Source organism: Notolepis coatsorum, assembly GCF_963971535.1.
Source record: "Notolepis coatsorum genome assembly, chromosome: 1".
Taxonomy (NCBI): domain Eukaryota; kingdom Metazoa; phylum Chordata; class Actinopteri; order Aulopiformes; family Paralepididae; genus Notolepis; species Notolepis coatsorum.
The window spans coordinates 312,434,454-312,495,401 of record NC_140165.1 but is presented as its reverse complement, the minus strand read 5'-3'; the positions used below and the strand labels follow the sequence as shown (position 1 = coordinate 312,495,401).

The following is a 60,948-nucleotide window of genomic DNA, read 5'->3' as shown; positions in this document are numbered from 1 at the left end:
TACATGACATTTATGACATAGGGACATACATGACATACAGGTATTTAGTACTGTTACATTTGTGACATATACGATGTTCAAATATACAGTACTGTTACCCATAGATCCTGACAGAGTATATACATATGATGGGGAGGGGACTGTACATTAGGAGGGGGTGGGAGAGAAATATACATACGGTGGGGAGAGAATATATACATACGGTGGGGAGGAGACTGTACATTAGGAGGGGGTGGGTGGGTGGGAGAGAAATATACATACGGTGGGGAGAGAATATATACATGCGGTTTTGATTGATTGAAAAGTTTATTAACAGATTGCAGAATGGGTACAGTACAGTACAGCTCAATACATACAATTGTTAAGGGGATGCAGACCAGAGAAAGACTTTCGTCTTGTTTACATCAGGGTCCCCCATTTTCAATTCATCATAACATATGACATACATGACATACAGATAGACAGTACTGCTACATCTATACATTTATGACATATCAGATTTGCAAATACAGTACTGTTTGTGATACAAAAGTGTCCAGAAAAAGAGTGTATATACATTTGGCGTAGAAACTGTACATTGGAGGAGGTTGGGTGGGTGGGGTGGGGTTGGGTGGGTGGGTGAGGGCTGTACATTGGAGGTGGGGGGGGGGTTGGGTAGGGGACACACACATTTTACATGTACATTGGAATACTGACAAAGCCTTACTTGGTCATTTACTGTACAACTAGGTTAGGACATTTGTAGGGGCCAGTTTCGAATTGCAGTCTCACGTAGGTGTTTTTTGAGAGTGTTTTTGAAAGTGGGTAGTGATTCACATTCCTTTACAGCTTTAGGTAGGGCGTTCCACAATGATGTGGCATAATTGCGGAACGTGTTTAGTCCCTTGTTTGAGCCGAATCTGGGTTTTACATGATTTGTGGAGCTCCCTCTGGTGTTGTGATCGTGGTATTCACTGACCTTTGGGAAGTATTTTGACATGTACATGGGTACCTTGGTCGCGTAGTGTATCTTGTAGACCAGGCCCATTGCAAGTTGCTGTACTCTGTCGTCTACTCTAAGCCATCCTAGGTTGTCAAAGTGGGCAGGGGTGAGGTGGGTTCTAGGAGTCAGGTCAAGCAGTAGTCTGACTAGCTTGTTTTGAGATGTTTGTAATTTGTTTTTTAGTGCCTTTGAGGTGCTTTGGTACCATGAGGTGCAAGCATAGTCGTAGTACCCTTGAATGAGTGCTCCTGCCAGAGTCTTCAGGGTATTCTTGTTTACCAGTGAGGAGATCCGGTTTCTACGTCAAATGTATATACTCCCTTTTCCTGACTCCTTCTGTATCACAAACAGTACTGTATTTGCAAATCTGGTATGTCATAAATGTATAGATGTAGCAGTACTGACTATCTGTATGTCATGTATGTCATATATGTCCTGATTAATTGAAAATGGGGGACCCTGATGTAAACAAGACGAAAGTCTTTCTCTGGTCTGCATCCCCTTAACAATTGTGTGTATTGAGCTGTACTGTATTGTACCCATTCTGCAATCTGTTAATAAAGTTTTCAATCAATCAATCAATCAATACAAGAATCGAGTTCGTTGGTTGACTTTTTTTATTACATTGGAGTAAAGTACAAATCCCCCAAAACAGTACTTAAGTATTGTAACGAAGTACAATTACTCAAGTACTTTACACCCCTGTATATACTCTTTCGAAGTGGGTTATGCTTAGAGTTATGGTTAGCCCTAACTCTAAACATAACCCACTTCGAAGCAGAGATTATATGTACAAGGCGGAAGAGACCCTTCGGAGCTAAACCAATCAGAGAGGGTCTTCGCTGTACGCGGGCTAGCCAATCAGATAGCGTCTTCTCAAACTGCGGCTACGGAAAAAAATCACGCAGCGCTGCTCGGTCGTCACTAGTATCTATAATCGGCAGCGTCTTCCTAGATTACTCCACAAACGCTTTGTTTTTATAGTCTAAAGATTAGCTGTAGCAGAACTCTACTGGACCAAGACTTCACATCTGGATCAAAACGTTCTTCCCGAGAAAACAGACATCAGACTGTGGACACCACAACATCTGTAAGTACAGTTATGTTTACATTGTTTCCCTCTCTTGTCGCTCCTGATACCGGACGTTACCTCTGTTAGCTCTATCGATAGCTGTAGTTTCACGTTTCTTTTGTATTTGTCACATATAAGGTACAAGTACATTATAGTGAAATGCTTGGTTACGCATGGCCCCCCTGAGATTGTGCTTCATACAGTAAAAAAAAAGTAAAAATGTACTAAATCGAGCACAATTTCGACGGAGCAAAACGGACGGCGCCATCTTGTTGACGTTGTCAATGCATTGGTCGTAAAGGAGAATAGAGAATAGTAGTTGGGTCAAGAACCTCAATTCCGTGACCATTCTCTGGCTAAGATGTTTTGATGATTGATTTGACTTCTATGGACCTTTTTATAAAAGATTTAGCCCCCGTGTCCCTCCCAAAAATCCCGGCATTTTGTCAGATGGCCAAATCCAAAATGCCTGCTGCCGGCCGCCATCTTGAAATATTTACTTTTGAACCAGAGCACATAGAAAACCATGTAAGATACGAGTGTCTGTGTAAAACTGTCGACCATGATGATTTTTACGCTATGACATAATTTTGACCCAGAAATCCAAGATGGCCGCGACCCAGTAGAGCAACATTTTTACTTTTAATGTCCAAACCGATTTTACCATGGTAGTACTGCTGTACGAACTACCTTCATAAAGATCTCAGTAAAATAATTGATGAATGTACAGTATGACAAGATAACTAATAGTAATTATACTTCAAAATACACTCTCTTTAATAGTTGTAACTTGAACAGGTTAAGAAATAAGAATGGAACCACTTTAAACATGTCATGACTCATGATCAGTCCGAATCAGCATTCTGCCTCACTAGATTCTGAATCAGCAGATTCCAATGAATCCCCCCTCCTCGGTCTGTACATCATCACCATCCTCCTCATTGTCCGCATACTCGTTTTCTTCAGCTGGCGCCTGGCCCTGGTGCAGGTAGATGTGTTGGGAGAGCAGGTTGTGTGTAGCGGACAGGGCGACAGCGGCCACCCACCAGCTCCCAGCTATGTCCGAGAGTGGCGCGTTCTTCATTCTTCTTGTCGCCATAGATGACATGTCATGTGAACTCGAAGAGCTCCTCTACCACCTCCTCCTCAAGGTCAAGGCTATCTTCCCACCACGAGAGCAGCCATCGTGCCACAGGGCTCTTCGCCACCATGTCAATACATCGACAACTTACCCTGCCATAGAAGCCTGAGTTGGCATCACAGCCTGTAATACAGTGTAGCTGCACAATACAGTCAGCCATCTCCTTATAACCAGACCATGGCAGAAGAAGGTCTCCTGCTTTCTCCTGATACAGAGCATACCGGGCCGCTGTTGCGAGATGACCGCTGCCGCGACATAGGCATCGGTGTCTGCTGCATCAATGACAACAGGGCCACTGTAGCCTGACTCACATAGAACTGTGTACGCAGAGAAGAAGATGGTGTCAGCCTCAGACTGGTCAATGCTGTAGTTCTGCATTGTTTGCTGGCTTGACAAGTTGGTGCAGTGGGAGCCAACAGAGTAGACGATCTCTGTATCGACACCCTGTGCAACAAGGTCGGTCAGATAGCTGCTAGGGCTGAACGATTAATCGATTTTAAATCGAAATCGCGACTTGAAATGATGCAAATCGGCAAAAAAAATAATCTTAGTTTTAACCAGGAAGTCCCAAATACAGGATCTCCTTTGAAAGTTGTTGTTATTGTTGTAGGAACGGTTTGGGAGAGGGAGGTAAGGGGTTTTAGATTGTGTGTTGTGAAGTTTAGACTTCAGAGGGGGAGACAGGGCTGTACGCTAAGCTTTTTCACTAGGGGCACACTTGCCCCTAAATGAGAAATTTAGGGGCAAAAAATATTTTTTAGGGGCACATTTTTTAATAACAATTTTACCATTATAGTGAACAAAAAAATGTTCCTGCCTCTTTACTGTGGTCCTTTTATTTAACATTTAAGTGCTTTTGTTGTCAGGTTTGTATCTTTTATAATGAACCAACTGAACTTCGTATTACCACAGCTGCAAACATTTCTTCTTTCATTGATAACGGTGTATTAACAGTGTTCATAGTCAGTATCTGCTGCACACTGCAACACAGCTCTAGAGACATACACTAAACCCACAGGCCTGCACACTGCAACACAGCTCTAGAGACATACACTAAACCCACAGGCCTGCACACTGCAACACAGCTCTAGAGACACTAAACCCACAGCAGGGCTGTACACTGTGACGAGATTATCGCAAATTGCCCCTTTAATTGGCCGTTGCGATTGGTAAATAATATTTGGGGGCGGGCTTGCGAGTAGTGATTTCAAGCCTTGCATTCGCATTTCACTCCTAAATGATCCAAGGCGTGTGATGACGCTGAGCACTCAGGTATGATCAGCGGGGAAAATCAACTGAGCACTCACTCTGATAGACTGGCTGACTGTCTGATTTAGCTATGAAGAAAAGTAAAGTTAGTAGTAGGGATGGGAATCGATGGTTCCTAACTGGGTTTTGGTCATATGCTCCCGAAATTCTCCCGCTGTTTGGCTGCTTCTATGTGCAGTGAAAACTACTCGAAATGCTTTAGAACCTAGTCATTGATTTAGTTCAGGGTTAGCCGCGGAGCTAACGCTAGCTAACGTGAGCTAATCAAGCTCACAGAGAGAGATAAACAGCTGACAGCAGGTAGTACAGGTACAAATACAATAACAGGGCTGTACGCTAAGCTTTTTCACTAGGGGCACACTTGCCCCTAAATGAGAAATTTAGGGGCAAAGAATATTTTTTAGGGGCACATTTTTAAATAACAATTTTACCATTATTTATATCGATTGTTTTTGATTTAAAACAAACAAAAAAAAATTATATAATTATTATTTTTAATAAAATATATATATTATATAATCATACTTGTAGTTGTATTATCTGCGAGACATCGCCACCACGCAACAAGTCTAAATGCTCGCTATATGCAACCAGCTCCACTGTCTGTGTGTACTGAGTAGCCTCCAGCTACGGCCAGGATTCTCCGGAGCTGCAGCTGGGCCCTATACTGTAGCCTCCAGCTACGGCCAGGATTCTCCGGCGCTGCAGCTGGTCCCTATTGACTATATTCAGCGTGCCCTCAGCTCGAATACGCATCGACTCAGTGTTATAAGACATTGATATCAGGACGGAGCTATCTGAACTATTTAGTTTAATGGGACGTTTCGTTTTGAACAGTAAGCTAACGCAAGCTATCATGCACTACTAGACTTACTGGAGCATTTGTTGATGGCTATCAGTAGCTAGCCGGCTGGCAGGCTCACCGAGGTCCCAGTGTTTACAACAGCCACGGGTGCGAGAGGGCTGGAGGAGGAGCAGACGCCGCAGCTCTCTCCGTGTGTCTGAGTTCAGTTCAGTTCGGCTCACTATAGGAGGTCGAACGCGACGAAAATATGAAGCAATACTAACTTTACTTTTCTTCATAGCTAAATCAGACAGTCAGCCAGTCTATCAGAGTGAGTGCTCAGTCGATTGTTCCCGCTGATCATACCTGCTGAGTGCTCACTGCTCAGCTCGCGTGAGTGGCGTCATCATACGCCTTGGATAATTTAGGAGTGAAATGCGAATCCAAGGCTTGAAAGCACTACTCGCAAGCCCGCCCCCAGATAATATTTACCAATCGCAACGGCCAATTAAAGGGGCAATTCGCGATGATATCATCGCAGTGTACAGCCCTGAATAAAACAAGGGGTGGGGGCTGTTGTGTAAACCTTGTGTCGCGTCAATCTGGTCCACACGTTACTCGTTCATATCTCAGTAAATATTTGAAATATTTCAATAAAGTTTTCAATCAGACAGATGTATGGAAAGGCTTTTATTATAACATTCGTTGAGGTAAAATCATTATGCCTCATTTAGTCATCCTGCGGAGCACTGGTCTCCTACTCGTCGGCCGCGGGGAGCTAATGTTAGTAGCTTTGTTGTTGTCAGCACACAGGACATTCAGGAAGTCAAAAACTAATGGCGCTTGCCGATTGGTGCTAAGAACAGCAGGGCGGGTGCAAGCGGTGTGATGTAATTGGCAGACTCGACTGTCAATCAAAATTATTCTGTTTTCCGTCAGAATGAATGAATGAAAACTTTATTAACAGATTGCATAATGGGTACAATACAGTACAGGAGGATGAAGACCAGAAAAAGACTTTCGGCTTTTTTACACAAGGGTCCTCCATTTTCAATTCATCAAAACATTTAGAGACATACAAATATACAGTAGTTTCATAAAAATGCTAAAATGCTATTTATTGATTGATTGATTGATTTAAAACTTTATTAACATATTGCAGAATGGGTACAGTACAGCTCAATACATACAATTGTTAAGGGGATGCAGACCAGGGAAAGACTTTTGTCTTGTTTACATCAGGGTCCCCCATTTTCAATTCATCATATTTCATATCTAAATCATATAATATCTCATTGCTAAATATATGCAATATATAATCTAATAATCTAATAATCTAAATCTAATATATAATATAAAAATGCTAAATGCATGGGTATTTTATTTTGTCTTTAATGTTAGCTTGCAAACTCAAATACTGTCTTGGTAAGCCTCATAATGAATTGTTTGGGGTAAAAAAGAAAAACATCGTGATGTGTATCGTGTATCGCCGAAAGGTCAGAAAATATCGTGATATCATATTTAGGCCATATCGCCCACCCCGAGTTGGTTCATTATAAAAGATACAAACCTGACAACAAAAGCACTTAAATGTTAAATAAAAGGACCACAGTAATGAGGCAGGAGGAACATATTTTTTTGCACTATAATGGTAAAATTTTTATTAAAAAATGTGCCCCTAAAACATATTTTTTGCCCCTAAATTTCTAATTTAGGGGCAAGTGTGCCCCTAGTGAAAAAGCTTAGCGTACAGCCCTGCACACTGCAACACAGCTCTAGAGACACTAAACCCACAGGCCTGCACACTGCAACACAGCTCTAGAGACACTAAACCCACAGGCCTGCACACTGCAACACAGCTCTAGAGACATACACTAAACCCACAGGCCTGCACACTGCAACACAGCTCTAAGACATACACTAAACCCACAGGCCTGCACACTGCAACACAGCTCTAGAGACGTTTATCATAAAAATTCAGTGCCCCCGAAATACAAAAAAAAGCCCCCGAAAATCAATTAAGGCGGGCAAAAAAAGCCATTGGAATTTTTTTTTTCTAACCCTGGACTCAGGGCGTTCGAATTTCGAAAAACTACCCTACCCAGCTCACACCAGCCCATGTCAATCATCTGACTTCTGGATTTACTTTTTTATTTTTCTTATTTTTTGGGATTATCTCCCACAAACCTGAACGTTATTGCCATAAAACAGAACGCAGTTAGTTTCTCTACCTTTCTGTGAACGTCTTGCAAAAAACGGTGTTGCAATACGATGAAAAATGGTGGAGAAATTTACATTATAAAAAAGATGGCAGAATTCAGTACTGTATCTACAAAACCTTCTGTTTAATCATCTTCCCTTTATTCATTTGCTTAGATTTTTCAGGTCTGGGCCCTATTCCCCGTACCTGGTTCAACTAAGTCGAACAAAAGTCCCATTATCCAGATTAAATTAACCCAATGTTTGAATCCAGGCTTTCCCTGTTCCTCGAAGGTGGATTCAGTCTCGTTAATTCGAACCAGACTTGATACTCAGGATAATTGCACGCATCCGCCTCTCCTGAAAAGACAGCAGGTGTAGATCGCAGAAATCCTGATTTTCCAACGGCATTGATTGATTGATTGATTTAACTTTATTAACAAGATTGCAGAATGGGTACAATACAGTACGGCTCAATAGCCTCGCCGAGAAGTTAAATGCATAATCTATAGGCTAATTTTAAATCCCTCATTACCCCAATCAATCAGATTATATTTCTTTAAATGTGCCTGCTGGCAGTAGGCCTAATGGAATGAATAATCAAATGAGATCTTGCTAGCGAAAATAATTAGTTCAACTCTTTCAGAATAAGGATAAAAACAAGCCCAAATAATATATCTAATTGATACGAATTATATTATGAGGATATCTGTACTGTATGTGCTTAGGTATTATGTACTATATGTGACTGGGCATGGGGGCGCGGGACTTGTTGAGGTAAGGTCCAATTTTTATTTTTTTTACATATTGTGAAAGTACAGATTCATACCTTAAAAATAAGCCATCACTTGAACATTTTGGTGGGATATTTTTCAAGCTACATCCTATGAATCATGGAGATATCAGTAAACGCATTCAGAGATGAATGGTCTTCGAACTTGTGGAGAGGTTCACACCTGTGATTTAATCAACTACAACCCTACCCAGAATGCATTGTATTCCATGGCCCCCCTCTCTCTGGGGACATTAACACCTTGCATCAGGCTCTTTTGTTATGGCAATGACTCTGTCTTGTGGCAAGTTGTTGTGGCAGTTGAAGTATTTGCCTTGTAAGTCTAAAAGCTAAATGACTAAATGTAAATGTATTATAAGGAAAGGTTAACCGTCTGTAGTGTGGTAGTGAAAGGTTTGTTGGAAGCCTCACATAAGCCATGTAATGTTGGGGGTCAAGGTATTGGCTGAAGGAAAGGCTACATCAATAAGCATTTAGATGTTTAGATTTAAAGGTTAACCTTCTGTAGTGTGGCAGTGAAAGGGTTAACCTTCTGTAGCTGTGAGAGAATTGTTGAATAGATACACAAATGTTCTAGAATGTTTGATTATGACATCATACTGTGACATCACAAATGTTTTCGGGCATTCATAACATTATTTTCTATGATGAATTGAAAATGGGGAATCCTGATGTAAACAAGATGAAAGTCTTTCTCTGGTCTGCATAGAGCTGCCGCGGTATTGATGTTTTCCTTACCGCACACATTTGCAAATATTTCCTACCGCCGCGGTATTACCGCACACACACACACACACACAAAAAAAAGTTTGAATGCATTTTTTTTGTAGTCTACTCTTTATATAGCATATAGCCTGCCTCTAGTCTAAATGTCTATCTTTAGAGGATGACTTTGCAGCATGAATATTGTTTGGGATTCGGCATGCACGCATTCGTTATTAAAAGTGAAACACGGATTCGAAGTCTCCCCTCGGTGTCGCGCCCGCCGGTTACCCCCCCGACCCTTTCTTCTTCTTATTATTATAACGTTACTACTTATGATTACAAAGGCATTCGATTTGTGGCATTAACGTTAGTATAGTTACACGTTCGTATTTACCGGACCACATAGCAAGGCAAGCGTTACTCAATTAATATCTAAGTTCCTTTCTTTGCTCAGAGCGTGCCGAGTTGTACCCATTCTGCGGTCTGTTAATAAAGTTTTCAATCAGACAAGTGTATAGAACGAAGGGCTTTTATTATAACATTTCGTTGCAGTAAAATCATTATGCCTCGTTCCCTGAGGAGCGACGGCGTCGGTAATCCACTCCGGTCTCCGGTGGGAGCTAACTTACTATTAGCCGTGTTGTGATGCTGAGATTCAGGAAGTAAACGCACTGCAAGATGCTCCAAGCATGTGACGCGTATCTCTTCTGACCAATCAGTGGTCTGCAGTGTTTCATGTGACTTTTCTGGTACCCAATAGGGTCGCTTGGAATCTCGACAGAGAAGTAGGGTATATCTGCAGAGCCGCAAGCCCAACGAGAGCGTAATAATAATAATAATATAATAAAAAACAGCGGTGATGCCGGTATTCAGCCCAACGCTGCGGTGGGCATGATGTAACAGCGATACCGCGGTAATACCGATACCGCGGCAGCTCTAGGTCTGCATCCCCTTAACACTTTGGTTGCCTAAGGTTAAATTCATGATATACCATAGATTGCCAGCGCTATTTGTCTATGGAGAAAGTCCCCTTCTTTGCAGGGCTATAACTTTTTAAATTCTATTGCTACATTGCCATTATTAGGGCCCATTCAAAGTCCTATATGTATTGTTCATTGTGTAGCAACGTTAAACTTTTTCATTCACATATTCATAGTAAAGTATGGTCTAATGTATAAGTATGTTTTCATCTCTTTCTGCAGCTTTCTCCAGAACGTGATCTATAGCCCCAAATACATTATATTGATGATGCAATACAGTTTTATGGCAATCAGCGCGATATAAAAAATTACAACTAGACGTACTTCTAGAAGTTACTACACGTCATCTGATGTTGACCGGATGGGCTAGGGGCCGTTTATAATTCCGTGGGCAGCGTTATACCAATCATCTAATGTGGGTCAAATGTTGATAATAGCAGTTAGTATCGAAGACCAGGGTTAGAAATTAAAAAAAAAAATTCAAGGGCTTTTTTTGCCCCCCCTTAATTGATTTTCGGGGGCTTTTTTTGTATTTCGGGGGCACTGAATTTTTATGATAAACGGTAGGGGTGGGACGGTTCACAAAATGGACGGTTTGGTTCGTATCACGATTTTGGGGTCACGGTTTTCAGTTCGATATATGTTAATCTTTATTAAAAAAAATGTAACACTCAAATCTAAACATGCTTCTCATTTATTAAAAATAAAAGGTTTACAGTGTTTACAGCCTTAAATAATGTTTGGCACACAAAGACCGAACTGACTGAAAAATATAGGCTACATTTGTCAAAGTATTAACTTAGTGCAAACAAACAATATGCTCAGCCAGCACTAGACTTTCCTTTCTTTAATTAATATAAACACACAAAAACAATGTCAACCATGTTTAAATTCCCTGATTGTCAGTTCTTAATGGAAAGATTCGTTTTCTGCTTGAAATTATTATGTTTCTGTCTACATTTATTTAGACTAACATTATTTAAATATTGAGTGCAACTGTGGTGGATTACGCAATTCGGTGAGTTGGAACTATCTATGGGTTGGCGCCGGGTCCCCACGGACATTTTAGTGTCACGCACCTACAGCTCAGGCAATGTTATTATCAGCTCCGGTAACGTTAGGACTCGGAGGTGATGGCATGCAGTGGGAAAGCGGCAATAGTCCCGGTTGGAGTTAGTAAAACACAGTTGTATGTTAGCCTTCTTGGATGTTGAATAAACGTCTATCATTGTCTTTAAACACCCCGCCTCTCAGACTCCCATTTCCTCCTCTGCTACAGTAGCTACGGTGACATTTCATTGACTGTACAGTATTAGCTTGCGGGCTGCGTCGGGCTACCATAGTTAAAACGTGCGTTGTGTTTACAAACTGCTATGGCAAGATGTGTGTAGGCCTATGTAATGTTAATGGCTATGTTTTTAAAGTCGTAATGAAGATTGATTTATATTGTGCGTGCCATTTTTACACAAACTGACTAGCACCTGGCTACAGTGCTGCTGCTGCTGCCTGCAGCCAGTGCAGAACACCGGCTCCGCCAAATGAATTTTTTTATTTGCGCGTCATCTGAACCGTACGATACAGACGCTCCATTACCGGATAAATATATATATAATTAGTAAACTGTCGGGGGCATTAAGTGCCCCCCTTAACTGATTTTCGAGGGCATTTTGTCCATTTTCAAGGGCATTATGCCCCAAGCCCCCGTTAATTTCGAACCCTGTCGAAGATGGTAACGTTACACGCTGAAACTCACCCCAGTCTCTGCGCGCCGTTGGACGATCATCGTAGAGTTGAAATCTTATCATTATGGGATGTAAATTTACCCGGTCCATCTCCAGCTTGTATAATGGTATATACGTCAAAATCATGTTGTTTATCGAGTTATTGGCAATCGATCACTGTGTAGCGTGACGAGCCAGAGTCGCGGGACCTATAGCGAGCACCCGGAAGTACTACGGACGTAGCACAACCTCTATGCCACTTCCTGTTAAAGCGATTGCGCCGATCGGCCACCAGATGGCGCTCCTGAACCGACAGAGAGCTCAGTGGGTCCTGCTGGTGGATCTCAGGCCAGCGGAGGGGACATATGAATCCGATCGCAGATTTTTGAAATGTTGATATAAGGACGCTGTACAGCGTCCCCCGGCAACTTGAGCATGGCCAGCAATGACGTCAAAACACGTTTCATGGCAGTCAAAGTGTTAACAATTGTGTGTATTGAGCTGTACTGTATTGTACCCATTCTGCAATCTGTTAATAAAGTTTTCAATCAATCAATCAAGTTAACCTTCTGTAGTGTGGCAGTGAAAGGGTTAACCTTCTGTAGTGTGGTAGTGAAAGGTTAACCTTCTGTAGTGTGGCAGTGAAAGGTTTAACCTTCTGTAGTGTGGCAGTGAAAGGGTTAACCTTCTGTAGTGTGGTAGTGAAAGGTTAACCTTCTGTTAACTCACTAAACCTCACAAACACCAGCAAGGAAAGGCTGCATCAAAATAACTGTTTTGTTTCGTAGCTGCGTTTCTGCCACTCTTCACAAGCAAAGAGACTGTTTCCATTCCGTGAAAACCCGCCCTACTCTGCTCCAGTGGTGCAGTCGTAATATGGGAACTGGTAACACGCCACGCACGCGCGCCGGACCGCCGGTACGTGCATGCGCACAGAACAGATTTTTTTTTTTTTTTTTTTGAAATAGCGAAGCTGAAAAAGGTAGCAGGAACATTAGAACAGAGAACATTAGAACATATACAATTAGTCAACTGAATGCTTTGTATCTTGTTTGCTAATTCAGGTTAAAGACAGCCGATTTAACCAGCATATTAAGAGAGCAAGACTGTCTATCTGGTGTATGTTATGATGAATTGAAAATGGGGGACCCTGATGTAAACAAGACGAAAGTCTTGGTCTGCATCCCCTTAACAATTGTATGCATGTATTGAGCTGTACTGTACTGTACCCGGGCGTTGGAGGTCGTGCAGGTATAGCGAAACTAAGTTTGCTTTGGATAAGCTGATTCTGAAGCTTCCATAAAACCGACAATATTGCACTCATAACAGTCCTCCTTAAAAAAGACAAAGACCCCAACGAGTGCGGTAGTTATAGACCTGTAAGCCTCCTCGGAACAGATATCAAACTGTACTCTAAGGTATTAGCCATCAGATTACAAAAGCATATGACGTCTTTAGTTCACCCGGACCAAACTGGCTTTATAGGAGGCCGCCTGATCACTGAGAACATAAGACGTATACTGCACGTACTTGATGCCGACAAAGAGGATACCATACCTAAGGCGATACTGTCCCTGGATGCTATGAAGGCCTTTGACAGGCTGGAATGGTCGTATCTGTGGGCAGTGCTAGAAAGGATGGGGTTAGGAAAAGGATTCATCGATATGATTAAAGTATTATACAAAGACCCATCGGCCATGATTATAACAGGCACAATCATCTCCGATATCTTTCCGGTATCGCGCTCAGCCAGACAAGGTTGCCCTCTTAGTCCCGGTCTGTTCAATCTATCATTAGAGCCGTTAGCACAATATATAAGACAATCCCAATCCATAGAACCTATCGTAATCAAGGGCACACAACAAAAAATTTGTTTATATGCGGACGATGTAATATTGTTCATGAAAAACCCCAACACCACATTGCCTCATCTGCTCAAGTTGATTGAGGACTTTGGTGATTTATCGGGATTTAAGATAAATTGGCCGAAGTCGGCTTTCCTTCCACTTAACACCCCTGCAAAAAAAGATACAACCCTCCCAGGACAGATACCGATGGTAAAACATTTCAGATGCTTGGGAGTGGAAATATTCCCTACCATAAGACAAACGGTGAAGCACAACTACACAAAAATCCAAAACAAAATCAAAGACGACCTTGATAGATGGGCAAAACTTAAGAACACAGTACAAGCACGGATATCAATAGTTAAGATGGATGTACTACCTAAAATCAACTTCTTCTGTTCAATGCTACCGTTACCCCCTCCAGAGGGTTACTGGAAAAGATTACACTCCTCCACATACAAATTTATTTGGAATAACAAACCACCACGTATAAAAAGATCCACCGCACAGAGAAATAAAGCAGATGGTGGCATGGCATTTCCAGATTTTTTCCTATATTTTAAGGCGTACTCATTAAGTCCATTGACAACATGGTTTGACTCCCAAGCATTAGCATCTTGGAGGAAAATAGAAGAAAACATAGTAGCCCCACATAGACTGAAGGACATAGCACACACTAAACTACCAATCAAGCACTGTGAACGAAAATTTGGCCCCATAATTACTCATGCGATCCGGATATGGCGTGAATCACAAAAAAAAAATCCTAACCCACAAGAATGGCACAACCATACTCCCTTATTCAATAACAATGCTCTCTTAATTGGAAAACGACCTATAAGATTCCCTATATGGGAAAAGCAAGGCATACACTCATTAGGGGATATTTTTAACAAACAGGGTTTTTGTAGTGATAAAGAAATACGCAAAAAATTTAATCTCACCAAGTCCACATGGCTTTTTCACAAACAGTTAGAGCTATGTTTGAAGTCTCACGGTGTTCCATTAGACAGACCAATTGAACACCACAGATACCACAAATTCTTCTACTCAAGAGAGACATCGAGAGGTTTTGTTTCAGAATTTTATCATCAATTACTAACGTCCTCGTATGAAACCCTCCAACTTGACTCTGTCTGGAGGAGGGATATACCAGACCTGGAAAATGACTTTGATTGGCAAGGAGCCTGGGCAAATGTCCGACTTACATCAAGGAACCCGGATCATCAACAAATCAATCTTAACTATATTCACAGGACATACTTGACTCCTATAAGACTGTGCCGAATGGGGCTCAAACAAGATTCCAAATGCACCCAATGTACAAATGGGGACGAAGGGACATTTATGCACATGTATTGGGACTGCTCACCAGTTAAGGCATTCTGGAAAGATGTGACCCAACAAATATCAAAACTCGTATCTTGGAATATACCTGTACACCCCTCGGTATTGCTGTTGAATGATGTTTTTGAGTTTGCAGTGAATCCACAGCTAAAGAGATTGGTTTTATCGGGTATCACAGTAGCCAAAAAGCTGATCGCATCACGCTGGTTTCAACCGGAAAAAATGTGCCGTAAAGTTTGGTTTCTTACATATCTCGATGTAATTTACCATGAAATATCTACAGCAAGAATTCTGGGTCTCAATGAATCCAAAATGTCAATGTGGTTAGAAGTGGTGGAGAGAATAAAAGCTAGCTTATAATGGTAGTGTCTGGTTAGGTGCGAGGGATAGTGGAGGTACTTCTCAAGGTGGGGTCCGGGAGGGGGGGTTTCGAGCTGAGCATATGTATGTAGGGTTTTTTTTAGATAACAGGTATTATGGGTATATCTTATATAAAACAACTAACCAAAATGTGATCTCATTGGATGTGCCCTGACAATTAATGCTTGTATATCTTATCGTGTGTTGTCATGTTTGTTTATATGTTTGTTTTAAAAAAGAATAAAAAAATAAAATACAAAAAAAAAGATGCAAATTTTGCTCTGCAAGAACAACGGAGTGGATATCAGTCCATTTTATGACAACCACGTCCGATGTGGAGAGATTATAAGATGATGATGATTGACGTGATGATGTGATGATTGATTGACGGGGAGTCGGACACGGACACTTCTAACGTTCAGGTTCAGCCATCGATTTGGTGAGTAGTAGTAGCCCACTATTAGGACGTGAAATACTGTCTACTTAAATGTATAAAATATCAACCTATCTATCTAATAATGAGACAATATGCAAATAAGATAATACTAATAATTGTCACGGTGTCCCCGTATATGAAATGAAAGTGGCTTGCAACTTTACTGGCTGTCACAAACTGTTTATTTCTCGTTTAGCATAGTATTACATTCCACTTCTATAAACAATCAAAGTCCTACCGTAAGAGCCTCATACGGGTCAATTAAACCTTTTTGATTAGTCTTTCCTTCGAGCTAAGTTGTACTGAACATTTCACTGTCAAAAGCGCAAATGTAAATAAGGTTGCGTCGCAACACTGTTTTCAAAATAAAGGTCACATATACAAATACCTCTCAATTCTTACTAAAAAAAGTCCCGGATATACATAAACATTAATTGGCATAGATCTCTATAAACGGCCCAACACATTGATCACTTTAGAATAGACACACACTGAAACCAGTAACATCACAAATATGAAGCAGGTAATTACCCATACAAATAATAAACCTTTCATGGGGTTATTTACAATAATAATTCATTTGATTTCTAAAGCACTTTTCATTGTGAAACAAATGTATGCAGAGTTTCTTGTCCTCCTGATTAATGCAATGGTGTGTGTGTGTTGTGGTGATCTCATTCAAGGAGCACTACACAAGCGCGCGCACACACACACACACACACACACACACACACACAGTTTGTTGTTTTTGTTCTATTAGTGATTTACACACTTTCTCGGTTGGTTCATTATAAAAGATACAAACCTGAAAACAAACGCACTTAAATGTTAATTAAAACGACCACAGTAATGAGGCAGGAGGAACATATTTTTTTAATAATGGTAAAATTGTTATTTAAAAATTTGCCCCTAAAAAATATTTTTTGTGTGCCCCTAGTGAAAAAGCTTAGCGTACAGCCCTGCGTTGCTCACAGAGCCCTGAGTTTTACCCATTCTGCAATCTGTTAATAACGTTTTCAATCAGACACATGTATAGAAAGGCTTTGTTTTATTATAACATTAGTTGCAGTAAAATCATTATGCCTCATTTAAGTCATCCTGCGGAGCTAAAAGCTAAACGTCAGCCACGCCGTGTTCTAGAAATCCTCTCGTCAACTCAAAATCAATGGCGGACGAAAGCCGAAGTAAAAAATGTATACGGCTTGCCGATTGGTGGTAACAGCAGAGGCGGGTGCAAGCGGTGTGTGACGTAATTGGCAGAATCGACTGTCAATCAAAATGTCATTGGTTGAGACAATAGTATCTCGCTGCAGCCCAGCAGGTAGACCATGCTGGGAGAACTAGTATCTAGCTGCAGCCCTGCAGAACATACTGGGAGAGAGATAGTGCTATTTCTTGATGTTTCCTTTTTTTTAAGTAAGTAAAGAGGCCTATGTTCATATCGGTGAGCACAATTTGTAAGACAAATATACAGTAGTTTCAAAAAAAAAAAAAAAAAAAAAATACAAAAAAAAATTTATATTTAAAAAAATATTTAAAAAAAATATTTTGCCACAAAAATCGGTATCGGTATCGGCCGATTGTGTTAGTTGAACAATCGGTATCGGTGGCAAATTTTCATATCGGTGCATCCCTACTTTTTTTTCTTCTTTTTTCAAAACTGTCTGCCTTGAAAGAAAGGCTTTGAGTGGACACATAGGCTGCCTAGCAGGTCGCCTGCGGCATCACCACCACTGCGATGGTGATAGAAGCCTACGACGACGGCGCGAGCACGCTTGTACCTATTGACGAGTCGTTTGCTAAATTAAAGAAGTTTGACAGAAATGACCCAAGGGCTCAAGCCGCTAGCTTTTAAGCAGTCCTTGGTGGTGCAAATTAACCTGGCTACTACGGAGCAATAAGTGACTGCGTATTCAACCAAGGGTTTCATCACAGCCATGAAAGGGGCTAGCTTTGCTTAGCTCCCCGCGTTGTCGCAGGCTTTTAAGTTAACACAATAACACACCATCGCAGCGGTGGTGATGCCGCAGGTGACCTGCTAGGTTGGATGTATCACAACAAGCCGCTGCACTTTTCCCTCCTCGTGGAACTTCTGCATTGCATTTATTACAAATAGCAAGCAAACTTTTCCCCTCTGAAACAATCCCCACTAGCGTCGCCATCTTTGTTGACATCCGCGCTGCTTTCAAGAAACGTATGTGGCTACGTCACAGCCAAGAAAGGGAGCGCTGGATTTGTGTAAAACGCCCTGTTCCTAAACCACACGCTATCAGTCGTACCACAGTACTGGCAAAACGGGAGGAGCCGACAGTTGAAACAAACGCACTTCATCCAAATTCACCCACACCGCATTTTTTTTACCAAAAAATATATTATATTATCGGAGCTATTAATAACGTTATCGGGTTTATCGGGATGACGTCATAATTGCTGATATCGGCCCGATAATTATCGTGCATCCCTACTTGTAAGTGCAAATTCAGATTGTCCACGGAGTCTAGGTGTATCAATCTGCGCATACGTAGTTAGGGAGTAGGTGCGACTAGCTCGGCTGAGAAAGTGCCGATTGACTTGGGATTGGTCACGCCGTGTTCAGGAGACTTGGGCGTATACAAATCTATTGGATCATATCTCCAGCACCCCCACAGCCGTAGCAACAACCACTTAATGTCGAGGCTCTCCTCCACATTCATTCATTTTCTCCCCCCACTCTCTCTCCCATGATTTCAGAATACCGGGAGTGTTGCGGTGGTCTATATCACTTCCTGATCAGTCACGTGGTACCGGTGGAGCGTGATTCTTTGAACGTCTTCCTGCATTACTCCATAAACGCTTTGTGTGTTTACAGTGTAAAGATTCTCTGTAGCAGAACTCTACTGGACCATGACTTCACATCTGGATCAAAACGTTCTTCCTGAGAAAACAGACATGGACACCACAACATCTGTAAGTACAATTATGTTTACATTGTTTTCCTCTTTGCAGCAGCGGCACTCGAAAGGAGCCTTGAAGTTGTACAATCCCAAAACAAATGCCAAATGTTTTACATTTGTAGTACTTTACCATCTCCATAGTCAACTTACTCCTAGCATCTGCAGCGACATAATTCTCTTCACAATAACATATTACATTTCTCCCGATACCGGAAGCTACCTTTGTTCGCTATATCGTAGCTGTAGTTTAAAGTTGAACGTTTTTATTTATTGTGAACAATTTTTTTCACAATAAAATCCACTATAAATCACAGGGCTATTACCGACATAATACTAACAATCATGACAGCCCGGTTTTTAAAATTAAAATAGATGTAGATTAAAGATTAAAGATATACACAGATTCATTACAATACAATACAACACATAAATGCTCTTGCTCGTTCTTCCCCCCCCCCCCCCCCCCCCCCACCGGACCCCCCTTGAATACATCCATTATTCCGCTTGATACCAAGGATTAAAAGTTCATATAATGCTTTATCCTCTCCACCACTTTTTTTTTTTTTTATTGGTCTTTTTCCCCCTCCATTTTCCTCCGATTTTTCTCCCATCCCAATGTTAGTCGTATGCCAATTCCCAGTCCCTTCCTGGTTGCTGCGCACTTACCCCCCACAGTCAGATCATCTGGGAGAGTGGAGGCTACCACGTGCTTCCTCCGACACACGTCCAGCCAATCACCGCTTCTTTTCACCTGGCAGCGCGGATTCTCATTGAGAGGGCGTAGCGTGTGGGAGGACCACACTATCCCCCTCACGTCCAATCCGCGCTTAGCAGGCGCCCCGACCGAACTGTAGGAGTCGCTGTTTACAACGACCCGGACCCACCCCGCCAGCTTCTCCCACCCTCTGATACAGCCAATTGTATCAGTGCAGACGGCCAGCCAAGCTGGTGACAACCCCGGAGCTGTGAGCTGGATTCGAACAGGCAAATCCAGCTCAGCTCCGGGGCTGGTGACGAACACAATCTCCGCTCGGCCACCTAACCGCCCCCTCTCCACCACTTCTAACCAGATTGCTATGCTGGCTTCATTAACACCTAGAATTCGTGCGGTAGATATCTCTAGGTAAATCACATCAAGATAGGTAAGAATCCATACCCTCCGACACATTTTATCAGGTTGAATCCAGCGTGATGCTATTAGCTTTTTGGCAGCCGTAAAACCGGACAAGATTATCCTTTTTATAAGTACAGAGTGTGATAACTGAGAGATATCATTCAGCAACAATACAGAAGGCATTACAGGTATTGTCAAAAACAAAAATCCTGATAATAGTGTGGTTATTTCTTCCCAAAATATCTTAACAGGCGGGCATTCCCAATACATATGCATAAATGTACCACTATCACCGTTTGTACATAAGGAACATCGAGAGTCTTGTTTAAGCCCCATACGGTTCAGTCGAATAGGAGTTAGGTAAATCCTATTTATAAAATTAAGATTAATTTGTTGATGATCCGGGTTACGTGACGATAGCCGAACGTTTGCCCAGACTTCAGCCCAATCAAAATCTACTTCCAAGTCTGGTATATCCCTCCTCCAAACTGAGTCTAGGGGAAGGACTTCATACGAAGATGTAAGTAAGTGACGGTAAAAGTCAGAGACAAAACCTCTCGATGTCTCCCTTTCATAAAATAATTTGTGATATCTGTGGTGCTCAAGTGGTACCTTAATGGGACTCCATGAGCCTTCAAACATGCTAATAACTGTCTGTAGAAATAGTATGTGGAACTGGTGAGGTTAAATTTGTTATGTATATCTTGATAGCTACAGAAACCCCGTTTGTTGAAGATATCTCCCAATGTATGTATGCCATTCTTTTCCCATTTGGGAAATCTGATAGGTTGTTGTGCAATAAGGAGTGTATTGTTATTAAATATGGGAGAGTGTCTATGCCATTTATGTTGGTTAGTAAAAAAAAAATGTGTTTCACGCCATATCCGGATCATATGTGTAATAAGAGGGCCAAATTTCATGTTGCATTGCTTAATTGATAGGTTGGTGTATACTACATCCTGCAGTCTATGTGGTGCCACAATGTTTTCTTCTAATGTTCTCCAGGATACGGATGCTTGAGAATCAAACCAGGTGATCAGTGGTCTTAAAGAGTACGCTTTAAAGTAGTAGTAGAAGTCTGGAAATGCTAGACCTCCGTCAGCTTTATTTCTCTGTGCGGTGGATCTTTTTATTCATGGAGGTTTGTTGTTCCAAATAAATTTATATGCGGCGGAATGTAATTTTTTCCAGTAACCAGCAGGGGGGGGGGGGGGGGGGTGTGTAACGGTAGCATTGAACTGAAGAAGTTGATTCTAGGTAAAATATCCATCTTAACTATTGATACTCGGGCCTGTACTGAGTTTTTAAGTTTTTGACCACCTGTCAAAGTCATTTGTGATCCTATCTTGGATTCCTGTATAATTATACTTCACTGTTTGGCATATAGTGGGGAATATTTCAACTCCAAGACATCTAAAGTGTTCTACCCTTTGTATATTTTCTGGAAGGAAGGTAGCCTTTGCAGTGACATTAAGTGGAAGGAAGACCGATTTTGGCCAGTTTATCCTAAATCCCGATCCCAAAATCATCTATCAGCTTGAGAAGATGAGGCAGTGAGGTGGTAGGGTTTTGCATGAACAATATTACATCGTCCGCATATAAACTAATATGATGCTGTGTGCCCCTAATTGATTGATTGATTGATTTTATTGATGGATTAAAAGACACACAACACTGATCCAAAGGATAACATGAGAGAGTAAAACCCTTATTTCCGTCATGGTCCCAGGGCTGTTAGGCCACAACAAAACACGACAATAACACAAAACACATAAATTTAAAACATTATAAGACTAACCTATCGCTAAAATTGTATACCCCACAATAACTAAAAACTGATTGAACTATAGGGGGCTATTCCTCTATTTTGTCCATGAGCCACTTCCTGACGCTTCTCTTGAAGCTGTGGAGGCTCAAGCTCTGCTTGATGGGGATAGGCAGCTTGTTACAATCCTGGGCTCCAGAGAAAGTAAGGGAGCACTGGCCCAGTTTGGATCGGAAAGAAGCAGGCTTCAGGTTTGCTATGCTTGCTCTAGTTCTGTGGTTGTGGGATTCGTTGACCGGGGTGAAGTAGTTCTGGAGGTATCTAGGGGACCTTTGGTTTATAATATTGTGCACTATGTTCAGTCTGAGCTGGGTAACTCTGGCCTCCACAAGAAGCCAATTTAGCTCCTGAAAGTGACTCCTCCCTATGTGGGTGCGAGGGCCAAGACCCATTACCACCCATACCAGCTTATTTTGGGAAACCTGAAGCTTCTTTTTTATGGTCACTGTCAGGCCCTCGAACCACGACACGCTACCATAGTCAAAGTGGCAGAGTACTAGGCTATTTGCTAGTAGCCTGAGGCTATCTCTGCCAAGGAGGTTGGCTTTCCTAGCTAGGTACCTGGTGCGGGCGTTGACTTTGCCCAGTACTTGGGAGGCCATAGCCTCCCCGTCTAGGCTCCCGTCTATCATACAGCCTAGATACTTAACTTTTTTTTGCTGTTTTAGGGTTACAGCTCCTAACTAGCTTGGACTTGGAGCCTAATAGTACTGCCTCTGTCTTACCTAGGTGAAGAGAAAGCCTGTTGTCCAAAAGCCACCTGCTGACCCCTGCAATTTCTTCACCTAGCATCTGTTCTAGATCGATTGAGATCGGCTCTATGGATTGGGATTGTCTTATATACTGTGCTAAAGGTTCTAAGGATAGAGCAAATTGTCCGGGACTAACGTTTGCGTATAAAATGAGTATAAAATCATATCAAGTAATAGGGGTCCGATTACATCCCAACATGAGAGGTACAGCTCTGGTGGGATACCATCCCATCCAGGAGCCTTACCACTTTGCAATTCAGATATAGCCTCCCTAAGTTCCTCTAGTGCAGGGGTCGGGAACCTATGGCTCGCGAGCCATATATGGCTCTTCTGGTGACAGCATATGGCTCCCAAAAATTTGAGTAAAATTTTTTTTTTTTTTTTTTTTTTTTTTAATGCTTGTGATATTTCTTAATAATACTGTGTCATTTTAAAGTAAACAGAAATTAGTTTTGAAGATACAGCTAATAGTATCTGTAGCTGAAGATATAGCGAGCAGAGCTGGCGAGGGAACACAAGTGGACAGAAATTAAAAATCTTCAACCTGAAGACCAGCTGATTCTTAAAACTTGGAACGAGCTTCCTGTGACATACCACACAATGCAGCGTGAGTATTGCCGTATTGACCATGTTTGGCTCTACATATGCATGTGGGCAGTCATTCTCGCATATGAGGAACATTAAGACCAACCTACGCTCACGTTTAACTGATGGAAGCCTCAACGCCTGCATGAAGCTCAACCTCACCACGTATGAACCAGATTACAAGGCCATCAGCAAAACCATGCAGCACCAGAAGTCGCATTAAAAGTAAGACATATTTAATTTATTATACGTTAAAAATACTATATGGCTCTCAATGAAATATATTTAGAAATATTTGGCTTTTATGGCTCTCCCAGTCAAAAAGGTTCCTGACCCCTGCTCTAGTGTAATAGGTGTTTCTAACTGTTTAGCGTCTTCCTCTGAGAGTTTAGGTAGGTTAATTTGATCAAGAAATGTATCCATTTTATTATGATCGAAAACCACTTCTGATTTGTACAATTTGGAGTAAAACTCTCTGAAAGTCTCGTTGATTTTTTTGGGGTCTGTAACAAGTCCTTGTTGGTCCTTAATAGTAGGGATATCAGCAAATTGTGCATTGGATCGTATCTTCATAGCTAGTAGGTGACTTGGTTTAGAGCCATGAAAGTAATAATGTTGTCTTGTACTGCGTATTTGAAATTCAGATTGTTGTCGTAAAATGGAGTTAATCTCTTTTTTTAACACATTAATTTGAGACTCCAATTGACCCGAGTAGTTGTGTTGTAAAGAAGAGAATAATGTCGAGTGAAGCGTTTCCAGCTCTACCAATTTGGAATGCCGTTTCTTACGGAGGATAGAGGCAAAGACTGTAGTGTTGTCCTTGATAAAACTCGACCGAAATCCATAACATTCTGGGGTCCTTTTCCGAACCCGCATTAGTCTCCAGGAATTTATCTAGTTTATCTTTGAGTTGTAAAAGGTATTCAGTGTTTTTCCGCAGTGTCGAGTTGAAGCGCCATCTTGGGGCTCGGGATGTCAGTCTACCAAATGAGCCCTTCAGGAGTAAATATCTGTGATTTGATAATGCACTAGGTTCCAATTCCACGTCAAATCTATCAAATAGTCTAGGGCAGGGGTCTCAAACTCGCGGGCCATTTGCGGCCCGCAGGATGATATTTTGCGGCCCCCTACTTGACATCAAAGTTTAGTGTTAGTGCGGCCCGCGCGCAACCTTTTGCCTACCCGTTGCGCGAGTTGGGCGTTTTATTTATTTTATCACTTGTAGGCTACCATAGCGCAGGCTCATGGCAGCAACGTTAGTGGTTGAAACGTGATTCCGGAGTGATACCAAGTGGAAGGAAATATATCCTGTCATCAGTGCGTATAGCAGGTATCCTCGAAATTCTCCCCTATCTCCTCTGCAAGCTCCTGTCCGGCTGCACTGCTCCAACTGTCTGTGTCTGTCTACTGCTTTGGTCCAATCATATTCAGCGTCCCGTCACCATTCCCCCCCCCACCCACAGTCTGCGAATCAGAGACAGAGTAGGGCGGGTCTTCACGGAATGCATGTTGTCTCTTTCAACGGGTCGGAGTCAGAGCGAGAGTTGACAACGCATCTACAGTAGTCTAATCTGCAGGTACTGTAGCTAGTAGCATAGTTTTGCCAGCAGGCAGCTAGTAGAAAAATATGGCATGTTCAAAGATGGCCAGTAAAATAAAAGTCAACAGTGAAAATCGCTGCAATTCAAAGGTGAATGGTCAATGGACTGAAAAATATGCATTCATCCTCCCTCCAACCAGCACAATGTGCCAAGAAACGGTAGCTCTTGTGAAGAGTGGCAATTTGAAACGCAATTTGAAACGCCAATACGAAACAAAACAGTTATTTTGATGCAACCTTTCAGCACTAAGAACCACAAAAATAAATGGAATGAAATCATCATATCAAGCTGCAAGCAGAATTATTGTTAAAGTTATGTCACAACGATAAAAAGCAACCAAGTCCTCACTCAGTGGCATGGGTGTTGGCTAAACACAAGAATCCATTCTCTGATGCATACATAATAAAATAATGTATGACTGAAGTGATGGAGACCATGTTTGAAGGCAAACAAAAGCAAATCCTCCTCAGATAGCACAGCAACCAGAATAACTGAAATACTGGCTGATGATTTAATTAACTCTATCAGTGCCACGCCTGGTTTTCCGTTTTACCGCTTGAATGCCACCATCGGCGCCAATGTTAACGTTAATATCGCCTAATCTATGTTTTAAATTATGGCTATGTGTCTAATCTGCCCATCGCATTATCAAAGACTATTTTCCAGTCAGTGCTGTGAAGACAGATTGTTTTTTTATCGCGTCGTTTCCATTTCAGAGCAGTTAGAAAAGCCCCCGTTTTGATATAAAAAACAGCTCATTCTGGAGCATTCTATGAAAATCATCTTTTAGTGGAATATTCCACAACGTTGATATTCGTCGGCCTTTTTATGAATCGTTTTCAAATAAACGCTAGATGATCAATATTATACGTGCACGCAAGCACATTACGGCCGCGCACTGATAATCGCTCCGTTGATTTCCTCACGGAGTTTTACAGTGAAACCGAAAGAAGACATTTCACAAAACAGCTTATAACTCCATCAAACTTACTCCGATTATCCTACCACTGATAACATAGAGTCCTTACCTGACATCAGATGGTATCCAACTGGTATATTCCAATTCCTGATCACCATTCGAAAAAATCGATACGTGTATGGATCCAACGCGACACAGTTAGATCTCCATGATCCGCAGGGATCTGAGGCTCCAGAATGAACTGTGGTAACCCCGGCTGGATCAGTGAACTGGAAAATGTGGAGTACCGGATTTTTTCCCCCAATTAAGTCCATTCCAAAATCACTTATGTCATCTGGGAGACGACAGGGGGAGCTTTTTTCCACAGTGATCACCGGCGCAGCTCGGCTATACTCGGGTAGGCTCGGGTGATGCAATAATTTTTCAGATCGCGAAAAAAAAAATTATAATAATTCCGAGAAATCTCGTGAGTGGCACGCAACCACCTATAAAAAAACCAGAGAAATCTCGTGAGTGGCACTGAAAGAGTTAAACAGCTTTGTGATAGAATAAAAAAAATGCACAGTGCATTTCCATAGCTGTGGATGAGTCCACTGACACCACTGAGAATGCTCAGTTGCTGGTGTTTGTGAGGTTTTATGATGAGGCAAAGGGGTAGTTTGTTGATGTATTAATACATTTTTGGAATACTTGAAACCCTTTTTTTGTGGAATATTTGATGCGGCCCAGCCTCACCCAGACTCTACCTCCAGCGGCCCCCAGGTAAATTGAGTTTGAGACCCCTGGTCTAGGGGATGCAAAAACATAATCTATTCTGGAGAATGACTTGTGTCTTGCTGAGAAAAAAGAATACTCTGGACGTTTTTATTTATTTATCACATATAAGGTACAAGTACATTATAGTGAAATGCTTGGCTCCGTATGGGCCCCCTGAGATTGTGCTTCATACAGTAAAAAAAGTAAAAATGAACAAAATCGAGCACAATTTCGATGGAGCCCACAGAGAGGCGGGACAGTGCAGCGCCATCTTGTTGACGTTCATTGTCAATGAATTGGTCGTAAAGGATAATAGAGAATAGTGTTTTCTTTTTCTTGTTTGATATGTGAATGACTATTGACAATATATAGTAGCGTATTGGTCATTTGTTTGTAATATGTTTATCAGATCAACATATTAGCATTAATTATATCTAAATAACTTTGTTAGTTCTGTCATAGAATACATGTATTCAGACCTATACAACTGCATATACACAGAATTAGTGCTGGGTGATATGGCCTAAATTTGATATCAAGATTTTTTTATGCATAATGTCGATATTCCATATGACTATGTTCAATCACCTGAAGATAAAGCATGTTATAGAGTACGATGAATGTATCAAGCTAAAGGGAGCTGCGACTCCCGCCACTCCTGTAACTTCAGCCAGGTACCATCCGCGAATTTCGGCAATGGAAAACCGAAAAGGCAGAGTAGAGTCGAGTAAGTACCATGCAGTGGAAAAGCACCACAACATAATCTCAGCTCCTCCCGTTATGAGAGGACGAGTACCAAATGGAGAGAGATAACATCAGCAATCTCGTTCCATGTAGCCAAGAACATGATTCCCATTTATACAGTGGAAAAATAAGGATTCCGAAAACGAATTGGAACAGAGATACGAGTTGCAAATTGATACACTTTACATGTCCTTTTTTTTTTTTTTTAAATGAATTCGGTCCCGCTCGCATCTTTCTCTTTCTCCGCCATGTTCGCCTGCAAGAGCTAATCAGAGCCAGGTGTTAGATCCTGATCAAACTGGCCAGTATCACGTCTTCGTCTGTTTGGCTCTCCATCCAATTCCTCTGCGTTGTGTCATTTTAATGGTCCTGACGTCTCCTATACTGGCTGATAAGATCCTTATCTCTCCCTGTTAGTACAATCCGCAAACCATAATAATTCTCCACCTCCGTAAGAATTCGACACTCCGACAACGTGAAATACCTTACAGGGAGAAGCGTGGTTTTTTGATAAACAGAAACCTCAGCTCAGATGTTAACAGATGGTATTGTCCTTGAAAAGTCTATTCTAATGATCTTTCGGTGTGTTCTATTGTCCCTCTGCTATTCAGTCCAACAGTGGTCAGGCCTGTTCGTTAGTCAAGACCATCCTTGTGGTAGCCGAAGCTAATGATGATGTGGCATTCTCCCCCCCCCCCTCTCTGTGATAAGAGGAGAGAGTCTCTTGGTCCCTTCCCTCCTGTGGGATTCGTTTCTTTGGTCTGCCTCACACCCGGAAACACTGTTCGACTTATAGATCTTCGTCGTAGCAACGACGGCCCACCCCTTTCTGGTTGTCATGTGCCGCGCTGTCATGACAACTGCTAAATAACCTTTACACACATCAAAACGCAGTTACTGTCAAAACCTCCATCGCGCTCTGCCTCTGTGGCCCCTTATCTTTGTTTTGTCTTCCAATCGGAATTCAAAACAAACACCCTCGCTGGCAGTGTGCTTGTGAAACCTCTTCTTCTCCACCGTCAATATCATCCCGTGATGATAATGATATTACCCTCTTAAAGCGTCTCTTTATATCAGTTTTATAAACCAAATATACATTAAAAAAACCACCATTTTCTCTCACAGGGTTGGAGTCTCTCCGCCCCTTCCTTGTTGTCGACACACAAGGAAGGAGTGCTGCCGCGTAAAATGAAAAGCAAGAGCAACAAAATCTTGTGTGAAAACTTTGAAGTTGTTTAGAAAATAAAACCCTTTTCATATCGAGCATTAAAAAAATATCAATCGAATCGAGGTTCACGATATATCGCCCAGGACTACGGTACATAGAATATAATATAATAGAAGTACTTTATTGATCCAGAGGGAAATTCAGCACTACAGATCGCTCACAATAAACATTTAGGTATAGTCAAAATAAAAAATCATAATAATAATAAAAATACAGTCTGGGATATACATTCTAAAATATGTATATACATTCAAAAATATACAGCCAAAAATCGACAGTAAATGTACAGTAATAAAAAATGATTTAAGTGTCTTATGTAAAGTAAAAAGTCCAGGGCCCTCATTTATCAACGTTGCGTACGACAGATATGTGCGTAACCCATGCGTACGATCATTTCTAAGCAAAGTGTGGGACTTATCAAATTGAACTTGTGCTTGACTTTGTGCATATATATACGCACAGCTCGGAGCATGCGTAGCTGGCGCCCGGTGGTAGAATATTGAATATTACAACGCGGATATAAGCTTCCGCATTAGTTTCAACACCGGCGTGTTCTTTATGGCCAGTAATTCATTATAGTTCATTGTAAAATAGCAACAGTAGTGTAATTATGGTCAAAACCCTATAAATAGCATTTGGAATAATAGGTATTTCTCCTAATGAATGCAGCATGGTTTATGACTGACCGCACTGACTGCGCTCCGCTTAACTCAACTCGTTATTATTTTGCGCACAGACCGCAGAAACATGGGAACGTTTTGATTATATTTAAAAGGCTTTGCCATAACGTTAAACGAAACAAGTGGAATTTCGAAGCTGTAAGCAGAATACAAGTCATATGAACACTAGGGATGGGAATCGAAAACTAATTGGCCGATGCCTGGAACCGTGTGGCTCCCGTGACTTTCGATTCCCTTATCGCTGCCAGGTTTTTCCTACAGTTGCGCAATAATGTTAGCGTTAGCATGTAGCCATGGCAGACTCTATTTGATTCCTTAAGGGCTCGAAATTGCCTGGGTTTTGGTAATATGCTCCCGAAATGCTCCCGCTGTTTGGCTACTTCTATGTGCAGTGAAAACTACTTGAATGCTTTAGAACCTAGTCATTGATTTAGTTCAGGGTGAGCTAAAATTTGCCGCGGAGCTAACGCTAGCTAATGTGAGCTAACTCTATTTAATCAAGCTCACAAAGAGAGATAAACAGCTGACAGCGGATAGTACAGGTACAAATACAATAAAACAGCAGGTGGGGGCTGTTGTGTAAACCTTGTACTCTTTAGTTCACATATAATAAGAGACGGAGTGTTTGTTTACTAGTCTCTGTAAGCCAGGAAGTACTGTGGTGCAACATACAAATGTGTCCGTGTAGCAACACAAGCCAATACCTTATAGGACAGGGGCCCGGGGAGGGAGCTATGCCTTCCTTCCTCTTCCACCGTGTGTTTTCATTCATAACAGTTCAATAACTAAACTGAACTGAACCTGTTCCCTGGACTGCAGGTTCGGGAGATGGAGGCCGAGCTGGAGGACGAGAGGAAGCAGAGGGCCGTGGCCATGGCTGCTAATAAGAAGCTGGAGGTGGACCTGAAGGACCTGGTGGGACAGATCGAGGCGGCTAACAAGGCCAGGGACGAGGCCATCAAACAGCTCAGGAAACTACAGGTACACACCAGGGCTCAGGACACTACAGGAACACACCAGGGCTCAGGACACTACAGGTACACACCAGGGCTCAGGACACTACAGGAACACACCAGGGCTAAACAGCTCAGGACACTACAGGAACACACCAGGGCTAAACAGCTCAGGACACTACAGGTACACACCAGGGCTAAACAGCTCAGGACACTACAGGAACACACCAGGGCTAAACAGCTCAGGACACTACAGGTACACACCAGGGCTCAGGACACTACAGGTACACACCAGGGCTAAACAGCTCAGGACACTACAGGTACACACCAGGGCTAAACAGCTCAGGATACTACAGGAACACACCAGGGCTAAACAGCTCAGGACACTACAGGAACACACCAGGGCTAAACAGCTCAGGACACTACAGGAACACACCAGGGCTAAACAGCTCAGGACACTACAGGAACACACCAGGGCTAAACAGCTCAGGACACTATACTACAGGAACACACCAGGGCTAAACAGCTCAGGACACTACAGGTACTGTACACACCAGGGCTAAACAGCTCAGGATACTACAGGAACACACCAGGGCTAAACAGCTCAGGACACACGCGTAATTATTTAAGGTAACCAACTTGCGTCTAGCCACGCCCCCGCGGCGACGCGGCAGCTGCCGCGGAGCGAAGCGAGAGCTCTGCCGCGGCAGCATTATGTAGCAGTAATTAAATACGGTCCTAAAGGCAGAGTTGCAATCAGTGATGGAATGGATAAAGAATAACAAACTAGTTCTAAACATATCAAAGACAAGTAGCATCATTTTCGGTTCAAACCATACTCTAAGAACGAACCCAGTCTTGAAACTTTTGATAAGTGATGTGGTAATTAATCAAGTCCAGGAGACTAAACTCCTAGGGGTAACATTAGACAGTAAATTGTCATGGTCACACCATATAAACAATATAGTAGTGAAAATGGGAAGAGGGATTTCTGTTGTTAAAAGATGTGCTCATTTGTTACCACTAAATTCTATCAAACAGGTAATTCAAGCTCTGGTTTTGTCAAATCTTGACTATTGTCCTGACTATTGTCCTGCAGTATGGTCGAATGTAACAACGAATAAACTGAAAAAATTACAAATGGTACAAAACAAAGCAGCACGTATAGCGCTTCGCTGTGAGTACAGAACTAATGTTGCAGCGATGCACAGTTGTTTAACTTGGTTACTTGTCAAACATAAATTACTCTGCTCACTCCTTGTATTCACTAGGAATATTCTTGTTACAAAGATCCCCTCAATTTTATATAACAATTTATCAATAAGTCTTGACAGACACAACCATTCCACCAGACATGCTTCTGCACGAGGTTTTACACTTCCAAAAGTGAGGTCGAATGCAATGAAGCGAACTGTCATGTTCCGTGGTATGCAGGAATGGAACTCTCTTCCCAGACATGTTAAGCAGGAGAATAGTAAATGCCGTTTCAAAATCGTGGTAAAACAACATTTTCAACCAAAGAAATTGACATTCCCTAATAGATGGTGTGTACGTAAATGAAAATGTATGTGTCTGATAAAGAGATAGGTATATGGATGAAAAGGCATGTGTCTGATAGGGATATATTATTAAAATATTGTATAATTGGCTGATATGAACATAGATAATGTATGTAAAAGCTAAATAGTATATTATGCTGTATTGTATTATGAATTAATTATGAGTAGGTATTATTGTATTGTATTATGAATTCATATGGCGTATATATTTTTATCCTGTATTATGAATTTGATTAGGGTTTTTATTGTTGTTTTAATTGTCTGTATGACATGTAAATGTTGTGAGTGTATAAGGGTTTTTATTGTTGTTTTAATGGTCTGTATGTCATGTAAATGTTATGAGTGTATAAGGGTTTTTATTGTTGTTTTAATTGTCTGTATGACATGTAAATGTTGTGAGTGTATACGTCTGTAACTGTATTTTATGTGTTATGGACCCCAGGAAGAATAGCCCCAGCACTGCTGTGGCTAATGGGGATCCAAATAAACTTAAACTTAAACACCAGGGCTAAACAGCTCAGGATACTACAGGTACACACCAGGGCTAAACAGCTCAGGATACTACAGGAACACACCAGGGCTAAACAGCTCAGGATACTACAGGTACACACCAGGGCTAAACAGCTCAGGATACTACAGGAACACACCAGGGCTAAACAGCTCAGGACACTACAGGAACACACCAGGGCTAAACAGCTCAGGACACTACAGGTACACACCAGGGCTAAACAGCTCAGGATACTACAGGTACACACCAGGGCTAAACAGTTCAGGACACTACAGGTACACACCAGGGCTAAACAGATCAGGATACTACAGGTACACACCAGGGCTAAACAGCTCAGGATACTACAGGTACACACCAGGGCTAAACAGCTCAGGATACTACAGGTACACACCAGGGCTAAACGGCTCAGGACACTACAGGAACACACCAGGGCTAAACAGCTCAGGATACTACAGGTACACACCAGGGCTAAACAGCTCAGGACACTACAGGTACTGTACACACCAGGGCTAAACAGCTCAGGACACTACAGGAACACACCAGGGCTAAACAGCTCAGGATACTACAGGTACACACCAGGGCTAAACAGCTCAGGACACTACAGGTACTGTACACACCAGGGCTAAACAGCTCAGGACACTACAGGAACACACCAGGGCTAAACAGCTCAGGACACTACAGGTACACACCAGGGCTAAACAGCTCAGGACACTACAGGTACTGTACACACCAGGGCTAAACAGCTCAGGATACTACACTACAGGAACACACCAGGGCTAAACAGCTCAGGACACTACAGGTACTGTACACACCAGGGCCAGGCTAAACAGGCCAGGACACTACAGGTAGCTAAGAGACCAGGGTTTAATGGTCTTGTGTTCTCCTCTCTCGCTCTAGGCCCAGACGGTTTAATGGTCTTGTGTTCTCCTCTCAGAAAAAATAAATAACGCATATCCTCCGTTTCTTGGTGCTGAGCCAAACTGTAAAAACAGTAACACATAAGACGAAGCGGGGCTCGCAACTCACTTTATGCTCCAAGGTGTTTCAATTGACAAAATAACAGCAGTAGATACAACGTTTCGACCGACCCTTCCGGTCTTTTTCAAGTATGAATACAACACAAAAAATGACATCTTTTTATACAGGAAATTACTATTTATCTTTTCATTTGAAATTTTTTAGAAGGAGATTTTTTGGAGAAATATATATATTAAACACAGTATTAGACATAATTTAAAGATAGGCAGCAGTGTGTAATGTACTTTCTTTGGACCCGGTCCAGGTCCTAGCCACTGAAAACACAAACAAAAACGAAAACGAAAAAACAAAGTCTATCTATTGACTGTCTCCCTCTATAAGTTAAATTTACAAATAAGGTCTAATGTCAAAGTCCTTAGGGTATTAAGGTATCTTAATGATGAGACATTGTGGTGTGCCTTTTTAAAATGTAAAGCTACTGGGATTTTTTCATCCCCATTCCGTATCGTACTCCTGTGTTCAGCAATACGCGTTTTTAAAGCACATGTTGTCTTACCGACATATGCCTTACCACATGGGCACTTAAGCATATAGATTACATTGGTAGTTTTACATGTTATATTTTGCCTCTTATTTTGATCTCTTTCCCAGTTGATGGGTGATAGAAAACAGTGCATTTTTCTGTAAAGTGACACTGAGCACACAAACCACAACGTCAGTTTCCATCTGGCAGGTCATCTAAAAAATGTTGTGTTTTTTTAGGAGGCAGGTCTGATTTAACCACAATGCCTCTGATGTTATGTGCTCTCCTGTAGACTAGTCTAGGGGGGATCTGAAAAGATGTATCCAATGTTGGATCAGAACTGAGAAGATGTTTGTTTAAAAAGGTTGCCTAGAGGCGAGTATTGTGTAACACACTGTATAGGTTGTGCAGAGGTAGTTTTGTTTCTTGTTTTATGACCTACTTTCAAAGCTGCTTTTTCTACAATGTCCTGTGTGTACCCTCTGGTTTTAAACATCGTTTTTAAAGTATCTGTCTGTTCCTGAAAACAGTGTTCTCCTCTCTCACTCTAGGCCCAGACGGTTTAATGGTCTTGTGTTCTCCTCTCTCGCTCTAGGCCCAGACGGTCTAATGGTCTTGTGTTCTCCTCTCTCACTCTAGGACCAGAGGGTTTAATGGTCTTGTGTTCTCCTCTCTCGCTCTAGGCCCAGACGGTCTAATGGTCTTGTGTTCTCCTCTCTCGCTCTAGGCCCAGACGGTCTAATGGTCTTGTGTTCTCCTCTCTCGCTCTAGGACCAGACGGTCTAATGGTCTTGTGTTCTCCTCTCTCGCTCTAGGCCCAGACGGTCTAATGGTCTTGTGTTCTCCTCTCTCGCTCTAGGACCAGACGGTTTAATGGTCTTGTGTTCTCCTCTCTCACTCTAGGCCCAGACGGTTTAATGGTCTTGTGTTCTCCTCTCTCGCTCTAGGCCCAGACGGTTTAATGGTCTTGTGTTCTCCTCTCTCGCTCTAGGCCCAGACGGTCTAATGGTCTTGTGTTCTCCTCTCTCGCTCTAGGCCCAGACGGTCTAATGGTCTTGTGTTCTCCTCTCTCACTCTAGGACCAGAGGGTTTAATGGTCTTGTGTTCTCCTCTCTCGCTCTAGGCCCAGAGGGTTTAATGGTCTTGTGTTCTCCTCTCTCGCTCTAGGCCCAGACGGTCTAATGGTCTTGTGTTCTCCTCTCTCGCTCTAGGCCCAGACGAAGGACTACCAGCGGGAGCTTGAGGAGGCCAGAGCCTCCAGGGATGAGATCTTTGCTCAGTCCAAGGAGAACGAGAAGAAACTCAAGGGCCTGGAGGCTGAGGTCCTACGGCTACAGGAGGTATATGTTCAGCAGTTCACTAACAACATCAGCTAACATAATGCTTTAGATCTAGCATGGTAGTTTACTGGTTAGTATGGTAGTTTACTGGTTAGTATGGTAGTTTACTGGTTAGTATGGTAGTTTACTGGTTAGTATGGTAGTTTACTGGTTAGTATAGTAGTATAATGGCTAGCATGGTAGTTTACTGGTTAATATAGTAGTTTACTGGTTAGTATGGTAGTTTACTGGTTAGTATGGTAGTTTACTGGTTAGCATGGTAGTTTACTGGTTAGTATGGTAGTTTACTGGCTAGCATGGTAGTTTACTGGTTAGTATGGTAGTTTACTGGTTAGTATAGTAGTATGATGGCTAGTATGGTAGTTTACTGGTTAGTATAGTAGTATAATAGCTAGCATGGTAGTTTACTGGTTAGTATAGTAGTATAATGGCTAGCATGGTAGTTTACTGGTTAGTATAGTAGTATAATGGCTAGCATGGTAGTTTACTGGTTAGTATAGTAGTATAATGGCTAGCATGGTAGTTTACTGGTTAGTATAGTAGTATAATAGCTAGCATGGTAGTTTACTGGTTAGTATAGTAGTATAATGGCTAGCATGGTAGTTTACTGGTTAGTATAGTAGTATAATGGCTAGCATGATAGTTTAATGAATGACATCCTGAATTAACTTTTCACATCACTTCTTTATCCTGAGTCTATAACTGACTGATTGTTAAGAGTCGTTTTTTAAAGATGTGAAAATAAAGGGCATTCTTATGTTATTTCTGTGCGTTTATCCCAAGCTTTCTCTAAATATTCAGCAAGTGCAAATACCCTGTGATCAAAAATCGATTTTAAGATTTAAGATGCATCACTAAACCACATTAACTCGAGGTTTTTACACCTGTCAAATAACTTTTGACGCAACTCATAATATAGTGGACAATAAAACCTCAAATTAAACTCATTCTCTCAATATCGATGTGTGTGTGTGTGTGTGTGTGTGTGTGTGTGTGTGTGTGTGTGTCAGAAGTCAGAGGAATAACGACCTGTTATTCAATAGATTAAATTAGTTTAAGAATAAAAAAATAAATACATTTTAAGAGAATCTCAAATACATTATTTTATTTAAGTGTAGGCTATAGTTAATGTTTTATTTTTTACAGTTTTTGTATTTTTCTGACATGGGGGCTCAACAATAAATGACAATCAGAAATGTCAAGTTGCATGTTGTTATTCTAACCAGCTTAGACCCCTACGCTCTGCATCTTCTGGCCGCCTCAGACCTACTCCTATCCAAGCTCCGGGAGGGTCATCAAAGAGAAGTCGCCTATTCTCAGTCCTTGCCCCACAATGGTGGAATGAACTACCCACCCCAGTTAGGACAGCCGAATCACGTCCAATCTTTAGCCGTCGACTAAAGACGCACTTCTTCAACCATTATCTGAATTAAAAAAAATATATCTAACCCTAACTAACCGTACTGTCATAGGCGCCTACGTAATGGAGCAGCGGAAGCACGTGCTCCAGGAGTATTGAACTTGGGGGAGCAAACTTGTCCCTTTGCTCCCTCACTTTTTGATCATATGATATACCCCCCCCCCCAATATATAAATATTATCTAACCATAACTACGTAATTTCAATCAAATTAATAATACGCAATGACACTTAATAGCAAGTTTTTAAGTTTCCAAAGATTGCGACACCCCCCTGCCCGATATTGTTTGATCCAGTGCCTCCCACAGAGAGCAGACAGAGTGGAGCCCGGCCGGCACACTCCAGTCTCACAGCGCTGCAGGCAGCCTCCAGGTTTAAACTCGTACGCAGGCAGGCAGCGTGAAGTTAACACTTTAGGCACAAGTTACAACAGCAGGATTTTCCACTAAGTAAGTTCAGTTGTTCAAACAAACTATTATGTTAGACATGTCTTTACTGTCGAGTGGTAGAACATACAATAAAAGTGTTTCACGGTCCGAAATGCCATCTGGTCATACCGTAACTAATAAATAATAATAATAAAATGTTGGCGTTAGCCGCTAGCTAATGTTGTCATATTATCTAGAATAATGGTGTCAGCTGGATGCTGTTGACTTTGTTTGACTCCTCTCTCTCCTCTCCTCTCTCCTCTCCCCTTTCTCTCCTCTCTTATCTCTCTCTCTCCTCTCCCCTCTCTCTCCTCTGCTCTCTCTCTCCTCTCCCCTCTCTCTCCTCTCTTATCTCTTATCTCTGCTCTCTCCTCTCTCTCCTCTCTCTCTCCTATCTCTATCTCTCCTCTGCTCTCTCCTCTCCTCTCTCTCTCTCTCTCTCATATCTCCTCTCTCTCCTCTGCTCTCTCTCCTCTCTCCCTCCCTCTCTCTCCTCTCTCTCCTCTCCCCTCTCTCTACTCTCTTATCTCTCTATCTCTCCTCTGCTCTCTCTCATCTCTCCTCTCTCTCTCCTCTGCTCTCTCTCCTCTGCTCTCTCTTCTCTCCTCTCTCTCCTCTCATATGCCCTCATCCTCCTTCACCTCTTGTGTTTTCCCTCCTTCATCTCTGTTCTCCATCTCTGTTCTCCTCCATCTCTGTTCTCCATCTCTGTTCTCCTCCATCTCTGTTCTCTGTTCTCCTCCATCTCTGTCCTCCTCTGTTCTCCTACATCCCTGTTCTCTGTTCTCCTCCATCTCTGTTCTCCTCCATCTCTGTTCTCTGTTCTCCTCCATCTCTGTTCTCCTACATCTCTGTTCTCCTCTATCTCTGTTCTCTGTTGTGTTAGTATGACGGCCGGCCAAGCCGGTAGCAACGCAGAGAGCTGGGCTCGATACCAGCATCTCCTGCATTAGTCTGTAATCAACTGGACAACCTTTTAGACTGTTCCAACTTCAGTGTGTGAATTATGTTAATCCCACAATTACTCAACTGCACTCAATATTTAAATACCAATGCTAGTCTAAATAAATGTAGACAGACAATGTACGCATTAATAATAATAATAATAATAATAATAATAATAATAATAATAATAATAATAATAATAATAATAATAATAATAATAATAATAATAATAATAATAATAATAATAATAATAATAATAATGCAATAAAAGTCTGAAAATGAAGGGATTATGTCCATGAGTGTCAGTTTTAGAAATTAAGGCCTGCCTCTTATATAACAAGTCTCTCTAATAAAGGCCTGGTGCTCTTTGCAGCTGAGGTAAATAGAAGACTTATATTTGAGGATTTACGGTAAATCAAGATTTTCAATTATCTTAAGGTACAATACCTGAAATGAAAATGTGTGCGTGTCCAGCCAACCAGGTACCATGGCAGAAAAAAGAAAGAATACAGACATCAGAGCATTTTTCATTACACCAAAACGCAAAGTAAGAACCCTGGTAGCCTAATAGCTCAAAGACTTAAAGGGCGGGCTCCACAAATAATGGATTGCACGGTGTTAATTGCACCCTTACTTACAATTCATTATGAATTGTAAGTGGGGGACCCTGATGTAAACAAGACAAAAGTCTTTCTCTGGTCTGCATCCCCTTAACAATTGTGTGTATTGAGCCGTACTATATTGTACCCATTCTGCAATATGTTAATAACATTTTTAATCAATCAATAACAGATTGCAGAATGGGTACAGTACGGCTCAATACACACAATTGTTAAGGGGATGCAGACCAGAGAAAGACTTTCGTCTTGTTTACATCAGGGTCCCCCATTTTCAATTCATAATGAATTATAAGTAAGGGTGCAATAGAAATGTTTCATAATGATGTTCAGTGTATTCATAAGTGTATTGCTCTCCTTAATGTAGAATGATATGGTGACTGTGCAGACTCAGGAAGGAGAGAAAGAGACCCAAGAGTTACAGGTAATGGAAATATCAGACAGTTTAAAGTGTAGGATAACATAACAAATTAAGACACAAATACTTGGATTATATATCCCCCCCCCCCTCTCTCCCTTTCTTTACAGATTAGCATAAATATTGTGTATTCAAACCGGTTCAGTGTATTCATAAGTGTATTGCTCTCCTTAATGTAGAATGATATGGTGACTGTGCAGACCCGGGATGGAGGCAGAGAAGGAGAGAAAGAGACACAAGAGTTACAGGTAATGGAAATATCAGACAGCTTAAAGTGTAGGATAACATAACAAATTAAGACACAAAATAGGCTATATTTACAGCAGACCCTGTTATTGTTCCTTGTTGGTATTTTTTCTCATTCTTATTAAAAACTTGGCCTATTTGAAAGGAGATTGATTTAATAAAAATAAAAGAGCGAAAAATCAATATACAGTATATATACAGTATATATATATATTAATATATTATTATTATAGTAATTGGCTATCATACTGCAATATAAACTGAGTTTTATAGTGAAAAGAGCAGCTTTATTAGTCAAGATTGAAGGCTCTATATTGCAGGAAATTGCACGTACAGGTTCATTAAATGAAAAAAATATCTGCCGTGGAGGGGGTCGTGCCGGACCCCCTCCAAACCACCCATTGCCTGTCAAAAAAAAAAAAAAGGGATAATTTTTTTTATAAAAATAAAAGAAATTGCACCCCCACTTTCAACTATAACTAGGCGGCCATGCGTACTGTCATGCACTTGTCCTAATAAACTAACCTACACTGTAGCACTCAACATTTTGATGAACATTGTTGCTCAGCTGATAGAGTTGTGCCCTTCCTGATGGCTTGTCGTACAGAACTTGTAAGTCGCTTTGGATAAAAGCGTCAGCTAAATGACTAAATGTAAATGTAGTTCTGTTGCATTTACAATTTATTTATTTAAATCATAAATTGATCGAGTATCGATAAGGGAATCGATAAAGAATCGAATCGATAAGCAGAATCGATAATGGAATCGTATCGATAAAATCCTATCAATTCCCATCCCTAATGAACACCCATGATATAGTGTTCTTCCCCCTTCCTACTGTATAAGAAAGAATAAAAAACGCATTGCAACGAGAACAGAGGTTATTTGTGGAGTGTATGTGTATTACAAAACCCTTGCAATAAATGTGTCTTAAATTAATGAAAAGCATACATGCTCTGGATACAGAGCATATCGTGTGGGTGATATGACTTGTATTCTGCTTACATAATTTCACTTATTTAGTTTTACAATGTCAAAGCCTTTTAAATATAAATCAAAACGTTCCCGTATTTCTGCAATCTATGCGCAAAATAATAACGAGTTGAGTTCTAACAAAGAACGTATTACATGCTGGGTGGGCTGATAGAGTAAACTATGATATGAATATGATATGAAGGTATACTGGTCCGTCCGAGGATAGCGAGACGAGAAGTCGGATAATAATAATAATGGATAGCCATTAAATGCCATTTGAGAATATAGGCTATTAATGCAAAGCGACGGCCTATAGCCTATACATATTATTTAATGTTTTCATAAGCGTAAAGATACAACAGCTAGATTAATGATCAAGTTAGTTTACTGTGCAGGGTTCGCAGGGCTGTGTCATGTGCTATTATATATGCGCAAGTTACTGTTGCATAATGTGGGCTGGCTGCTATTGTATGTAATTCATATAGGCTACCTAATACCGACACCAAAATAGATTATATCATATGCCTCTACACATCATATTATACCCGGTAGCCAATCGAACTCATTCATATTCCAGCATGGTTATAATACACTAATAATAATGAACAATCTCGCTCGTGGAGTTTCTCATAGTTCGCTCGGGTCAGTCCATTATTTCACATCCCATGGGGGGTGTTTCATTACCATATATGGATAATCGTGCACGAGCATTGACGGTAAGAACAAAATGGTATTTATCAACAGGGAGGAGCGTAGGACCCGTGTACGCACGGTTGATAAATCTGGATTTTTCTGTGCGTACACACATTCTAAATCCTGTGCTTAAGAACAAAAATAGAACACTTTCTAAGAATTGTTGATAAATGAGGGCCCAGGAAGATTACCAGAGTTTGTACTGTCACTCTGTGCTCAGTGAGGCACAGTGATGCGTTGTATAGTCTGATGGCTGTCGGAATGAAGGACTTCCTGTGCCGTTCAGTGTTGCATCTTGGGAGTCTTAGTCTAACACTGAATGTGCTCCTTCTATCAGCCAAGTCTGTGTATAGTGGGTGGGAGGGGTTGTCCATGATGGCACGGAGCTTGGCAAGGCTCCTCCACTCTGACACCACCACCAGAGATTCTAGCTCCACTCCCACCACGTTACTGGTATAGGTATATTTCAGAATATACTATTCCAATACTGAGATACACTCGAGGAATATCGTTATTTTATTTTAATACGCACAATTTATATATGCACAAAACGATTTTGACCATCCGGCCTTCATCAGTGTGCAATGAATAGTCGCAACAAACGAGTCTTAACTAGGCTGTAATCGACAACATGCAGGTGGAAACAATCAGCAACAGGCTAGGTTGACATCATGACGGGTGGAAATAATCAGTAATTAATAGGGGTGGGACGATACGCATTCAAATCGTGTACCGTACGGTACGACCCCCACGGTTCGGGGCGTCTGTGTATCGTACGGTTCAGATGACGCGCAAATAAAAAAAATCATTTGGCAGAGCCGGGAGAGGGGAGCACTGGCTGCAGGCAGCAGCAGCAGGAGCAGCACTGCAGCCAGGTGCTAGTCAGTTTGTGTAAAAATGGCAAGCACAATATAAATCAATCTTCATTACGACTTTAAAAACATAGCCATTAACATTACATATGCCTACACACATCTTGCCATAGCGTTAGCAGTTTGTACAACACAACGCACGTTTTAACTATGGTAGCCCGCAGGCTAATACAGTCAACGAAATGTTACCGTAGCTACTAGCTAGCAGAGGAGGAAATGGGAGTCTGAGAGGCGGGGTGTTTAAAGACAATGATAGGCGTTTATTCAACATCCAAGAAGGCTAACATACAACTGTGTTTTACTAACTCCAACCGGGACTATTGCCGCTTTCGTGCTGCTTGTTGATGTTATGAACTCCTCCTAACGTTACCGGAGCTGATGGTCTGTGACACTAAAATGTCCGTGGGGACCCGCCAACCCATAGATGGTTCCAACTCACTGAATTACGTAATCCACCACAGTTGCACTCAATATTTAAATAATGTTAGTCTAAATAAATGTAGACAGATAATGTACTTATTTTAAAAATAGAATGAACAGAGCAGTGTTGTTTTTAAACAGTACAGTGTGTGTGTGTGTGTGTTAGTTTGATGTATGCTGCCATTTATATTGATGGCCTTCTAATTTGTTTATTTATTTATTTTAAATAACAGTGACACTTTTCCCTTTGATAAGAAATCCAGCCATATTCCTTTCATTGTATTTCAAATACTGCACTTTAATTTCAAGCAGAAAACGAACCTTTCCATTAAGAACTGACAATCAGGGAATTTAAACATGGTTGATATTGTTTTTTTGTGTTTATATTAAAGAAAGGAAAGTCTAGTGCTGGCTGAGCATATTGTTTGTTTGCACTAAGTTAATACTTTGACAAATGTAGCCTATATTTTTCAGTCAGTTCGGTCTTTGTGTGCCAAACATTATTTAAGGCTGTAAACACTGTAACACTGTAAACTTTTTTTTTAATAAATGAAGCATGTTTAGATTTGAGTGTTACACTTTTTTAAATAAAAATTAACGTATATCGAACCGAACCGAAAACCGTGACCCCAAAACCGTGATACGAAACGAACCGTCCATTTTGTGAACCGTCCCACCCCTAGTAATTAGCAGGGCTAGATTGACAGGTAGATATTTCATTACAGTGACCATGAATGCGTAATGGCTATACGCTAGGGGTGGACGGTATATACGGTATAAACGGTATGAATTTGCGCTACGGTATGGATTTTGACTATACCTTGTGACCGGTAGACTAGACTAGAGCAGCTAGTCACAGCAGTAGCAATGACATTAACGTTACTTGACGATTCACTCAATGTTTGCAGTGGTCGTTGCACAATAAATGTTCTTAAAATACCTCTACTATGTGAAATATGTCCTAGTAATACAAGAGTACAGTAATAGCTGCCATACCAGTGTTTACCCCTTCAGAAGCATTTATATAGACATTTTAAGATGTCTATGAATATACTGTAGGAATGCGGTAATGATAGCGAAAACGGAGTTGTGTTCCGATGCAAAAACACTATTTTATTACGCACTCTACTGTCGCACAAACAACCCTTCCATTCATCTTTCACTCGTCATCCCCCGCTAAGGGTCATGGGACATGTAGTAAACCTCACAATAGGCTAGAATGCCGTGAATTATGTCCCAGTAGCCACTACACACGTCCCCCCCAGAATTCACAAGAACTGGCCCCAAAAAACTTCCAGGGGCTCTGATGACCCGCCCAAAACGACTCTGGTACCCCTGGGCAGGCACAGGAGACCGAGGCAGTGGTAAAGCAGTAGGCTGACACTTAACAGGCCTCGGACGGCAGGTCCGGGGGTCCGCCGTAGCTAGAGTAGGCGTCGGGACTGCCCTACCAGGGGGAGACCGCGGCGGGGCGGTTGGGCCAACTCAATGGGGCGGTCCAAATCCAGGTGAGCAGGCTTCAGGCGATCCACCGAGATCCGTTCTTCACTTCCCCCCCATGTCAATGACAAAGGTCTCCTTCGGAACGCCGTGGCACAAGGTAGGGATGGGCAAGAAAGACTTGGCCTTGTCCAGCAGAGTATCCCGCTGTTCCAGTGCTGACCAGGAGGCCGTAACACAGGGAAGAAAATCCCCTGGGACACGGAGGGGTTGGCTGTATACCAGCTCAGCCGAAGATGAAAGAAGGTCCTCCTTAGGTGCAGTACGGAGTCCCAGCATCACCCAAGGAAACCTGTCGACCCAGCTGTCGCCCCGGAGATTGGCCTTGAGAGCAACTTTCATTGACCGGTGAAAGCGTTCACACAGGCCGTTGGCCTGTGGATGGTAGGCCGTAGTGCGGTGGAGGGAGACACCCAACTGCTGGGTAATGGAAGTCCATAACGCGGAAGTGAATTGGGCCCCTCGGTCAGAGGAAAGATCAGAGGGAACACAGAACCGGGCGACCCAGGTACTGATGAATGCGCGGGCCACGTCAGCTGTAGTAGTCGCAGTGAGTGGGACAGCCTCCGGCCAACGGGTGGTCCTGTCTACCATTGTCAGAAGGTGAGTGTACCCCCTGGAGGGAGGAAGGGGTCCCACCAGATCCACATTGATGTGGTCAAAACGCCTCTCAGGGACATTGAACCGCTCCAACGGGGCCTTAACATGCCGATGGACCTTCGCGCGTTGGCATGCCATGCAAGTCTTGACCCAACCCCCAATGTCAACCTTCATCCTGGGCCAGACGAATTTCGCTGCCATTAGGCGCTGTGATGGTTTCCTGCCCGGGTGCGAGAGGCCATGGACAGCCTCGAAAACTTGTCGTCTCCATGCACGTGGAACAACTGGCCTTGGCTGCGCCATAGATATATCACATAGCAGCGTCGTGCCATCATCAACGAAGGGGACGTCCGCCAACCGGAGGCCAGTAACCGCCGTCCTGGATGTCTGGGTCTGAAACCTGATCCGCAGCCATACAGGCGTAATCAATGCCTAGGTGGACAGCACCGATGACGGCCCGAGAGAGGCAGTCAGCCACGGGGTTGTCCTTCCCAGCCACATGCCGGATGTCGGTGGTGAACTCGGAGATGAAAGCCAGATGGCGTTGTTGCCTGGCAGACCACGGTTCCGACACCTTCGCCATAGCAAAAATCAATGGTTTGTGGTCTACAAAAACAGTGAAAGGGCGAGCCTCCAGCAGGAAACGGAAATGTCTCACTGCCAAGTACAGGGCGAGGAGCTCACGGTCAAAGGTGCTGTACTTATGTTCGCTGGAACGGAGTTGTCGGCTGAAGAACGCCAGGGGTTGCCAAATGCCCTTGACCAACTGCTCGTGAACTGCTCCAACGGCATAATCCAAGGCATCAGTTGTCAACGCCACGGGAGCCTCAGGCACGGGGTGCGTCAGCATGGTTGCACTCGCAAGGGCCTCTGTATCCAAGAACGCCTTTGACATGTCGTCGGACCAGTCGATGGCATGCTTGGGAGTCTTGCCCTTGAGAGCCCCATACAGGGGGCGCATTAGGTGGGCAGCCTGAGGGATGAACCGATGATAGAAATTCACCATCCCCAGGAATTCCTGCAAGGCCCTAACCGTGGTAGGGTGTGGGAGCTGCAGCACCGCTTCCACCTTTACTGGTAATGGGACCGCCCCAGCAGTAGTGATGTGGTGGCCAAGGAAGTCTGGCAGGCAGTCCAAACTGACACTTTGCTGGGTTGATGATTAATCCATGCTCTCTGAGGCGACTGAAGAGGAGCCGGAGGTGTGTTAGGTGTTCTGCCTTGGATGCGCTGGCTACCAGGATATCGTCTAGGTAGACTAACATGAAAGACATGTTGCGCAGCATGGCGTCCAATTACCTCTGAAAGGTCTGAGCAGCATTTGAGGCCAAAAGGCATCCTCAGAAATTCAAAGAGTCTGAATGGGGTTATAACTGCCATCTTGGGGATGACCTGAGGGCTAACCGGCACCTGGTGGTATCCGCTCACCAGATCCACCTTAGAAAAAACAGACGCGCCAGCTAGGTGGGCTGAAAAATCTTGGTGTGGAACCGGGTAACGATCAGGTGTAGTGGCGTCATTAAGGTGCCGGTAGTCGCCACACGGACGCCAGCCGCCGTTAGCCTTTGGAACGAGATGGAGAGGCGAGGCCCAAGGACTGTCTGAACGACAAATGATGCCCAGTGCCTCCATGGAGGCAAACTCATTCTTAGCGATGGTGAGCTTGTGTGGGTCGAGACGACGAGCCCTAGCATGTACTGGTGGGCCTTCCGTGGAGATGTAATGAACGACTCCATGCTTAGTGGCAGAGGACGAGAAGGTGGGTGTTGTGATGTCCGAGAACTCCAACAGGAGGCGGGAGAAATCATCAGCGGGCGCGACGGCGCTGGACAGTGTCATTGTGGCCGTGTCACTGCGCTCACATGCCAAGGAGCCGAACGTCTCAGCATTGACGAGCCGGCGATTCCCCACGTCTACCAAGAGACTGTTGGCGCAGAGAAAGTCAGCGCCTAGGAGGGGAGTGGACACCTTGGCCAACACGAAATCCCAGGTGAAACGCTGGTCAGCAAAACATAATGCCACGGTGCGTTTGCCAAATGTAGGGATCGCACTGCCATTGGCAGCTTCAAGTGCGGGGCCCGGTCTCGCTGAGTGGAAGTCCTGAGTGGATGCTGGCAACACGCTCACCTGGGCACCCGTGTCACATAAAAAACGGCGGCCGGAGAGTGAGTCGGTGACGTACAGCAAGCCTGCAGGATGGCAACACTCACGGCTGCTAATGAGTGGCAGCCAGTGCGTTTCCCGACCCACTGTAGTTACATGGTGGCAGACACTTCTTAGCTTTGTTCCCAAACTTTGCGTGGTAAAAACACAACCCAGACGACCTCACCCGGCGGGGCATAGCCGCGGCAGAGATAGTAGGCTTGGGCGGTATGACGGTATTAAGGTATACCAGGGTATTTAGAAATACCGAAGGTATTGATTTTCAATACCGTCCGTCACCGTAAATCACAGATGCGCTTCAGTTTCTATAACAGTGAAACGAAGTTTTGAGTGTAGTGCACACACGCGCCAGCAGAGGGCGAGACCGCTCTAGTTGAACGGTGTTCACGTTTTACGGTAATGTTGCGACAGTGCTGTGAAAATACCGTAAAGCGTTGTGACGAGAGCAGTGTTGTTGTGGAGCAAGCAAATAATCCGTCTCTTTATTATATGTGAACTGAAGAGTACAAGGTTTACACAACAGCCCCCACCCGCCTTTTTATTGTATTTGTACCGTCCTGTACTATCCGCTGTCAGCTGTTTATCTCTCTCTGTGAGCTACTGAGCTTGAATAACTAGCGTTAGCTCTGCGGCTAATCTTAGATTACCCTGAACTAAATCAATGACTAGGTTATAAAGCATTCGAGTAGTTTTCACTGCACATAGAAGTAGCCAAACAACGGGAGCATTTCGGGAGCATATCACCAAAACCCAGGCAATTTCTAGCCCTTAAGGAATCAAATAGTCTGCCATGGCTATAGGCTAGATGCTAACGCTAAAACGGTGCGGGCTTCTACCGGTGCGGGACTACCATTCTGAGAGCTGACGATGATTTGTTTACTGATGAAAATGAAAGTCATACCGTCAAATACCGTGCACCGGGGTATTATAACATAAAGGTTTGCCGGTGTGAAAAAAAGGATACCGCCCAAGCCTAGGTTGGAACCCCTGCTCATCAATGGTGTAGGCTGATGCTGCCAAACACCTCTTCCCAGCTGAGAAAAATACATCTGCTTCTCTAGCTAGCTGGCGAAAGTCAGTTTTGATGAAATTAGCCATAGGTAAACGAACATAGTCTGGCAGCTGTTTCAGGAAAAGCTCTTTAAATAGAAAACATGGCCCATGGTCACCCAGCAAAGCTAACATGTGGTCCATCAGTTCAGAGGGCTTTGAGTCACCCAGTCCAGGTAGAGAGAGAAGCTGGCGAGCACGGTCAGATTCAGACAGACCGAAAGCCTCTTTAAGGTGTGTTTTTATAGCAACATATTTGTCATGTGTAGGTGGGTTTTCCAGTGAACTCACCACTCTCGCCGCAGTTGAGTTTGTAAGGGCTGCTACCACATAGTAGTACTTGGTGGCATCCGCGGTAATATGCCTGAGAGCGAATTGGGCTTCGGCTTGCGCAAACCAAGCGTTGGCACTCTGCTCCCAAAACTCAGGCAGCTTGAGTGAAACGGTCTGCGTTCTGTTGTTCAGTTGACATGTTCGATATAATCTCCGAAATACGTCCAAGAGAAAATCAGGGTCACCAATGTAGGAATGCGGTAATGATAGCGAAGACGGAGTCGTGTTCCGATGCAAAAACACTATTTTATTACGCACTCTACTGTCGCACAAACAACCCTTCCATTCATCTTTCACTCGTCTCTCTTTAACACATTAACTGCCACGGAGTTTGCCCGTCTCATACCACTCTCTGCCACCACTTTAAGCCTATGGAGATGTTCACCTTCTTTGCAGGGCTATAACTTTTTAAATTGTATTGCTAAATTGACATTACTATGGCCCATTCAACATCGATTATCTATCGTTCAGGATGTAGGAACGTTATACTTTTTCATTCATAGATTCATACGAAAATACCGTCTAGAATATAAATATGTTTTTATCGTTTTCTGCAGTAATTCCTAGAACGTGAGTTAAAGGCATAAACTCATAATAGATTATCAACTGCCGTTTGTTGCCGATACACGCTATATTAAAAATGTCAACTGTACATGATCCTAAACGTTATGACTGATCATGCGCGGATGAACGGGGGGGGGGGGTCGTTTATAATTCCGTGATCGTCAGTAAATGCTTTATGTAGTATGGGTCATATATTTATCAGAGCAGTTTGCATTAATAATAATAAATACACGCTGAAAGTATCGTTACTGTCCTCTTACCGTTCGCCGATGAGACTGGAGGAAAAATATCCCACTTATTTGACGGCGATCTACTAGATCCATTTCCCGTTTGTATAATAATAATAAACGCCCAAATCATATCAATTATTGAGTTATGGCAGCGATCCATATCCACGGATGTGTGTCTAGAGTCACGCAACAATATGTGAGTGCCGGACGCATTTACCAGATGCACCAGAGATCCATTTCCGGTTGTAACTCGCCGATCATCCACCAGGTGGCAGTATTGAAGCGTTGCAGAGTTGTGCAGCCTCCCACTGTATCAGCCGAGGCTGGCTGAGGGAATTATGAATACCATGGTGAAAAAATGAAATATGATCTCAATAACGTCGTACGCCGTGATCTGGCAGAATTAGCATGACCTTGAAACACGTTGTACGACGTTATTGGCGCCAGATGTGTTAACTACGTCATCCCCCGCTAAGGGTCACGGGAGATGTAGTAAACCTCACAAATCGGCTAGAATGCCGTGAATTATGTCCCAGTAGCCACTACAATACCGTGATATATACCGTTACCGTCTATGCTTCAAATTATACAGTGATATACATTTTAGACCATACCGTCCAGTCCTACTTTAACCTATTGGTAAACAAACGTGTTGATTAAAATATACATTATAACTGCTGTTGTGACATGGTTATGATGTTTATTCTTGAATACGTTTGGAAAAAAAACGAATTATGTCAGACAGTCTGGCAAGCTTGATTTATGATGTGATGTCATTTGTCAATCTGTCTAGAGTAGACTGTCTGACAAGTATAATTTTTTTTCTCAAACGTATTCAAGTTTTAACATCATAACCATGTCACAACAGCAGTTATAATGTATATTATCATCAATACATTAGTTTACTAACGGGTTAAAGTGTTATTCGATTTTTCAATTTCGTTTTTCTGTTTAGTTCGTGAAAGTTGGCCATTTAGAAAAATTTACAGTCTGGATTTTTTTTATTACTTCTGTATGAATTTTTTTAATATCTCTTATTACTCTGGATAATAAACCACAAAACGTAACACTATTGGCATATATGGGAGCGCAGTTAGTTTGTCTCCCCTATTTCTAGCATGTAGCAACAAACAAGATTTGAAATTAGTTTCAAAATGGCGGCACCCTGGCAAAAATAAAAAAGCTACTGTACATACAGTAGATTTCATTATCTGTTCTTATGCATGCCTGGTGATACTAAATCCAAATTGAACTCGGGCATTTGAAATATAAGATTTGGCACAATCCATAAATGTGCGAATTGGCTATAATAAGGTAATTTATAAGCCTGCTATTCTATAATAATATTTCAAATTGCATTGGTCCGGATGGGAGAATTCAGTACTGTATCTACAAAACCTTCTGTTTAATCATCTTCCCTTTATTAATTTCCTTTGATTTTTTGTACACATGATCTCAAGAAGGTACTGAACGAGATCAGTGGCAGTTTTTCATGTCTGGTCATTTTTAGCATGGTGTATTCACTGTCAGATGCAAAGAAAAATCATAATTCATATTCTCCTTTGTTTCATCACAATTTAAGCAAGCCTAGTAATAGACACAATATTTATGACACTGGGAATACATTCACTGAGGTCCATAGATGTCCCTAGATACCAAGAATATGCAAATGGACCTTGTAGAAGTGGAGCAATATTCCATTTACTTAGGTATGTATTTTAGGTGGATTTTCAGAAAATAGGGCTCCGGGTTTAATAGATTAACTCTTTCAGCACCGGCGGGTCTAGCCATCTTTGTTCCTACTGCGCCTAGCCATCTTTATTCCTACTGCGCCACCGCTCTAAGAGATAGGGATGCGTGGCGGTGTTTGCAGGGCTATATCTATATTCTATATTATAGCTATGGAGACAATACTATGGCTCATTTGACATCAACCATCCATCGTTCAACATGAAAAAGAATAAATGTTTTCATCTATACGTTTGCGTGTTATGGTGAACATACATGGTGAATATTGTATAGTTTAGGAGTTATCCGGGCTATATTTGGAAATAGTACCGTGTCCAGGCAAGAAACGCCAACACTTATAGCAGAATTCACGTAGCGCCCTATAACAGGGCGCTACGTGAATTCTGCTATAAGTGTTGGCGTTTCTTGCCTGGACACGGTACTATTTCCAAATAAAATGTATATAATAGGTATTATGTTTCATCATGAATGCATGAAAGGGGGTTGGGGGTAGTTTTTTGAGAAATACAAACTGAATGCGAAACACACACAAAATCTGAACTCTTAATTGATGTACCGGTACTTCTCTCTTCTCCAGGTACAATTGCTGCATTGCTCCCCAACAACAAGCAGAGAGAAGCCCTACCAATGTGACCAGTGTGAGAAGAGCTTCAGAGACTCTGGAAGCTTAAGGATTCACCAGTGCATTCATACAGGAGAGAAGCCCTTCCACTGTGACCAGTGTGAGAAGAGCTTCAGTCAATCTGGAGAATTTAAGATTCACCAGCGCATTCATACAGGAGAGAAGCCATACCACTGTGACCAGTGTGAGAAGAGCTTCAGTAGATGTGACAGCTTAAAGATTCACCAGCGCATTCATAGTGGAGAGAGGCCCTACGACTGTGACCAGTGTGAGATGAGCTTCAGTACAGATGACAGTTTAAAGAATCACCAGCGCATTCATACAGGAGAGAAGCCCTACCACTGTGACCAGTGTGAGAAGAGCTTCAGTAGAGATGACAATTTAAAGAATCACCAGCGCATTCATACAGGAGAGAAGCCCTACCACTGTGACCAGTGTGAGAAGAGCTTCAGAGACTCTGGAAGCTTAAAGATTCACAAGCGTTGTCATACAGGAGAGAAGCCTTTCCACTGTGCCTTCTGTGACAAGGGCTTCATTAACTCTGGAACCTTAAAGGTTCACCAGCGCATTCATATAGGAGAGAAGCCCTACCACTGTGACCAGTGTGAGAAGAGCTTCATTAGCTCTGGAAGCTTAAAGATTCACCAGCGTTGTCATACAGGAGAGAAGCCCTACCACTGTGACCAGTGTGAGAAGAGCTTCAGAGACTCTGGAAGCTTAAAGAAACACCAGCGTCATCATACAGGAGAGAAGCCCTACCACTGTGACCAGTGTAAGAAGAGCTTCAGAGACTCTGCAAGCTTAAAGTGTCACCAGCGCATTCATACTGGAGAGAAGCCCTATAACTGTGACCAGTGTGAGAAGAGCTTCAGTCAATCTGGAGAATTAAAGAATCACCAGCGCATTCATACAGGAGAGAAGCCCTACCACTGTGACCAGTGTGAGAAGAGCTTCAGGCAATCTGGAAGCTTAAAGAGTCACCAGCGCATTCATACAGGAGAGAAGCATTAACACTTTGAATGCCGGCCGTGTTTTCCTTTTTACCCCCTTGAATGCCACCATCCACTCCAATGTTAACGTTAATATCACCTAATCTATGTTTTAAATTATGTGTCTAATCTGCCCGTCGCTTATCAAAGACTCGTTTTCCAGTCAACATTGTCAAAGCAGATTGTTTTTTTATCGCTTCATTTCCGTGTAATCTACCATTCTGAAAAGCACTCGGTTTCACTGAAAAAAGAAGAGATTCCCTGATAATCGCCTTTTCCTGGAATATTCTAGAACGTTGTCATTTGTCGGCCTATTTATGAATCGTTTTCAAATAAACGCTAGATGATTGATAGTATATGTGTATGCATGCACGCTCGTGCCGCGTGCTGAAAATCGCTTCTCCTATTTCCTGACGGCGCGCACAGTGAAACAGCGATATCGCATCAAAGCTTATATATCCGTGATGGATTATTCCAATTCCTGATCGCCATTTGAAAAAATCAATATTTTTATTGATTCACCGTGTATACAGTAAAACACATATTCCCTGCGGCTCTGAAACTCCAGCATGAAGCTGGTAGATGCCGGCTGCGTAAGTGAGAAGTAAAATGTGGAGTGCAGGTTTTTAAATATGAATTCAGATCGCAAAAAAAGAAAAGAAAAAACGAATATTCTCGTGAGTGGGCATTCAAACCGCGGGGGGTAAACACGAGAACTCGTGGATGGCATTCAAAGTGTTAAAGACAGTGGAGGAAACATTGAATTTGATAAATTAAAGACATACACCACATTCATATATGAGAGAAACCCTACCACTGTGACCAACATGGGAAGAGCTTCAGACATTCTCAAGCCTTGCTTTCTAGTCCTCTCTTCCAACAATAGTTGTCTCTGTTCCAACATGGCTGCCTGTAAGCAGACACCCATAGGGCTCAAGGGGTGCTTATGTCCAAAAATGCCCTTTTCTGGCTGGTAATAAAATGTTTTGTAAATTGTCTATTGAAATTCTATCAAATATGCGCTAAATATGGATGCAACAATTCATTTTTAAGTTGCGTCCATCCCAACTATTCTTTGACATCTGTAAGCGTTGCAATAGGACTCTAGAAAATACTGAATGTGGTTTAGGAGGGGTGGCTCCTAGGTTGAGCTTGGCAGGAAGCAGAAAGAGACGATATCTCCTTGTGTATGAAGATCATCATTTAAATATGTATTTAACGTTAAAATATTTCTTCTTTTCTATACCTGACATTGCTGCAAATGAGGGCAATCTTAAATTGGCCTCAAATGTTTCATGTTAACACTTTGACTGCCATGAAACGTCTTTTCACGTCATTGCTGGCCATGCTCAAGTTGCCGGGGGACGCTGTACAGCGTCCTTATATCAATATTTCAAAAATCTGCGATCGGATTCATATGTCCCCTCCGCTGGCCTGAGATCCACCAGCAGGACCCACTGAGCTCTCTGGCGGTTCAGGAGCGCCATCTGGTGGCCGATCGGCGCAATCGCCAAACAGGATGTTGAATAGAGGTTGTCCTAGACGACCGTAGTACTTCCGGCGCTCGCTATAGGTCCCGCGACTCTGGCTCGTCACACTACACAGTGATCGATTGCCAATAACTCGATAAACAACATGATTTGGACGTATATACCATTATACAAGCTGGAGATGGACCGGGTAAATTTACATCCCATAATGATAAGATTTCAACTCGACGATGATCGCCCAACGGCGCGCGGAGACTGAGGTGAGTTTCAGCGTGTAACGTTACCGTCTTCGATACTAACTGCTATTATCAACATTTGACCCACATTAGATGATTGGTATAACGCTGCCCACGGAATTATAAACGCCCCCTAGCCCATCCGGTCAACATCAGATGACGTGTAGTAACTTCTAGAAGTACGTCTAGTTGGAATTTTTTATATCGCGCTGATTGCCATAAAACTGTATTGCATCATCAATATAATGCATTTGGGGCTATAGATCACGTTCTGGAGAAAGCTGCAGAAAGAGATGAAAACATACTTATACATTAGACTAGAGATGTTCCGATACCATTTTTCCCTTTCCGATCCGATTCCGATACCTAAGCTTTGGGTATCGGCCGATACCGATATTTATCCGATACCAGTGCATACAAAAAAAAATAAAAAATTATATAAATACTTTTTTTTTTTTTTTTTTTTTTTTTTTTTTTTACGGATACTGTTGTACTGTTTTTAGTAATAACTGGAAAGTAATGGTATTTATTCAACAACAGGTGATTGTATAGATTTGTATTAGTATCATTAATCAATGAGTATGTGCTGCAGCACTGCAGATATACCCTACTCCAATGATCCACACGGACATTAAACGGTGTTGCACTCGCTACTCCGTGGCTCTGCAGATATACCCTATTCAGTCTGTAAGCTAGTGGCAGATAGAACGTTCATGTTGTGATTTTTGATGCAAAATAAATATTCAACATTCTCTTTTGAAACTCCGCCTCAGACTCTTATCCTTTGGCACTTGCTGTACTTTGCTTGCAGGTCTGCAGCCATTATTGCTGGATTATAAATAGCACCAACTTTAGACACGGTAACGTTATCAAGCTAAGCTAACTGACCTAGCTCGTCTTCCCGCATTGACATTTGATAACATTAGTAATAGTCAGCTAACGCTAGTCAGTAGCTACTTAACTTAAATACAATTCACCGTGGGTGCATTATTGTTGATAGACGGTCACGGACAGTGTTAGGTCCTGGAGAAAGGACAGGCGATCATCTGATTTGATGTAACGTTAAAGCGGATGTTGTTCCAACTAGCTATCTTTCCAGCTAATGCTATCATAACACCAGCAAAACACATCCCGTCCGAGCTCCCCGTCACACCGCACTGTCGGGGACAATGGAATTTAAGAAAGTGTATCTGCTGTTAAAATGACACAGCATCACACTTTAAAACATGTTCATTTTATAATCCTCACTCTCCGCAGGACTCGGCAGGAGATAAATTACATCATGGGATCGGAGGCTAGAATTTACGTGTACTCGCCGATACCGATACCAGCATTTTAGGCAGTATCGGCGGCATTTCCGATACTGGTATCGGTATCGGAACAACTCTACATTAGACCATACTTTACTATGAATATGTGAATGAAAAAGTTTAACGTTGCTACACAATGAACAATACATATAGGACTTTGAATGGGCCCTAATAATGGCAATGTAGCAATAGAATTGTTAAATTCACCTCATATGTTTCATGTTAACACATTGAGTGCCACACCCCTTCCGGGAAGTGACCTGTACTATAAACCTATATTTTATAGGCGTGATTTCTTTCCATAGCCGCAGTTTGAGAAGACTCTCTTTGATTGGCTAGCCCGCGTACAGCGAAGACCCTCTCTGATTGGTTTAGCTCCGAAGGGCTCTTCCGCCTTGTACATATATATTCTCTGCTTCGAAGTGGTTATGCTTTGGCCCTCTTTCGAAGTGGGTTATGCTTAGTTAGGGTCTAAGCATAACCCACTTCGAAGCAGAGAACATATATGTACAAGGCGGAAGAGCCCTTCGTAGCTAAATCAATCAGAGGGTCTTCGCTGTACGCGGGCTAGCCAATCAGAGAGCGTCTTCGCAAACTGCGGCTATAAAAATAAATCACGCATTTTATAGTATAGCTATGGGTCTAATAACTCTGTTGAGCGTCGGTGAGTTGCTTCCAGTTAACGTGCAGAAAACTGATTATTTTTTCATCCGTACATTTCCGTTTTGAATATGAATATAGTGTGGGTGCTTCTGAGTAATTCCAGGGGAAAAAGCGTTTTTGTGTAATTCAATAAACAAGTCATTTTTCGCCCGATTATCGGATCTTCCTGAAATCAATGCTAGATCATCATTATTATCCTTCCTCGTGCAAGCATGCAATGTGGTTTAGACCGACGTGCCCCCCCCCCTCTTGCACCCACACACATAAAACACAGATAGCTTCAATCACGGTAAAAATAAATATCGGATCAACGCAAGCTTTCATATATAGTGTCCTTACCTGGTATCTGATGTAATGCAAAAAATAATCCAATTATCTGATCGCCATTCCAGTTATCCACAGCGATCCTGTCTCCGACGTTGTTGGGCATTGCTCATCAACGGGCGGGCAGGGGCAGTTGGTCAAACCATCCCTACAAGCATGTGTTTTGCCGGAGTGATTAGGACCCGCCCCCACGACGCAGCTCGGTAGAGAAAATAAACGAACCCGTTTCTAATGGGGTGCAATAATCGCTGAAGGCGTTAGAGGGCTGTATAAGACCGTCTGCCAGCTCAGACACACTCAGAACAGTATGCACAAGGTGCCCCGCTGAATTATGAATGGCAATAGCGATTAAAAGAAATACCGTGAGAAAAACAGATTGGCACTCAACCAGTTAAGTTCACCTCAAATATGTTTCATGTTAAGTTCACCTCAAATATGTTTCATGTTAAGGATTTCTTTCATGATTATCTCTAACACTTTCAGAGCCCAAGCTTAACCTTAATTTACCGGTTGAATGCCCACCATCCACTTCAATGTTAGCGTTAATAACACCTAATCTATGTTTTAAATTATGGCTGTGTCTAATCTGCCCGTCGCTTATCAATGACTCGTTTTCCAGTCAACATTGTTGAAGCGGATTGTTTTTTTATCAGTTCATTTTCGTTTTATAGCATTTTGAAAAGCCCTCATTTTCAAGGAAAATAAAAAGATTCCACGATAAAAGACGTTACTGGAATATTCTAGATAGAATACACAAAAACATTGTAATTTTTCGGCCTATTTATGAATAGTTTTCAAATAAACGCTAGATTATCGATAGTATATGTGTACGTATGCACATAAGTACACACATATGTATGTACGTATGCACAAGCTGAAAATCGATTATCTGAGTTCCTCATCAGCGATCGCGCACACACACACACACAGGGGACACGTTGATATCTCAGCGAATACAATTATCCCAAGACTGGTAAAATAGATTCCTTACCTCAGATCAGATGTTCTCCAAAAAGATCATTCCAATTCCTGATCGCCATTCCAAAAACCGATCACTAATGTCTATCGATTGGCTACTGTGAATATATATTCCAGGCTGATTCCTGTCCCGCGATGACTTCCATGTTGACCAGACAGCTTGCCAGCTCAGGGAGCCAGCTTGCTCCGCCTCTACATATCGACTGATCCCAGGTCAGTCTGAGCGACTGACGTGCAGTTACTCAGGGATAGACGATAGGGGGCGCTTTTTTCCATTCTGAGCTGCTGGAGGAGCTACTGTACCAACGGGAGACTCTGTTGATGAAATATGAAATCAGATCGCTAATAAAAAAATTAAACGCTAATACACGTCGTGGGCATTCAGGCATTGGGCTGATAAAACGTCATATGACGTGATGGGCACTGAAAGTTGTTTATGTTTAGTATCTGACTTTATGCACTTAGCAGCAGAAAAACCTGGTCCTAATGGCATGTTTTATACTGTATATCATTATATTAAATAAAAGCTTTCATTACAGAATCAAATAACATTTATTTGTAAGGCCCGACAACACGCGTTAATGTCCCCATGGGCCGGACAAGTCTTCTTTAAACAAGTCAAGAAACAAAACAAGAACACCATAAGGTCTAACAAATTTAAAATAAATGCAAAATGAAAGAATGCAAGCACTCCCAGACGTACCCCACGCGAAGGTAAGCAAAAACTCACTAAAACCTAGCAATAGGAAAAAATGCACCACAGGCAGTGTGGAGGAGAGAAACCTTAGAAGGGCCATTCAAGGGGGGATCTCCCTTAGATGTCGGTGATAGTAGTGTTGCAGACGGACAGTTGGTAAGCATGCACTCATGTGTGTAGTTAAACCCAGATGAGTGCATGCAATAGCAACTGAACATTTAGAAAAATGTAAGATAGAGCTGATAGCGATAGCAACTGAACATTTTGAAAGATTAAAGATAGAGCTGATAGCGGATCTATTTGAGGCACAGGGGCAGCGCAAAGAGGGTCGCGTCCTCCCCCGTCTTAATCACGGGACGTTCAACACTCCGGTCATAACGCCGAGACGGGGCGGCACAGAGAGGGTCGCAACCTCCCCGTCGTCATCGCGGGACGTCCAGCACTCCGGTCATCGCTCCGAGACAGCCGGAGACAGGGAGATGGGGGGCAGCACAGAGAGGGTCGCAACCTCCCCGTCGTCATCGCTGGACGTCCAGCACTCCGGTCATCGCTCCGAGACAGCCGGAGACAGGGAGATGGGGGGGGCGGCACAGAGAGGGTCGCAACCTCCCCGTCGTCATCGCGGGACGTCCAGCACTCCGGTCATCACTACGAGACAGCCTGAGACAGGAGGGCACGAATCATATGTAAACACTATTTTATCGTAAATTCAGAGGAAGCTGGCTGGTAAGGAAAATGGAGGTCAGTCCAACAGGTGAAATACTAAGATAATTGTATTTATGGAGATTATGTTACCAATTAACGCAAAGCAATAGACTTAATTTTTTTAAACAAGTCATAGATGCAAAGCTCTTTACACATTCCTGTGAGCCGACGCTAGGGGGCAGAGCAGTTACTGATTAGAGTTAGTGAGATAGTGGCATCACTAGTCATATTCTCCACTTGCACAATTTGGCCGCGTCATATCTGGTTACGTCTCTAGCCCCGCATACTTCTTCCGGTCCCATCACAATGCATTGAGTTTAGAAACTTTTCTCCCGTCAATTTACTAATTGACTGCCACGCCCTTTTCCCCATCTGCACTGTCTAGCGCCAGCTTTTCTTGACAGTTTTTACGATATTTCACAATCTGCGGAGCTATTCAAATATAGCTATGGAGAAAATAGTATGGCTCATTTGACAGACACTATTTTTAGTCCATGTAAAAAATAGTTTGTTTCTACATTCGTTCGTTCAGAATTCCAAGCTAAACATTGCCTCGTTTCACTAAAATCCAGGCTGATTTCCTGGAACGCGAGTTTTGGAGCCTTTTCTGCGGTATGTTCGCCTGTGCTCGCCTGAGACACATAATTTTTTCCAGGTCAAAGGTAACATGACCACAAACGTATTGTTCTATTATCAAAACCACCATGGGGGGGGGGGGGGGGGCTAAATAAACTTAAGTTATAACACATTTAGACTGGTGTAGAATGTACAGAAAAAAGCATTTCATTATAAAGTATTCTGTATTTTACTATGACATAATAACCAAACTTGAAACGGGTAGTAAAGTTATTATATTGATCAGGTAGTAAATATCTTGTATTGATCAGGTAGTATAGCTCTTGTATTGATCAGGTAGTATTTCCAGGTCAAAGGTAACATGACCACAAACATATTGTTCTATTATCAAGGGGCACTAAATAAACGAGTAAGTTATAACACATTTAGATGTAGAATGTCTAGAATCGTACAGAAAAAAGCATTTCATTATAAAGTATTCTGTATTTTACTATGACAAATAATAAACAAACTTGGATGAAGTGACAAAATATATTTATTTACTGTGCAACCATGCACAGTTGCACAGTTTATGTGCATTATAACCCTGATGGTGAAATATTGTGTACAGTATGTATACAGTAGGGCTGACCCCTATTAGTCCAATAGTCGACTAATCGATCGAAAGGAGCCGTAGTCGACTGCCAACCTCTTAGTTGAATAAAAATAAAAATATATATTTTTTTTTCATTTCAAATTTTTTTTATTCTTTCCAAAAGAAAATAGGCCTAGAAGTGTGGCTAACGCTAATGGCACACATACCAGAGGCTAACTGCCTAAGAAAACAGGCACAGAGGGCACTGAAAGAGGATTTCACCCATCTAATGAACACACTAGACTAGACAAATATCAAGATGTATCCATCAGTGGACCAATTGCATGCTTTTGCAGAGGACAAGAAGCCTTCCGTTGACTCCTTCAGACATTAAGCACCCCCCACAGCCCAAAAAAAAATATATACCTTTTTTTCTTAAATAAAAAAAAAAATTATATTCTACTAATAGTCGACTATCGGCTAATTTCGGCCAATCATAGTCCAAAATCCTTAGTCTGGGACAGCCCTAGTATACAGTAGACATATACTATGTATACATTACACTGCTATAGACTAAAACTATATATACACAAGATGATCACCAGCCTCCCACAGGACAATGATGAACGGTGTTGACAAGCTAGATCACTCACTATTGCTACTGTGAAAGTGTTCCAAATATGCCTGTGTAATATTTACAATAGTGTTCCAAATATGCCTGTTCAACGCCTTTTGTTTTGTACAGACAACAGTACAACTATGTGTACAACTACTCACTATGCTACTGGTGCATTTTATAACCTTGATTGTGCAATATTTACAAAACATGGCACTGCAATTAAATAACACTATATACACACTATACTACTATTATTATACACTCAGCTAGCATAACTGTAAACTGTAACTCGGAGTGTTACACATGGTACGAGGAAGTACGCATCCACGTGTGTTTCAATCGCGTTATTTCTAAACCTAGCCGCATTTCTGGCAAGACGCTCTCTGATTGGCCGACGCCTGTTTCTACACTGGTTAAGCTTAGGCACTCTTTTCGAAGTTGGTTAAGGTTAGAGTTTGTCTTAGAGCATGGCGATAGAACTCCAGGTAGTTTGCAGGCTGTTTGACGCGGAAATGGGCAAAGACACAGCTCGTCACGCGATTGGGCAAACATGTCAGTGGCCAATCAGAGAGCGTCTGCCAGAAATGCGGCTAGGTTTAGAAATAACGCATTTCACTCTGTACCATACCAAGGGATTATTGTTACATTAACATTAGTGAGTACATGTGTTTTGAAAAATATGACATTTAACACAACAGCCAGCACTTCATAACATTTTATGAACAAACATAAGGAATATAACAAACAAACATATAACTTAAAACAATATAAACTATTTACAGCACACCATACATACATATATTAATTTTTTCATTCATACACTCATCCATCCGAGCACCAGTAGCACCAGAAACTAGCATCTTCGTCCTCCTCCTCCCACTGTACACAAATAGTGTGGAACCATTTGTGACAGTTGTCACACTCGACCCACGGCACTAAACCCTGAGAGTCCGCAGGGGGGTTCTCTTTTCTACACCATCCACACCGCCAGATCCTCAGCTTCTGCCTCTTGGTGGAGTGACCTGCAGTTAAAAAGAAAAGTATTATTATGACACTGCTTGAACAATAGTTTGTAAACATTTCATTTCATACCTTTATTTATTCTCAAAAAGACAATTGAGGTCACTTTTACAGACATATAGAATAGAATAGAAATACTTGTATTATTCAGAGGGAAATTTTACACTACAAATCGCTCACATTAAACATTTAGACAGAACAAGTCACGAATAAGAACAAAACAACTTGCCTAAGAATAGAATAAAATATACAGTAAAAATATACAGAAGTCTACAGTAGGTGTAATATT

General features: G+C 42.2%; 1 protein-coding gene across 1 annotated transcript; it reads left to right on the top strand.

Moving 5' to 3' along the window:
- Positions 1-1,939: 1,939 nt before the first annotated feature.
- On the top strand, positions 1,940-52,040 carry LOC311226147 (uncharacterized protein; the record flags this gene model as incomplete). Its single annotated transcript, XM_084311521.1, has 8 exons — positions 1,940-2,072; positions 18,485-18,582; positions 29,593-29,754; positions 34,506-34,634; positions 38,411-38,467; positions 38,641-38,709; positions 50,434-50,761; positions 52,036-52,040. The coding sequence occupies exons 2-8, from the start codon at positions 18,520-18,522 to the stop codon at positions 52,038-52,040; spliced, it is 813 nt and encodes a 270-aa protein (XP_084167647.1). The 5' UTR covers positions 1,940-2,072; positions 18,485-18,519.
- Between the last annotated feature and the right edge of the window lie 8,908 nt (positions 52,041-60,948).